Source organism: Thamnophis sirtalis, unplaced genomic scaffold (assembly GCF_051295495.1).
Source record: "Thamnophis sirtalis isolate CommonGarterSnake01/CBP01778 unplaced genomic scaffold, rThaSir2_p1.2 scaffold_2, whole genome shotgun sequence".
NCBI lineage: Eukaryota > Metazoa > Chordata > Lepidosauria > Squamata > Natricidae > Thamnophis > Thamnophis sirtalis.
Genome location: NW_028261382.1, coordinates 105,954,029 through 106,026,117, shown reverse-complemented (window position 1 = coordinate 106,026,117; position 72,089 = coordinate 105,954,029). Strand labels below are relative to the sequence as shown.

Here is a 72,089-nt window from a genome sequence, read left to right as displayed (position 1 = left end):
TGGCTGGAAGGAGAAACTGAAAGGAGAAAATAGACATCGATGTTGCCACGCTGGCATCCTTGAGCAAGAAGAAATGCACAAAAGCATAACTCAAGTGACTTATTCTGAAGATCTTCTGTGAAATTGTCCACATCCTCTGCCATTCTTCTTAGAAAAAAAAATCAGAACAGACGCAAATGTCATTTGGTGTCTGTTGACTAAACTAAAGGTAAATGGTTCATCCTTCAGCTTTCTGGATCCCTCGTTAATCCTCAACAATAGCAGTAGACTTAGCAGTAGACTTATATACCGCTTCATAGGGCTTTCAGCCCTCTCTAAGCGGTTTACAGAGAGTCAGCATATTGCCCCCAACAATCTGGGTCCTCATTTTACCCACCTCGGAAGGATGGAAGGCTGAGTCAACCCTGAGCCGGTGAGATTTGAACCGCTGAACTGCTGATCTAGCAGTAGCCTGCAGTGCTGCATTTAACCACTGCGCCACCTTGGCTCAAGAAACAGAAATTAAATTTTAAAAAAGATTCAACACCACAGAACATGACAACCACCTTTTCTGGAATGATGGATTCTAAGATGGGAAACCTGACCTTCAATGATACTGAACGCAATGACAATGATGCCATACATTTGGAGAGCAAAATGTATCTGCCTGGATTTCTTGGGACCGTTATCTACTCTTCAATCATTTTAATCTGTATTCCTGGGATTATTGGAAATGGAGCTGTCATCCACTTTTTGCGTTGCCAAATTAAGAGGAGCCCTTTCACTGTGTACATCCTTAATTTGGCCATGGCGGACAGCGTGACACTCCTATTCCTATTTATCTCCGCAATTCTGCACATGACGATCAAAGATACGCTGATAGAAATCACAGAAGTTTTAGTATTCACTTATTGCACGGGTCAACTTCTACTGACTATCATCAGCATTGACCGGTGTTTGGCTCTCTTCTTCCCAATTTGGCATCGATGCCATCAGCCCCCATACCTGTCCACCATCGTCTGTGTCATTACCTGGATAGTCTCCATCCTCTTCTGTGGAATTCATTACACTCTGATTTTGGTGAAACGCCGTCGGAAGTTCAGCCAATTTTACCACGTGTTCATCTACATCGCAGCTTGCATTCCACTCATGGTTGTCTCCACACTGGCCCTCCTCATCAAAGGCTATGTGAAATCACAGATGCAGAAACGAAGGAAGCTCCTCATTGTCACCTTATTGTCCATGTTTTTCTTCTTCATCTTTTCTTTCCCACCAATTGCCATTTACGTTGTGAATGTTCTTTCCAGCAACCAATATTTCAATTTAATTACACTGGACTACTTATGCGCCTGTCTAAACAGCAGCGTTAATCCGTTGATCTATTTTCTACTGGGGAGAAGGAAGGAACATCATTCTATATACAACCTAAAAGGAAATCTCCAAACACTTTTCAAGGAGGAAGAAGAGAGCGAAGAGAAATCAGAGGTCCGCTAGCACCCCAAATCCTAAATTTTATATAGATTAATAAACTTGATCAATTTTTGAATAATTATTATGAATGTAGTTTATCATGAAAATAATCTCCAGTAGTATTACAAGGAGCCATTTTGTCACAAATGAAATGTAAAAATTGCACACTTTGATCGGTCCAGGTATCTTGGCAATAGCAATAGCAATAATAATAGCAGTTAGACTTATGTACCGCTTCATAGGGCTTTCAGCCCTCTCTAAGCGGTTTACAGAGTCAGCATATCGCCCCCAGTCTGGGTCCTCATTTCACCCTCCTCGGAAGGATGGAAGGCTGAGTCAACCTTGAGCCGGTGAGATTTGAACTGCTGAACTGCAGATAACAGTCAGCTGAAGTGGCCTGCAGTACTGCACCCTAACCACTGCGCCACCTCGGCAAAAGCCATCATGGTCATAATTTGTCAGCCAGTTACAAATCCATCTAGTGGTCTTGCTGTTTATCCCACATTTTTCTAGTTTATCAAAAAGTAGGTTGCAGTCTACTTTATCAAATGCCTTACTCAAGTCTAAGTATACTATGTCCACAACATTTCACTTCTGCACTAATTTAGTCAGTGTGTCAAAGAGTGAAATAAGATTTGTTTGGCATGATTTGTTTTTGATGAATCCATGTTGGCTTTTAGTTATAACTTTGTTTGCTTGAACATGTTCCCGTATTTGTTGCTTATCTCTTCCAAGAACTTCCCAAGTGTTGATGTCAGGCTGATTGGTCTGTAATTTCATATACTCATATAGAAGCAAAGATAAATTATTTGTAGTTAGCTATTCTCAAACCAGAAGCAACACCCAAGGTTTTAAATGACTTTAAAATATAAAACCACAAAGCTCAGAACATTTCCTTTATTTCCCAAGGTTGACAACATATCCACTTTTGTTTTTTATATGAGAGAAGAGGCTTTCATTAGGTACTTGTTGTGGCCCAGCAGGAGCCGTTAAAGCTGCCACCAGACTCCAACAGTGATGGGCCCTATGAGTTGGTTCTGGAGGTTGTGGAGGACCCTGGACAGGGTTCCACCTCTGAGCAGGCACAGAGAGGCTGGTTGGCCACCAGGAGGCACCTGAGCCTTGGAGCAGTGGGGAAGAGACAAGGGAGTGTGATCCTGATGTCATGCATTGGAGCAGTGGGGAGGAGACAAGGGAGTTGGTTCTGGATGCCCAGCAACGGAGGGCTAATAGGCGTAAAGAACAGTTACGCAGTTACAGGAGATAATTGAACTCAGCTGGTGGTAATTAGGCTCCTCTCGAGACTATAAAAGGAATGACTTTCCACACACTCATTGCAGGAATCAACATATTTACTAGAGCTGGAGAAGCTATTGTGGCTAGCTTGGCAGGCTGGATTGCTGCCAAGGTCTAGTCTGTGTGTTAATAAATCCTTGAAGTATCTTTGTCCCAGCGTGCTCTGGTGTAGGAAGAGGGGGGTCAGAACAGGTACTCTAATTCAGAAACACTTAAGAATTTAACATCTACAAGTAGCCTCTTAAACTGAATAGGCATCTTTTGAAATTATGACACAATAAATGTAATAAAAACAAAATGCAAAGTGGCTGTTACTAACCTTCTTGGCACCACTGGAAAATTACAAACTATGAGCAACCCTGCATGATTATGGCTCAGTTGCAGAAGAAAGATACACTTTCTCTGGTTTGAGCAACAACAAGTGAACCCCATGGCAGAATGGGACAGTTCATCACAGCCAACTCACCATGCTCAACTTGCCACAACCAATTCTCTATGGCCAACTCATCACTGCCAACATATCATGGGACAACCTGCCATGGCCAACTTGCCACAGGACAACCCAATGTGGGACTATTCAACAATTCAATTTAATTATTTAAAATAATAAAATATTATCTTCCTATGGCAAGATAGCCTTGGTTAGTTGGCTGTGGTGAGTTGGCCACAAGAAGTTGGCTACGATGAGTTGGCTGTGCAAGTTGTCATAGACCCACCACATGTCGGGAAGAGCCAAGGTGACACAGTGGTTAGAGTGTTGTACTGCAGCCACTTCATCTGACTGTTATCTGCAGTTCGGCGGTTCAAATCTCACCGGTTCAGGGTTGACTTAGCCTTCCATCCTTCCGAGGTGGGTAAAATGAGGACCCAGACTGTGGGGTGATATGCTGACTCTTTAAACCGCTTAGAGAGGGCTGAAAGCCCTATGAAGCGGTATATAAGTCTAACTGCTATTGCTATTGCTATGTCAAAAATGGGAACCCAGAAACATCACAGCGAGACCAGCTGGGGAAAAAAACAGGCTCTGCTGAGCCTCACAGAAATCCAGCCAGACAAACCGCTGTCAGGAGGTCTTCAGACTGAAAACCCCTCGTGGAGGGACAGGGGAGAAGAAGGGACGGCTCTGATGTCTTAGAGTAGTGGTTCCCAAACTTGGCACCTTTAAGACTTGTGGACTTCAACTCCCAGAATTCTGGGAGTTGAAATCCACAAGTCTTAAAGGTGTCAAGTTTGGGAACCACTGTCTTAGAGGAACCAGCAATTTCTTGGGAAGTTGGAGAAAAACCCTTCAAACTGGCAGCGGGGCTGGCGGCCATAACTGAATGGCCGCTATAAAGCTGGGGCACCTGGACTAAGTTATTGGGCAGAAGTAGTGTCTGGAGCAGAGTGTTGGAACCAGGTGAGTGATTAACCAACTCCCAGAAAAAGAAAAGGCTGAACTTAATCTTAAAAAGGATCCCGAAGTGAAATTAGTGGCTATCTAAATGGCTTTTGGGGAATATTATTGAAAAAAGGTGGCGGGAGGGAGGGGACTGAGCACCAAAGCCTCAGAGGATTGTGTCTTTCACAATGTGGAAGGAAAAATTAACAATTAAAAGGAAGAGCCCTGGGGGAAGCCTCTTTTCTCCTTATCTGATTCTAGTCTCTGTGGATTAAAAGCATTTTTGAATAGCAATAGCAATAGCAGTTAGACTTATATACCGCTTCATAGGGCTTTCAGCCCTCTCTAAGCGGTTTACAGAGTCAGCATATCGCCCCCACAGTCTGGGTCCTCATTTTAACCACCTCGGAAGGATGGAAGGCTGAGTCAACCCTTGAGCCGGTGAGATTTGAACCGCTGAACTGCAACTTAGCAGTCAGCTGAAGTGGCTGCAGTACTGCACTCTAACCACTGCGCCACCTCGGCTCTTGAAGGCTATTGACAGCTAGCTGTAGGATTGTATTGCACTTTGGAGAGAGCATTTACCTGTGAGCAGAAAAGACTATGCTGACTACTGAAAATACTACTACTAATAATAATAATAATAATAATAATAATAACAACAACAACAACAGCAACAATAACAGCAACAGCAACAACAGCAACAACAGAGGGAAATCCTTCTCATTTTAATTTTATTTTTTTCTGGATTTAAAGCACTTTGAAACCACAAAATAGTAAGGAAAGGAGAACAGGGAAAACCCTGGGGAAAGTTACTAGAATAATAAAAATAAGTACGCTGAAGAAAAGATACAATAACCATAAAAATAGGGGAAAGAAAAAGAAGAAATTAGGGGAAAGGGGGAGAAGAAAGAAAAGAATTAAAACTGGGATTTTAGGGAGCCCAAGAGTAAATAGTTAAAAGAAGAAAGGAAAAAAGAGTTATATTAGTAGGCTAAAAAGAATAGTAGTAAGATTGTTATTGTTATGTAACTAATTAAGAAATAAAAAATGATAGTATATATTGTTAATGGTAGGAAAAAATGAAAGAGATGCTCTCTATGCTTAAATTGAATTAGAGGATGTATGCTGTTTATAGCAAAATATACCAATGGAGAAAATAAGAAATGAAAATTTGGTGTAATTGTGAAGGAGCCATTGACGATATTGTTTATGTATTAAATAAAAATAACTATAAAGATGAAAAATAATGGAAAAGATTAATTTGGCTGAAAGTGAAAACAAAACTATGATGTAAAAAGGACTTTATAATTGAGAGGATGTAAAAGAAAAGACCTGGACAACTCTTTGTTTCTATAATATGTATAATTTGTATTAAAAAATAGAAAACCTTGAGAATCTGTCAAAAATAGTTGCTTGCACTTTCATAAGGAAGCAAAATATTTTCAGAGTTCCTCCATGCTTTGTCACTAGTTATTTAAGGGAAATGCCCTGCATTAAAAAAAAATGTTATTTTTTTTCCTTCCATAAAAGTTATATGGCATTGTTTTTATTTCAGTTGCTTCTGTATCTGTCCTCAATAATATGAAAACATTCAATCTCATATGTGTATGCACAGACAATAAAGCTACAGCAAACAGTTGGCGTGTAATTGCTACAAATACAATATATTTATATGTATACGAAGAGAGATTCAGTTTGAAGATATTACCACTTGAAATCTTTTTAGTCTAACTCTAATTCTTTTCTTCTGGCATGCCTATGGAGATTGTCAATCATTCTGGAATCATTCAAAAATATTGTCAATTAAATGTGATTTCATAAAATCTTTTCTTGTTGTAAGAGTTGCCCTCCTTTTGATTCAGTTGATTTGGTAAATGCTGGACTAGTGGAGATAGGTAAAGGTAAAGGCTCCCTTCACACATATATGCTAGTCTTTATCAACTCTAGGGGGCGGTGCTCATCTCTGTTTCAAAGCCAAAGAACCAGCGCTGTCCAAAGACGTCTCTGTGGTCATATGGCCGGCATGACTAAACACCGAAGGTGCACAAAGCGCTGTTACCTTCCCACCAAAGGTGGTCCCTATTTTTCTTCTTGCATTTTTACATGCTTTCGAACTGCTAGGTTGGCAGAAGCTGGAACAAGTAAACGGAGCTCACTCTGTTACGTGGCGCTAGGGATTCGAACCGTCAAACTGCCAACCTTTCTGATCGACCAACTCAGCAACTTAGCCACTGAGCCACCGTGCCTCTTTTGAGTGGAAATGGAAGGCATACAATTCTCCAGATGATGTTCAGCTAGAATTCCATTGTCCTTCCCCATTGCTCATGTATAGAACCTAAAACATTTTGAAGGTTACATCTGTCCATCTTGGGCTGGGCCTTTATATGTTGGGGGCCTTCCAAAGTTGTGAATACTAATTTTGAAAATTCTCAACAATAGTCCTACTGGATAGGCACTGAAGTTCAAACATACAGAATTGGAGGCCAATGAAGTTGGGTAAAGCTGAACTAGAGTGAGCTAATTAATCTTCAGGTAGGAGATGCTAAGAAAATAAGTTAGTCCAGCTTGACAAATGTTTTGATATTCCACAAAGATAATTGTCTCCACAAATTCTGGATTCTTACACAAAATACACATTTGTTCTTATCAGTATAAGAATCATTTTCTTTAAAAAAAAAAGATGAATGTGCTTGGAAAGAAATGATAATGGTGAAATTAAATAGTTCAGATCTTGGAACCTTCTGAAGTTTCCGTTTGATCAGAACAATTTTCTTCCTCCTTGAAAACTATCTGAAGCAATTCTTTGATGCTTCTCTGAGTTTCCCCCTTCTGTCTCCCCACTAGATAATAGATCAGAGGGTTAATGCTGCTATTGATACAGAGACATAGGTTGCCATAATGTACATGGTTGAAAAGCTTACCCTTTGAAAAATACCGGTTAAAATAGAAGACATTTAGTGGAAAAGCCAACACTAAATAGAAGAAAAGCGTGAGCAAAATAACTGTCAAAAGCTTCCTCCGCCTTTGGCTTTTAGATATGAAGCAGATTTTGATAAGCAAGAGGACACTGGAGATGGTCATAAGTGGGAAACAAAACACAGTATTAATAACAAATGGATATATCAGAACATATGTCTTTTTATCTGCACCAACAACCACAATTATGAGGTGAATTGAAGAGAGGATAAAGGAAATGACCCAGATGACAGCACACACATTAGTGAACATGTGCACTGGCCGGTGGCATCGATACCAAATTGGGAAAAGGACCGAAAGACACCTGTCGATGCTGATGACAGTCAGGAGAAATTGTCCCGTGCTGTACATTAACAGCACGACCGTTTGGAAGAGTTCGTAGGGAAAGTCACAATAGGAATTGGTAGGAAGCCCATGGATTTCGATAATCATCTCAAAGGTGAGTAAACCAAAGTCTGCAATAGAGAGGTTGAGAAAATAAATGGCAAAAGTGTTCCTCTTAATGGAGGAGCCCAGCAACCAGATCACAAGGCCATTGCCCAGCATTCCCAACACACAGAAAAGCACAGTGAAGATTGCAACAATAAGCCGTTCTGTGTATGTGCTGGATTCATAGCGTATGTTTGTGCAGTTGGACGTTGCCTGCTTTTCGACTGAGTAATCGAGTGGAAGGATGGATGTCATATCCATGATGCTTCAGCCTTCTCTGTTCGTTCTATGGCTGCAGATACTCCTGCTGGGAACAAAAGAGAAACAGAGGGCATTAGCCTTGGGCGCGGTTCCTAAAAATGCATATTGCAAGGTAATTCTCTAGATTAGCATTAGGAGCCCTGGTGGCATGGTGATTAGAATGCAGTATTGCAGGCAAATTTTGCCCATAGCCAGGAGTTCAATCCTGATGAGTGGTTAGAATACATATTACAGGCTACCTCACTGCTCACGCCAGGAATTTGATTCTAAATGGCTCAAGGTTGATTCAGTCTTCCATCATTCTGAGATCAGTAAAATGAGGATCCAGATTGTTGGGGGCAATATGCAAATAATGCTCTACTTTGTAAACTGCCTCAAAAGTGCTATAAAGCATTATGGGGTGGTATGCACCATACCATATCTGGAAAGACCAGGTTGCCCTGCTAAGCCGGTCTCACTGGAAAAACACTTATGGGGTAGTATGGGGTAGTAAACAAGCCCAAATGCTATTGCTATTAGCAGTCCTATCCTCACAATTACTATGGAATGGTGCTATTTGTAGCAGTGGTAGGATTCAATATTTTTACTACCAATTCTGTGGGCATGGCTTGGTGGGCATGGCAGGGGAAGGATACTGCAAAATCTCCATTCCCACCACACTCCAGGGGAAGGATACTGCAAAAAACTCTATTCCCACCCCACTCCAGGGGAAGGATACTGCAAAAAACTCTATTCCCACCCCACTCCAGGGGAAGGATACTGCAAAATCTCCATTCCCACCACACTCCAGGGGAAGGATACTGCAAAATCTCCATTCCCACTACACTCCAGGGGAAGGATACTGTAAAATCTCCATTCCCTCCCAACACCAAGGGAAGGATACTGCAAAATCTCCATTCCCACCACACTCCAGGGGAAGGATACTGCAAAATCTTCATTCCAGTGGTGGGTTTCAATTTTTTTAGAAACTATTCTGTGGGTGTGGCCTATTTTTTGGGCATGGCTTGGCAGTCATGTGATCGGGCAGGTAGGGCTAACTTGACATCACTCATCCACACTCAGTCACATGACCACCACCCCCAAGCCATGTGGCAAAAAATTTTGGGACTCCTATGAAGGGTGGGGGAAGAGAGGGGAAAACCTCCCAAAAATAGACAACTGGAGGATTAAAAGCTGAAATTAGGGAGATTGGAGAAGGCAGGACAGAGAGGAATCCAGTAGAAAGCTTTCACATGCTGGTGAAAGGACTTTGGGAGATCAGGGGAGATCAGAGGAGGCAAGACAGAGGGGAATCCAGTAGAAAGCTATCAAACTCCGAGGTGGCACAGTGATTAGGGTGCAGTACTGCAGGCCACTTCAGCTGACTGTTATCTGCAGTTCAGCGGTTCAAATCTCACCGGCTCAAGGTTGACTCAGCCTTCCATCCTTCTGAGGTTGGTGAAATGAGGACCCAGACTGTGGGGGCGATATGCTGACTCTGTAAACTGCTTAGAGAGGGCTGAAAGCCCTATGAAGCGGTATATAAGTCTAACTGCTATTGCTATTGCTATTGCTAAACTCTGGGGAAAGAACTGTGGGAGAATGGAGGAGGCAAGACAGAGGGGAATCCAGTAGAAAGTTATCACACTCTGGAGAAAGAATTTTGGGAGATCGGTGGAGGCAAGACAGAGGGGAATCCAGGACAAAGCTACCACACATTGGGGAAGAACTTTGGGAGAATGGAGGAAGCATGGCAGAAAACTCCTGAGCTTGCTGCTGCTGTCCTGTGGATTGTGCCGCTGGACCTCTCCATCCTTCTCCATTCACCACCTCCACTCCCAGGTATGGGACTTGACACTGAATTGGGCTAGGATAGTGCAGACGGGTGGGGGGAGCGAGCAATGGAGCAATCTCTTTCACGGGAGGGCTGAAAGTAAGACCTTATTTTTTGCAGTGATATAAAGTGAGTAATTGCCTGACTTGAAAAATGAATGGATCAGGGGTGAAATCCAGCAGGTTCTGATAGGTTCTGGTGTGGCAGAAAATGAGAGGCTTTAGACTTCTCAGGATACAGGAAAAGTTTATTTGGCAGCCAGGTTCAGAAAGTTAGCGAAATGGCTAACATTGCCAATTCTGAACAACCTTCATTATCGAAGCATGCGTTCTTATACATTCTCAAAAGCATTGCAACATGGAAATATTTAACTCATTTAGCAATAGCAATAGCAATAGCAGTAGACTTATATACCGCTTCATAGGGCTTTCAGCCCTCTCTAAGCGGTTTACAGAGAGTCAGCATATTGTCCCCAACAATCTGGGTCCTCATTTTACCCACCTCAGAAGGATGGAAGGCTGAGTCAACCCTGATCCAGTGAGATTTGAACCGCTGAACTGCTGATCTAGCAGTAGCCTGCAGTGCTGCATTTAACCACTGCACCACCTCAGCTCTTATTGGTTATTTTGGGGGGAAAGCCTTATAAGTAGAAGAGGGTCTTACTTCTCTTTTTGTTACAGGTATGGACTACGTGTCATTAACGAACTTCATCTGAACATTGTGGTTTGGACTTTTGACATAGGGACGTTGGCTAGAACATCTTGTGGTTAGAGAATGGTGACACTTCTCTTTTAAGCAAACTTCTAACTGTCCCTGTTATGCTATGTCTTCACTCTTATATTTTCAATCCATATTTTATTCTACTTTATTCCCCCTTTCTAGACTCTAGACACAATTGAGACTAGCCTGCTTGATTAACCATATAAGCATGCAGGATACAGAATAGCAAAAAAAAAAAAGCAAGCATACAAGCAATACACATCTTAGGGCTTATCTTCCGGAATCACTTTCTCTACTTCTAAGAGTGCAATTTGAATATAGGAGCTAGTATCTGAAGCTTCATCTTCCTTGAGGGTATGTGGGATTAGGTTTTCCATTAACATTAACTCCTTTTCAGACCATATCTCTCTTACAGACCTCATAACGAGCTGTTTAAGCAAGGGTATTATGCAAGCGTGGAATACTAAATTTGCGATTCCACATAATAAAAGAAATAGCATTTGCTTAATATAACAATAACAGTAGACTTATATACCGCTTCATAGGGCTTTCAGCCCTCTCTAAGCGGTTTACAGAGTCAGCATATTGCCCCCAACAACAATCTGGGTCCTCATTTTACCCACCTCGGAAGGATGGAAGGCTGAGTCAACCCTGAGCCGGTGAGATTTGAACCGCTGAACTGCTGATCTAGCAGTCAGCCTGCAGTGCTGCATTTAACCACTGCGCTACCTTGGCTCTTAATCCAACCTGTTCCCGATAGCCAAGAGAACCACATATCTGTTCCTTGTACTTTTTGACCAATAGAGGAAGCTCGATCTCGTAGTTCTTGGACCACCCCTCGGACTGCTTCTGATCTATTCATATAGAAACCGCAATCTTCTCCCAGGAATACACATAGCCCACCCTTTTCAGCAGTTAAAAGATCAATGGCCTGCCAGTTCTGTAACATGACGGCTGCTAAGGAATCTACTTGGTCCCGTACTTCAACCAAGGCACCAGCAATTTGGTTCAGGCTTTCTTGGAATTCTTCTGACAGTTGCCTGAACTGTGTAATGGAATGGTTCATTCCACCTACACCCATTCCAACTGCTGTCTCTATTCCCAAGATTGCTAATAGTGGAATTAGGAGTGGCACTCTTTTCTGGACATGTCCCATGAGGGGTACAGGGAGGGCCTGTTCCCCACTTACTACCCCCATTTTGGGGAGAAGGTGTACAAGGGTGCATGTGCCAGTCCAATTAGTGGACAAGCACAGATAGGCATTTCTCCCACATAGAAAGAAAACTCCATTTTCTCCTACACATACGCTGATGTTCATGGAGAAGGCATGGACTCAGAGGTTCCTTTCATTAGTCCAGACATTAGAGCCGAGGTGGCACAGTGGTTAAATGCAGCACTGCAAGCTACTTCAGCTGACTGCAGTTCTGCAGTTCGGCTGTTCAAATCTCACTGGCTCAGGGTTGACTCAGCCTTCCATCCTTCCGAGGTGGGTAAAATGAGGACCCGGATTGTTGTTGGGGGCAATATGCTGACTCTGTAAACCGCTTAGAGAGGGCTGAAAGCCCTATGAAGCGGTATATAAGTCTAACTGCTAAGACTTGTAAAGTTCCTGCTAGGAACATACCAGTTAGGGGCTATAATGGAACTTCTTGATTAGGGTCTATTAGCTTATTCCTGAGGACTGGACCTTCAAAGAGATATTAGGAACTGGCATTTCCAGGGGAAAAGTAAACACAGACTCCCGTAGTGGACTGTATTGAGAGCCAAATGGGTAGTTGGGGTGGTTGGAATGGCCTTGGGCAGCTTTCAGTGGTCAGATTCCTCTCCCGTCGGTTAAAAACAATAGGAGGTGGGAGCGAGAAAGTGACTTTCTGTTGGAAGAGCTTGTGAACAGAGGGAGACATGCTGCAAGTTAATTTCACATCCACGAGGGTTTTCCTGGGGGCAAGGTACATTTCAGATGGGCATTGTTCTTCTGATAGGGACCCCACAGGAATGCCAGGCTCCTGATATCATTTGATGCACAAGGAGGGTGACCCTATAATTTCTACACCAACTGCTATGGGCCCAACGATGGGGAGATGGCTCATCCCCAGTCTTTTAAGCGCATCATACAGATCTCCATGTAGCTGGGCTTCTGCCGTTCTAGTTCCCCATCTACCTCCCTTGTCAAAAACTATCGTAGCTCTGGTCTTTTCCCAGAGTTCTGACTCCACTGGCACCGCATGATAAGATGGGGGTCCAGCAGACAAACACAACCAGCATTTCTGACTCAGGGCAGGGTCAGACTGATTGATTAAGTTTTGTCCTAATTCCAACACTCTTAACATGTAATCCCTTTGTCTTAATTGTTGCAGGGGTCCATTTTCCTTAGGCTTTGCTCTTTTTCTTACAGGGTTTGCCAAATAGTTGGCTGGAAGTGTTGGAATTGGCTTGCGGTTTTGTTCCCAAGCATAAATAATGCGCTGGTGACAGGAGCAGACCAGTTCCCCGCCCTGTAATGGGTTTTTATCTTGTTCTCCAGGATTTTTGACATCCTTGGATCCTTCTTCAAGAGCTAAGGGAGTTTCTTTTTTTTTTTTAATATATATTTTATTATGTTTTCATTCTATACAATCACATATTCACTGTGCTTAATCAGGGCATATAACATTGAATAATAAACACGGCCCTCACTTATATAGAAAATGCCCTCTACAATACAAACCCAGTATACCACCTTGGCCTGCCATACACCCTCTTTCAACCCCCTCCAACTTTCATTCTTCCTTCTCACACACCCCTCTACGCCTACTTCCCCTCCCCCTCTATCTAACCCTAACCCTATCACTCCCTCTCCATTCCCTCCCTCCCTTCTCCTCCTCCTCTCTCTCACCCTCTCCACCCTCCTTCTTCTTTCACTCGACTCTCTCCTTCGGTATCTATTACCTTCCAGTATATTCGGTTTGTTCTATTTTCGCACTAACATTGAAAAGCCACAGTATACAAATACAATCATGGAATTTAACACATATTGTATTTCCCCCCTCCCCCCTCCCCCTAAATCCCCACCTCCCTTCCCTCCCCCTGACTTCCCAAAGACCATACGTGGTATAATTTTTGAACAATCACAGTCTAAGAGCTAAGGGAGTTTCTTGGGTATTTTCGCAACATGGGGAGTTAATAGTCAGGAAGTTATCACTTAGCATGCCTTTTGCCAACAACAGCCAAAGCCACAAACAATTCATAATTATTCCTTACGCAAGAGTTCCTTTTACACAGTTCCCTTTTGCCTATAGATTCACCACATGAGGGAGAGGGTGAGGATTATTTAACATGTGGAACATTGCAGCATGGGCTACTGCCTCTTCAGAAGACAAATTCTTATTTCCTGAACACCCACAACAAATTATAAGGATAATGACAATCACAAAAGTAATGGATATAGTGGCTACAGATATAGAAGCTTCCATCACCATATCCTCACAGGTGCTCAAATTCTCTAATTCGTCTTGCAACTGATAAGTTGGAATATTATTTTCCTTCCTTTAATTCTTCAGCCGTACGTCGAGAAACCAGCTTCCGGTTGTGGTTTCAGTAGGGCATCTTCTGCCCCGTAAGAGCTCCCCGTTGCCGGTAGGGAAGCTTATAGGAGGTGTTTCTTTAAACGTATTACTAAGGGATGGAATTCGTCTGAGTCAGCCTCCCAGTATTCTTCAGCGGCTGGTTTAATGTGGGTCCAATGAATCCAAGACTTGGATTCTAAAACTTTTACTGCAAGTGGAGAACACATAACTATAGTAAACGGACCCTTCCATCTAGGTTTCAAATTCTCTCCTTTCCAGTGTTTTACCCACACTCTGTCCCCCACCTGAATATTATGACTGGAATTTGTTAAAAATGGTGGGGTAAGAGAAATAGCAATAGCAATAGCAGTAGACTTATATACCGCTTCATAGGGCTTTCAGCCCTCTCTAAGCGGTTTACAGAGAGTCAGCATATTGCCCCCAACAATCTGGGCCCTCATTTTACCCACCTCGGAAGGGTGGAAGGCTGAGTCAACCCTGAGCCGGTGAGATTTGAACCGCTGAACTGCTGATCTAGCAGTAGCCTGCAGTGCTGCATTTAACCACTGCGCCACCTCGGCTCCAATACTGTTGGATTTCTTGTACTTGCTTATTTAATTCTCCCACCACTTGATTTACCCATGAGCCTCCCAGCTGTCCCAGGTCCCCTATGTGATTTTTCAAATTAGAACTTATTATTGGTGGCCGTCCAAACATCATATCAAAAGGGACAGTTTAAGTCCTTTACGTGGAGTACATCTTACACACCAAAGGGCTAAAGGTAAGGCGTCTACCCATTTAAGGTGGGTTTTGAGACACACCTTAGTTATCTTTTCCTTAATAATGTGGTTCAAGCGTTCTGCGCAGCCAGCACTCTGGGGGTGCAGAGAACAGTGGAGCCTCCATTGGGTCCCTAAAGATTTTGCTAGCTTTTGGGTTATTTGTTGCACAAACTCTGGCCCGTTATCTGATGATATGAATGACGGAATTCCTTATCGGAGCACAATGTCTTTAAGTAGGATTCTAGCTACTTCATGGGCTTGCTTTGTCTTTGTGAGGAAACACTCAGGCCACCCAGTGTAATTGCACACCATGACCAACATAGCTTTATAGAGTCCACACTTGGGCATATCTGTGAAGTCAACAACTAATGAATCCATGGGGCAATACCCTTTAGGTTGGTTCCCAGGGGGAAGTCTAGGTCTTACATTTAAAGCCCTACATGGCCTAGGACCTAGATATCTCCGTGACTGCCTCCTGCAACGTACCTCCCAGCGCCCAATAAGATCACACAGGGCGGGCCTCCTCCGAGTACCATCGACTGCGCAGTGCCGACTGGTGGCTCTGTGGGGGAGAGCCTTCTCTGTAGCTGCCCCAGCCCTTTGGAACGATCTACCCCCTGAGATCCGGACCCTTCCCACTCTCTTGCCCTTCCGTAAGCCTGTTAAGACCTGGCTGTTCCGGCAGGCCTGGGGCTGTTGATCTAGATTGATCTTCATCCCCATTAAGATCGAGTGTATGTTGTGCCTCTCTAACTCATCTTTGTTCTGTATTTTAAATTTTTTAAATGCTTTTTAACTGTTTTTATGTAAGCCGCCCAGAGTCCTTCGGGATTGGGCGGCATACAAATCTATTAAAATTGGAAATTGGAAATTAGGTCCTTGCCTTGGGTTAACTTGGGCACATGTGTTACATCTTTCGCTGGCAGCTGAGCTTCAGTTTGAGCATGTGTGACCAATATAAAATTAAGGATAGTGGAGAGGATATAACATGATCTTTCTGCTCATGAATTTGGAATAATTGAAGAATAATTTCAAAGAAGAAGAAGATCACTTTTGGCAGGAACAATCCTGAATTATAGGACTCTTTGGGAAAGGTAGTTTTGGAAAATATGCATCTCGGTGGCCAAAGGAAAACACTAGACTTCAACACAACGAGCTGAATTATAAAGGCATTATAAAATAGTATTAACACTTCAGGTGATCTTGATTCTATCCCTCTGTTTATGCAGCCTAGAACTGTTTTGGCTTTTTTGGCAGCTGCTGTACATTTCTGGCTCATATTTAAGTGATTATCCACCAGGACTCCAAGATCCCTCTCACAGTTACTACTATTGAGCGAGATACCACCTATAGTATAACTGTGCATTTTGTTTTTCTTGCCTAAAAACAAAATGCACTAGAAATGGTATATCTCCTCTACTGAGCTACTTAACTGATTTTATTTTCTCTGTGGTCACCTGGATGGATGCCTTTTGTAAGAGATACAATATCAAATAACTTCATCCTAGCAGTTCCTGACACGCATCCTGAACTTTTCATGTAACAGTTACCATGATAAAAGTTTTACCTTTGCATTGGACATACCTGATGATGGTTTTCAGTAATCCCTGGTGAGAACCAACAGGTCTCTGTAAGAATCCAAAGAAGTCCAAAAGGTAGGTTCTTTTGATGAATCCAGTTTGGTCTGGGTTTGATGTAGATGTGGTGAGGAAGAGAATTTATTCAGCCTCAGGAACAATTTTCTAGGTATAGAAAAGAGGAACTTGCTTAACATTTTGTTATGTAGTTGGAACAAGAAAGTGTTTCTGCAAATTTTATGCAAGCAAAACTTTGTTAACCACATTATAACTTCAAAGAAAAAACAACAAGAAATGCCCTGATGAAATCCTTTCCAATCCCATCCCTGTTTTTAATGTTTGGAAGACTGGGGGGGGAAAAACACCCTTGAAATTGAATCTTAAAGTCTGTTTCATCCTTTGCCTGCAAACATTAGTGATTTTTGAAAGTTTTGCATGAAAGTTTTACCGTCATTTGAATGGATAAATAAATACATTTGTTTCTTTTTATTAGTTGTGAGGTTCAATAGAAGACTGAACAGATTTTTATATTTCAGGATATGTTCTTGAAAATGTATATTGAGTTGAAAAGGATTATTTGGAACAATCAGTTAAACAAGGGTTAACCTTGTGGTGCTTTTAAAGATACAGAAAGCATCGTACCTGGGGCTGCCCTTGAAGGATATTCTGAACAACATCTGGTCCAGAATGCAGGAGTCTAAAGAATCATGAAAAATTTTCATTTTGTCCAAGGGACTCTGGTTTGTGAGTTGCCAAGGTCCCTTGGATTGCAAGGCGATTAAACTGGTCAGTCCTAGAGGAGATCAACCTTGACTGCTCTTTAGAAGGCCAGACTCTGAAGATGAAACTCAAAGACTTTGGCCACCTAATGAGAAGGAAAGACTCACTGGAGAAGAGCCTAATGCTGGGAAAGATTGAGGTCAAGAGAAGAAGGGGATGAGATGGCTGGATGGAGTCACTGAAGCAGCAGACATGAGCTTAAATGGACTCCGGAAGATTGTAGAGGACAGGAAGGCCTGGAGGAACATTGTCCATGGGGTCACGATGGGTGGGACATGACTTCACAACTAACAACAACAAAAAGTTACCAGCAGGCTTGCAGGAAGAATTTAAAATGTTGGTTTTAACTTATAAAGAAATCAGTAAAAGAAAATGACCAGGAAAGAATATTTCCAGAAACTTTCTGACAAACATTTGATAGGAAAATATGTCCTTGACAAAAAGAAATAAAATCTGTCCAGAAAAGGAACAGCAGATTTGTGGGTCACTGCAGATTAGGATTTGATAAGGGTTGTGGGACCACATGGTCAAATCTCAACAACTCACTAAAGCTTCTGTGTGTAAAGAGACAAAAAAAAACCTACACTCACATTGATGATGTAAACTAGTTGGGTTGAAGAGGGCCAGAAAGGGGACCACCATGAATGAGAAGCAAACTGACTCCATATTACAGGACCAACAATTATGGGGGAGCATATAAAAAACATTGTAATGAATAACTGAGATGAGGAAAGAAACAATCCATGTAATGGCACAGAGGATGGTGGACAGGTATTGGGGCGGATGACTTTGGTGCCAAATAGGGGAGAAGGGAACCAAACACCAGTCAACGCTGACGATAATCAGAAAAACACGACCAGTGCAGTAAGTGAATATTAAACATTCTCTTATTGCTTCGGTTCAATACCAATGATTTATGTCCAGAAATCTGGACAGGAATATCAATATGAGAGCCCCACTGTCAGCTAGAGCCAAAATGAGGCTATAAAGATCAAAAGAATTCCTCTTAATCCAGGAACACCAATGGCCGAGGACAACTCCATTTCCAACAATTCCTGGAATGCAGATGAAAAGGATGTCAGAATAGGTGAGTCTTCCCAGATATGTAAAATCGGAATTGCTGACGTGTAAGACTGTGACATCAGTGTCATTGTGTTCAGTAAAAGTGGCTGTCAGACTTTCCAATTTATCAGCCTGTGTTCCAGAAATGACATCTGTCACCTTGATGGTCAAAGAAAGGAATCTTGACTCTTAAAAAATGAAGAACTTGTTTCACCTCTTCATACAAAGAAAGCAGAAATCTCCGTTTACTTCCTTTCCAGATAAAAGAGGAAATCCTTTTTGGTTTTTGGTTATTTTTGAGGCGTTTGTTTTCCTCCAGTTTCGCGTAAGAAATCTGTGAAAAATAAGAGAAAGCGAGCAATGGTCACAGGATGAATCTGGCTAGACACAAGACAGTATGGATCTCTCCATATTTATTATAAAGTATATTTAAAACTGTTATACAAAGGCATTAGTCGTAATTCTTTGGGGCCACCTCCAAATTACAAGTGAAGAGGAACTAAAGAGCCTCTTGATGTGGGTGAAGGAGGAGAGTGCAAAACTTGGCTTGAAACTCAACATTACGAAAACTAAGATCATGGCATACGCCCCTCTCAATTCCTGGCAAATACATGGGAAAGAATGGAGGTCGTGACAGATTTTATTTTCCTGGGCTCCAAGATCACCACAGGTGGGGACTGTGAGACAAATGGTTATCCAACATCTTCTTAAAAACATCCTGTGTTGGAGCATTCACAACTTCTGGAGGCAAGTTGTCAGGAAATTTCTCCTTAGTTCTAAGTTGCTTCTCTCCTTGATTAGTTTCCACCCATTGCTTCTTGTCCTACCCTCAGGTGCTTTGGAGAATACCCTGTTTCCCCCAAAATAAGACCTCCCTGGATAATAAGCCCAATTGGGCTTTTGAGCTCATGTGCTAAAATAAGCCACCCCTGATAATAAGCCCTCCCTGAAAATATTGCAACACAGCAGCAGCCATGAGGTGACTACGCTCGTCACCTCCTGCACCTGAAAAATAAGGCCTCCCTGAAAATAAGGCCAAGTGCTTATTTTGGGGGTCAAAAGAAAATAAGACTCTGTCTTATTTTCAGGAAAACACAGTAGTTCGACTCCCTCTTCTTTGTGGCAGCCCCTGAGATATTGGAAGACTGCTATCATGTCTCCCCTAGTCCTTCTTTTCATTAAACTAGACATACCCAGTTCCTGCAATCGTTCTTCATATGTTTTAGCCTCCAGTCCCCTAATCATCTTTGTTGCTTCGCTTTGCATTAAGGAAAATCCATCTGGTTGAGTTCCAAGTTGGGAGAAAGACACTGGAAATTAAAACTTCTTAAGTGTTGTTGGACTACGTGATCAAACCTGACCAGCAGTTCCTAACACTCATTCTGAATTTAGACAGGGTTCTTTTTATATAATAGTTATCAGGAGCAAAGTTCTACCTTTCCTGTGTGGACATACCTGGTGATGATCTGCAGGAATCCGTGGTGAGAAGAAGAAGGTCTCTTCGAGAATCCAGAGAAGTCCAGAGAGCTCGATTTTTTGGATGAATCCAAGTTTGCTCTGCCTTTGATGTTGCTCCGATGAACAAGCAGAATTTACTTGGTGATGAGATCAGATTTCCTGTAAAGAAAAGAGGAACTAATTTTATTGCAAAGGAAATATTTATATGTTTAATCATAACTTCAAAGGAAAAACAAGAAACAGACTGTGCAACCAAGTGTAATCTTATCTTGGTTTATAACGCCACTAAAAATGAGAAAACACTAGCTACCCCATGATTATTGGAGACCCAAAGATAAAAATGAGGAAACTATTCAACTAAAGGGACACTTGAGTGTTATTCAAGAAGATTGAACTTGCAAAAGGGACAACCTCAGGGACTATTTAAATGGAACTGAAGGTCAGCACAGGTTCGAATCCCAGTTAGGGTATGGCTAGCTGATGAGAGCTAAATACCTTGAAATAGATCTATACTAGTCTCCCTTTATTTATTTATCAGCACAAATACAACAAATGTAACCAAAAAAAAGGCAACAGTAAAAATATTGGGTTTCTGTCTGGATGGTCTCTTGTGACGAGCCGAAGGACAGAGAATGGAAGTAGTGATCTTCCTTCCATATTTGGGCATACCAGGGGTTGTAACTCTAAATATATATTTTTTTATTTGTTTCCCTTCAATACAAACATTTCATCATTCATTAATCAGAGTGTGATCTGAGTACAATTTTTTCTGTCATAATAGTTATAGATTACCACCAAATTCTTTATAGACATTGTTATTATTTTAACATGATGACTTAGCATAACTCCTATCATAATATTTCCCTTCCTAATTTATTTAATTTTATACTTTTTGTCCATATTCATTTTCTAACCAATGATAAAATAACTGCCATATATTATAATAATTAGATTCTTTCTTTCCTTTAATTGCAAGGGTTAATCTGCTCATTTATGGACATTCTAATGTTTTCTTAATCACATTTTCATCTGTAGGGATTTCTTCAGCTTTCCAATTTTGTGCAAATACAATTCTAGCTGCAGTTATTACATGAATAATATACATTTTCTTTACTATATTTCTCTGGTAAGATACCCAACAAAAACAATTCAGGTTTTAAATCAATATGTTGCTGTCTCATCTTCTCCAACCATATTCAAATTTTTGCCCAGTGTTTTTTTGCTTCTACACCTATCCACCACATACGGTAATAGCAATAGCAATAGCAGTAGACTTATATACCGCTTCATAGGGCTTTCAGCCCTCTCTAAGCGGTTTACAGAGAGTCAGCATATTGCCCCCAACAATCTGGGTCCTCATTTTACCCACCTCGGAAGGATGGAAGGCTGAGTCAACCCTGAGCCGGTGAGATTTGAACCGCTGAACTGCTGATCTATCAGTAGCCTGCAGTGCTGCATTTAACTACTGCGCCACCATGATCCTGGCATTTAGTGGCTAGGGAACTGATTGTTTAGATGAGAACATGAAAGTTGACTGGCTAACTTACCTCCAAATCAAAACTAAATATAATAAAGATACTAAATTATATGACATCGAAACAGAACTGCACGAATTGGATAAAATTATTCAAAGCCCAGATAGAAAGATGGTATGGAGAATATATAAATTCCTCCTGAAGTATAAAGTGGAAGAGGAAATTGTGAAAGAACAAATGACAAAATGGGTGCAGAACTTTGGCTATAATAGTGAATTAGACAAATGGGAAAAATTGGGGGGAACAAACTTAAAAATGACACTATCAGTTGCATACAAGGAAAAGCAGTACAAAATGTTTTACAGATGGCACCTGGCATCAACAAGGTTAGCTAAAATCTTAACAAATACCTCCCCAAAATGTTTGAAATGCGAATCAATACACGGAACATATTACCATTTATGGTGGACCTGTGAGGAGGCTAAAATTTTTTGGGAAAAGGATCAAAAATTGGCTGGAGGCAATAACAGGGGTTAAAATAGAATGGAAACCTGGAAGGTTTTTTTAATTAGGAATAATGTCTGAGAAATACAAAAAAGAAATCCAGTATTTAATACTACATATAATTACAGCGGCGAGGATTGAACCAGGAGTCAAAAAAAATTGAATCCCACCACAGGGATTAAGGAAGGGGATTATCTTCAGAGCCAGAGCAACCTCACTCCCAACACTGGCAGGGCAAGCTACTGTATATAAATAGGCATCAAACTCCACTAAAGTGGAGTCACACTAAATTATTACCATAATTGGAGAACGACGTATCTGCAAGCAGCCAACCGAACTCAGGAAGTACCAAGGAACCCACATGTTTTTTTCTGTTGAAATTAATCATTTCCTCTTGCCATCCCTTGTGGTTATCACAGTCTTTAGCCTGATAAAAAGCGAACTGGTTCGACTCTTGTGTTCTCCTGCTGCTTGCTTGCATCGCCTGGCCTTATTTTCTGCTTAATCCTGAGATCTCAAAGATTGGAGTCCTTGTTGATCTCTGAGCTTGGTTGTTCCCAAAGGTGCTTTGTTCAAGAGGCAACTGGGCTTCTTTGTTTTTTTTTTGAAGAGGATGTTTAGCTGAAGAAGCTTCTTGGAGGAGAAGTGAAACGTCTTCAAAGAAAAAAAAGAAGTCCAGTTGCCTCTTGAAAAAGAGCATCATTGGGACAACCATGACCTGGATGGTTGAGAATCTCCATAGAATCTGAGCTTGGTTGTTTGCTGGCAGATATTTCATTACCAAAGAGAAAATTGAATTGAATTGAATTTACTTTATTTGTATGCCGCCCTTTTCCCTGAAAGGGACTCAGGGCGGCTCACAATTCAAGGGAGGGGAAAAACAAACAACGTTACAAAACATAAAAACCATACACAGCTAAAAACACAACAATCATACCATTCGAAGTGGGGCTGCAAATCTTTAGCCCCAGGCCTGTCGGAACAGCCAGGTTTTAAGGGCTATGCGGAAGGCCTGGAGGGTGGTGAGGGTCCGAATCTCCACGGGGAGTTCGTTCCAGAGGGTCGGAGCAGCCACAGAGAAGGCCCTCCTCCGGGTAGTCGCCAGTCGACACTGGGCGGCTGATGGAATTCGGAGGAGGCCTAGTCTGTGGGATCTTATTGGTCTAGTGGAGGTAATTGGCAGTAGGCGGTCTCTCAAGTACCCAGATCCAATACCATGAAGGGCTTTGTAGGTGACAACTAGCACCTTGAAAAACCACATCTCCATTAATACCAGCAGGGCAAGCTACTGTACGTAGCCAAAAACCTATATACTATAAGGTAAAAGTTCCCCTCGCACATATGTGCTAGTCTTCCCCGACTCTAGGGGGTGGTGCTCATCTCCATTCCAAAGCCGAAGAGCCAGCACTGTCCGAAGACGTCTCCATGGTCATGTGACCGGCAGGACTAAACGCTGCACGGAAGACGCACGGAACGCTGTTAACTTCCCACCAAAGGTGGTTCTTATTTTTCTACTTGCATTTTTTACATGCTTTCGAACTGCTAGCTTGGCAGACGCTGGGACAAGTAACGGGAGCTTACTCTGTTATGTCATCTGAGCTACTTCATCCCTTCAGAATGATAGAAACTATATATTTTTCAAGTAGAGTTAAAAAAAGCAAAGCAAAGCAAAAAAAGGATACCTTTTTGGTAATAAAGCTGTAATTATGCAACGTACAGTATAAAATATAAAATCTGACATTTACAGGATCTAAATGCTTTTCTTTCCTTGAAACTAGGCTTACAGCAAGATTTCTTCTTCGCTTTTTCCTTTTGATATTTTGCTTCATTATTTCCTAATGGAACAGATTGCCTTCAGAAGTTGTGAATGCTCCAACACTGGAGGCTTTTAAGAAGAAACTGGACAACCATTTGTTTAAAGTGGTGTAGGGTTTCCTGCCTAAGCAGGAGGTTGGACTAGAAGATCTCCAAGGTCCCTTCCAATTCTGTTATTCTATTCTATTCCATTCCATTTTATTCTATTCTATTTAAACATTTCCTTTACCAAAAAACATGTAGAAATGTTTTCTCTTTCCAAGTACATAGCAAAACGTTGAGCAAGTTCCCCTTTTCTGTACTTGGAAAGGTGTTTCTGGTCTTAAATAAAACCTGCTTTCTCATCATAGATAAATCAAATACAGACCAGACTGGATTCAATCTAAATTTCTGGGCTTCTTTGGATTCTCAGAGAGATCTATTGGTTTTCACCAGGGGGGTTCCTGCACATCCTCATGGGGGGTATGTCCCCATCAAATTTAGAATGTTCGTCATGATGGTTCCAGAGATGCTTTTTCTAGGGGCAGCTGGACTTTCTTGTTTTTCTTGGAAGATGCTTCTCTTCTCACCCAAGAATCTTCTTCGTCTCTGACTGGATGTTGGAGAATGGGAGGATTGATACTCCTTGCCGTGGTGGTTGGGGATCCCTGCCTTAGAATGTTTCCATCTTGGATCACTGTAAATTAATTAGGGCCAATTCTTCTTTAGTGAGGGTTCAAGGTGGTCCACTCATGACCCAATCTAAGGTCCTCATTTCCATTCTGGAGAAACGTGATGATTTTCCTTATCTTCACATTTCTGCCCTGGCACAAATCGAAGTACTCCAAATAGATTTTAATTTGCTTTGATATTCCTAGCTATTTTACCCTCACAGTTGCCCAGCAAAGCTTATTAACCAATAGATCTGAGACTCTGGAAATTTCATGGTTTGATGAACCATGGTTTCACATAACACTTTTTATTCAGATAAACTAGGCCAGATTATCACCCTTATCTCAACCATACAAACCAGAGGTGGTATTCAGCAGTTTCTGACCAGTTCTGGAGAACGGGTAGCGGAAATTTTGAGTAGTTCGGAGAACCAGTAAATAACACCTCTGACTGGCCCCACCCCCATCTATTCTCTGCCTCCTGACTCCCAGCTGATCAGGAGGAAATGGGGTAACCTTACCATGGAGTGCGGTGGGAATAGAGATTTTGCAGTATCCTTTCCAGTGGTGGATTTCTGCTGGTTCGCACCGGATAGGGGGAACTGGATGGTGAAATTTACCAATCCGGTGAGAAGAGGTTCAACCGGTGGACCTGGAAGTAACTTCCAGAACGCCTGCCCCAGCCCTGTCACTCCTCGCTTAGCCCTGCCCATCCAGAAGCCACTCACTCCCTCCCGCCCATCCAAACAGTACTAGCCCAATTCGGTGTTGAGTCCCACACCTGGGAGTGGAGGTAGTGAGTGGAGAAGCATGGAGAAGTCCAGCGGCAGAATCCACCACACAGCAGCGGCAAGCTCAGGAGTTTTCCCCTGGATTCCTCTCTGTCTTGCCTCCTCCGATCTACCAAAGTTCTTTCCCCAGCATGTGATAGCTTTCTACTGAATTCCCCTCTGTCTTGCCTTCTCCAATCTCCCAAAGTTCCTTTCCCCAGCGTGTGATAGCTTTCTACTGGATTCCTCTCTGTAAATGCCTCCTCCGATCTACCAAAGTTCTTTCTCCAGAGTGTGAAAGCTTTCTACTGGATTCCCCTATGTTTTGCCTCCACCGATTTCCCAAAGTTCTTTCCGAAAAGTGTGATAGCTTTCTCCTGGATTCCCCTCTGTTCTTTCCCCAGAGTGGGGGAGCTTTGTCCTGGATTCCCCTCTGATTTGCCTCCTCCGATCTCCCAAAGTTCTTTCTCCAGAGTGTGACAGCTTTCTCCTGATTCCTCTCTGTCCTGCCTTCTCCGATTTCCCTAATTTCGGCCCTTAATCCTCCAATTGTCTATTTTTGGGAGGTTTTCTCCTCTCTTCCCCCCCACCTTAATAGGAGTCCCAAAAGTTTTTGCCACAGGACTTGGGGGTGGTAGTCATGGGACTGAGTGGGCATGAGTGATGTCAAGTTGGCCATAACTGCCCAGTCACATGACTGCAAAGCCGTGCCCAAAAAATAGGCCACCCCCACAGAATAGGTTCTAAAAAAATTGAAACCCACCACTGCTCATCACGGGTGCTCACAGTCCCACCTGAGCGAGCCTTGTTGAGGGCTTTCACAACCCCATTCTTGTTAGCATCGCCATGAATGTTGCGCGTGCTTGCATTTGCACATGCGCTTGCCCCTGCCACAAAATCATCTCCTCTTTTCCCACCTCCCCTCACTCTGAGGCCCCAACCCATAAAGGTGAGGAACTCTGCTCTAAGGTACATTATACTGAATGCATCAGAAACATCCACATAGTCTCAAAACTTCTATGAGTTCCTGAAAGTCATACTACTGAACTTGGAAACAATTGTTTGCATATAACAGTTATCATGATGAAAGTTCTCCCTTTGCTGTGGACATACCTGGTGATGGTTTGCAAGAATCCCCGGTGTGAACCAACAGGTGAGAATTCAAAGAAACCGAGACAGCTACATTTCTTTGATGAATCCAGTTTGATCTTTATTTGATGTGAATGCGGAGAGCAAGCAGTATTTATTCAGCCTCACAAACACTTTTCCAATTACAGAAAAGGGGAACTTGCACAACATGTTCTTATCTATTTCGAATGAGAAAGTCTTTCAACACATTTTACGAAAACAAATATTTTAAGATTTAATCGTAACTTCGAAGGAAAAAAAATGCCACCCTAAAATTCTGTCTAATTTCATCTCTGTTCATAACTTCTGGAAAAAATGAGATCACACTTGAAATTGAATCTAGGTTCTGTCAATCCTTGGTCTGCAAATATTGGTGCTTTTTGAAATTTTGCATTAAATTTTACAGTTATTTGAATGGATAAATAACTAATAATTTCAAACCCTGTTTGAAACTTTTTAATTTGCCCTTGCAAATAAACAAAGAGCAAGTGCAGAAATTTGAAGATAGGGAGAATCGTTCTATTCAGCTGCTACAGAATAATAACTGAGATCCAATGAAAGTTTAACCCCTTTCAACCCACGTGTAATTTCATTGTCAAGTCAATGAAAGGTCTTGGAAGCCACTGTTATGGCAGAGAAAGTGACAGTCTAATTTTCTAACTTCCATTGGATTTCTGGTCATCCTGAATTTGCTGGAGCAGATTTGTCTGGATTGAGTGTCACATCCTGGCAGAGAGCTATAAAAAGATAGAATTGTATTTTTTTTCCTTGTCTTATGTGGGGACATCATAACTGGTTATCAACCGAGATCCCAGATTGTTCTTTGCTCTCTTCTTCCTCTTTGAAAAGTGTTTGGAGACATGTTTTTATGTCGTATGGTGAATGATGCGCCTTCTTTCTCCCCAGTACAAAATAGATTAATGGGTTGACACTGCTGTTTAGACAGGGACATAAGTAGGCATATGGAAGTAAATTCAAATGATGCTTTCCAAAAACAAATGCCATGAGATAAATGACAACTGACGGAACAGAAAGGACGAGGAAGAAAAACAGGGCAAGCAAGATGGCGGTGAGAAGTTTCCTTCGCCTCTTCATTCTTGATTGAAGGTAGCCTTTGATTAGGAGAGCCAGGCTGGAGACCAGCATGAGTAGAATGCCAACCAAGCTAAATATGAAAACATGAAGCACTTTGAATAGTCTTTCTGTAAATGAATGACTTAGAATGTAATGAATTCCACAGAAGAGGATAGAAACGATCCATGCAATGGCGCAGAGTATGGTGGAGAGGTAGGGTGGCTGATGGCATCGATGCCAAATTGGGAAGAAGAGAGCCAAACACCGGTCAATGCTGATGATTGTCAGAAGAAATTGGCCGGTGCAATAAGTGAATATGAAACATATTGTTATTGCCATGTGAACATTCATAGTAGTCAGAGAGAAAATTCCGGTCAGAAAAAGGAATATTAAACTCCCAATATCAGCCACAGCCAAATTGAGGATATAGACAGTGAAAGAAGTCCTCTTCAACCAGAAACCCAAATATCTGATGACAATTCCGTTTCCCAGAAGCCCTGGAACGCAGATGAAAAGGATTAAATAACAGAATGTTTTTCCCAGCACTCCAGGTGCAGAAATGCTACCATTTAGGTTTCTGGCCACTGTTCCACTGTGTTCAGTAAAACTGAAATTGTCTGGGATCGTCTTCATATTGATGTCTATTGTTCTGGACAGTACGGCTGTTATCTTCTGTGGAAATGAATCTGGACCCCGCACACCGTAAAGGACTTGCTTCCCCTCAGTTGCTCTCCATGGAAGCAAAGCAGAAGTGACTCGTGAAGACAGCTTGTTTGATCACCTTGCCGAAGAAAAGAGGAGATCCTTCTAGATTTTGTGGGGAATTTTTTTCCTCTGAGCACTGTGTGAAAAGTGGAAAGAAAACAAACCATGATCTTATGATCATTTTGATGGCACACAATACAGTATGGATCTTCCTAGTTTTATTCTAAAGTATACGTAATGGTCCTGTACAAAGTAATTATTCATAATTTTTATTCTTCTAAAATGCTCAATTGTTATGAAAAGCATAATATCTTCCATTATGATATCAATTATATAACCCTCCATTTCTATGGTTAGAAAAGATGGAGAAGATAAAATTTAAACCAGTTGTCCATGTGTGTTATTGGGGATTTTTTGGTGGGGGAGAAGGAAGGAAGAAAGGGAGAGAGGGAGAAAGAGAAGGAGGAATAGGAAATGGGGATAGTGGAATGTAGGAGAAACAAGGCTAGAGAAAAAAAGGAAAGGGGAGGGGAGGGGAAAGGACTTGAGAAAAGGATAGAGGAAGGGAGAGTAGATTAGGAAATGGGGATGGTGGAATGTATGGGTGTAGGGCTAGGGGAAGGAGGGAAGGAAGGAAGAAAGGAAAGAAGGAAGGAAGGAAGGAAGGGCAATATCAATAGCACTTAGACTTATATACCACTTCACAGTGCTTTTACGGCCCTCTCCAAGTGGTTTACAGAGTCAGCCTCTTGCCCCCAACAATGTGGGTCCTCATTTTTCTGACCTTGGAAGAACGGAAGACTGAATTGATCTTGAGCCAGTCAAGATCGAACTGCTGGCAGTGAGTTAGTCTGCAAAACTGCATTTTAGCCACTGTGCCACCACAGGAAGGAAGGAAGGGAGGGAGGAAGGGAGGAAGGGAGGAAGGGAGGAAGGGAGGAAGGGAGGAAGGGAGGGAGGGAGGAAGGAAGGAAGGAAGGAAGGAAGGAAGGATGGATGGTGGATGTTTTCTAGGTGTCCAGAGTTTTAAAATATAAACATCATCATAATCATTATAATCATAGTATCAATTGTTATTGAAAAGTCTACTATCTTCCGTTATGATATCAATTATATAACCATCAAAATATTTAAGGAAAGTAATTTTTGATGGGAAGACCTGTATATGTTAGGAATTGATAACTGGAATTTTTTCTTTATTAAGCTCCTCTGAGACTTCTTTTCTTTAAAACGATCCATAACAGATGAATAATGTTCCGGTTGGCTTATATTCATTCACAGATGAGCATTGCAGAAGGGAAAACTGTTATCCTTTGGAATCACTAGCTGATTAATTTCTGCCCTACTAAGCAGTTCTACTAATATGGACTCTCACATGGTTAGTGACAAGTTAAAAAGGGCTTGTCAGGCTTCCAAGTAATACACCCATAGCAAACAGAACTCCGAGGCAGGTAGGTTCCTCAAAGAACAGGTTTATTGGACATGTCATATTGGCACAGTCTGGTGAAAACCGACTCTGAATGTCCCTGCAATTTTTATCTGATTAAAAGTAAAAGTGTTCCCCTTTTTCCAAACAATCAGTGACATGGTCCAATCAGGCTGCCATCCAGTTGCCTGGTAACTTCACTCCTCCTCTATCCGGACACTTGTGGAAATGTCCTTGGTTCCCAGGAGAAAGTACTCTGTTTTGGCTATAAACCACCAGCTATCTCAATTCCCCCCTCCCTATCCTTCAGCTCAAAATGGTTCCGGTCAGGTCAGCTTCAGGGTTGACAGGGGTACTACTGATTTTTTAAAGAAATGTTTGTATTTTTTTATTAATCAAAATAAATATTCACTCTAGCTGGAATCCTCCTGAAATTAGAACCAATGTTCCCAACAAAAGGAGACAATTCTTCTCAATGGGAGGGGAAAATCCCCTCCTGAGATGGGTAAGGGAATTGAGAGAGTTGGAGGTAATTGTTTGGAATTTCTTTTGTCCTTTATCAGCCACCTCTCCCCCAACACACACACACATCATGTGTGTGGAATTAAAGAAGTGTAAATGCTCCTTGGCAGAGTTGATGGGTTCGTTTCTCAAGAAACAGAGGAGGTTTAACAAGGGACTTATGCTTTTGTTTAGAAAAGTAAGTTAACTTCTTGGGAAACTGGAAGGGGAAATATTGCTTTTCTACTTAAAGTAATCAACGGAAACTAAACCAAACCAAACCAAACCACAAAATAATAAAAGAAAATAAAGGCTACAGTAAAACCACAATTGCATACAACACCATAGAAGCCACCTTAAAATGATATCTTACCCCAAACTGATCTGCTTGGTAGAATGGCTCAAAGGTTAGGACATATTTCTCCACTGATATAAAATGAGTAATTATTTAATTGGAGAAAAGAATGAATGTAAGAGGCAAACAGTAGGAAAAAGAGAATAAAATCAACAAAAAGGGCAAGAACATTATGTGGGCTAGGAGGCCATACTTGAAATAACTCTGCTGTCTGCGATGTGCAAATATATGCATATATATATATATATACACACACACACACACACACACATATACATACATACATACATACATACATACACACACACACACATACATACACACACACATACACACACAAATACACAAACACACAAACATATATATATATGTATATATACATATACATACACATACACATACACACATACATACATACATACATACATACATACATACATACATACAATCAAGGAATGAAGTTTCACAATACAAGAAAAGATTCTCCGAAATGAAAAGGAGGAGCTTAAAGTCAGGTCATGAGTGGGGAAACAGTCAGTAGAGAAGAGGACCAGAAAAGGACATCTTCACAAACTTTCGCACAAATAAAAAGAATCTTAATGACAAATGACCACATCTGTCCAGAACATCGAGAGATGATTTGTGGTTCACTGCAAAGTAGGATTGATAAGGGCTGTGGAACCACATTATCAATTTTGAGTCCCCATTAAAGGAGGATTGGCCCTGTGTGTATAATCCACGGGGTTACAAGAAGAAAACACCCTAAGTAACACTATAGTAGATGCAACAGAACTTCTACAGTCTTCAAACATTTGTGAGAACTTAGATTTTGAGACTCATCCTAATCCAAGAAAGCATTCTTTCCATACAATAGTTACCATGAGGAAAGTTCTACCTTTTCTGTGGACATACCTGGTGATGATGTTCAAGAATCCCTGCTGAGAATGAGAAGGTCTCTTTGAGAATCCAAAATATGGCCAGATAACTAGATTTCTTTGAGCAATCCAGTCTGGTGTGTATTTGATGTAGCTGTGGTGAGCAAGGAGAATTTGTTCATCAACAGGAACGCTTTTCTAGATAAAGAAAAGAGGAACTTGCTTAACATGTTGACATATACTTTGAAAGAGCATTTCTACAAACTGTATGCAAACAAATGTTTGAAGAGTTCATGACTTTGAAAGAAAAGCAAGAAACATCACACAGAAAAAACTGTCCAATCTCATGTATGTTCATAACTTCTGGAAGAATAAGGAAAGACATGGAATTGAACCCTAAAGTCTTCTTCATTCTTTATTTGCAAACATTAGTGATGGCTTGAACTTTTTGCATGACATTTTAAGGTCAATTGAATGGCTAAAGAAACATTTTTATAGCTTTCTATCAGTTGTGAGGCCCATTAGAAGACTGAATAGATTATATAGGTCACCATAATGTTCTCAAGGACATATATTGGGTTGAAAAGAATCATCTGGAGCAAAGGAAGTATAAAAGAAGCTTTATGCTTGTGGTGTTTTTCAAGATACAGAAAATATTACACACGGGGTTATCCTTGAAGAGAATTGAGAGCTACAGCTGGTCCAGAATGCAGCAGCCTCAGTGGCGATGAACATTGTTCATTTTGCCCATCTGACTCTCCCCTTTGTGAGTTGCACTGATTATCACTGGGCTTCCGGGCATAACTCAAAGAGTTAGTTGTCACCTATTAGGAGTCAAACTATTCTCCACAGCACCTGAAGGCAGGAGAAGAAAGCAATGGGTGGAAACTAATCAAGGAGGGAAGCAACTTAGAACTAAGGAGAAACTTTCTGACAAAACAATTCATCAGTGGAGCAACTTGCCTCCAGTAGTTGTGAACGCTCCAACACTGGAAGTTTTAAAGAAGATGTTGGATAACCATTTGCCTGAAGTGGTATAGGGTTTTCTGCCTAAGCAGGGGGTTGGATTACAAGACCTCCAAGGTCTCTTCCAACTCTCCTATTTTATATCTCTATGGCTCAACAATTGGACACCTAGGGAATCACTTTTCCTCTTTTAAAAAACATTTTTTTTTTGCTTGACTAAAATCTGACAGAGTAGATTCCCTCCAGGCATCTTAATAGCTGAGCCATCCCCCCCCCCCACACACACACACTCATCATGTGTGTGGAATTAAAGAAGTCTAAATGCTCCTTGGCAGAGTTGGTGGGTTGGTTTGTCAAGAACCTAGAAGTTCAAAAGCATGTAAAAAATGCAAGTAGAAAAACAGGGACCACTTTGGTGGGAAGTTAAAAGTGTTTCATGCACTGTTGGTGTTTAGTCATGATGGCCACATGATCACAGAGACGTCTTCGGACAGCGCTGGCTCTTCAGCTTTCAAAATGGAGATGAGCACTGCCCCCCAAATTTGATAAATACCAAATTTATCCATTCAAATAACTGTAAAATTTACTGCAAAATTTCAAAAATTACCAATATTTGCAGACCAAGGATGTGACAGAACTTAGGTTCAATTTCAAGTGTGATCTCATTTTTCCAGAAGTTATGAAGAGGGATGAAATTAGACAGAATTTCAGTGTGAAGTTTTTTTCCCTCCGAAGTTACGATTAAATCTTCAAATGATTGTTTCCGTAAAATGTGTCAAAAGACTTTCTCATTTGAAATAGATAAGAACATGTTGTGCAAGTTCCCCTTTTCTGTAATTGGAAAAGTGTTTGTGAGGCTGAATAAATTCTGCTTGCTCTCCGCATCCACATCAAATAAAGATCAAACTGGATTCATCAAAGAAATGTAGCTTTCTGGGTTTTTTTTAGTTCTCACCTGTTGGTTCACACCAGGGATTCTTGCAAAGCGTCACCAGGTATGTCCACAGCAAAGGGAGAACTTTCATCATGATAACTGTTATATCCAAATAATTGTTTCCAAGTTCAGTAGTATGAGTTTCAGGAACTCATAGAGGTTTTGAGACTGTGTGGATGTTTCTGGTGCATTCAGTATAATGTGCCTTAGAGTTCCTCACCTTTATGGGTTTGGGCTTCAGAGTGGAGAGAGCAGGGACAAGCTTTTGTGGCAGGGCCAAGCGCATGTGCAAGTACAAGGGCCTGCAACATTCATGGCGATGCTCACAAGAGTGGGGCTGTGAAAGCCCTCAACAAGGCTCACCCAAGTGGGACTGTGAGCACCCGTGATGAGCAGTGGTGGGTTTCAATTTTTTTAGAACCTATTCTGAGGGTGAGGCCTACTTTTGTTGGCATGGCTTGGCAGTCATGTGACTGGGCAGGTCTGGCCAACTTGACATCACTCATGTACACTCAGTCACATGACCACCACCCCAAGACATGTGGCAAATTTTTTGGGACTCCTATGCAGGGGATGGGAAGAGAGGGGAAAACCTCCCAAAAATAGACAATTGGAGGATTAAAGGCTGAAATTAGGGAGATCGGAGAAGGCAGGACAGAGAGGAATCCAGTAGAAAGCTATCACACTCTGGGGAAAGAACTTTGGGAGAACGGAGGAGACACGATAGAGAGGAATCCAGCACAAAGCTATCACACTCTGGGGAAAGAACAGAGGGGAATCCAGGACAAAGCTATCACATTTTTGGGAAGGAACTTTGGGGAAACGGAGGAGGCAAGACAGAGGGGAATCCAGGAGAAAACTCATGAGCTTGCCGCTGCTGTGCGGTGGATTGTGCCGCTGCTTCTCCGTTCACCACCTCCACTCCCAGGTATGGTACTTGACACCGAATTGGGCTAGGATAGTGCAGACAGGTGGGAGGAATGAGCGATGGAGCGACTTACGGATGGGCGAGAATGAGCGAGGAGCAACAGGGCTGGGGCAGGTGTTCTGTTACTTTTGGGTCCACCGGTCGAACCTCCTCTCACCGGATCGATAAATTTGACCATCCGGATCTCCGATCTGGTGCGAACCAGCAGAAACCCACCACTGGAAAGGATACTGCAAAATCTCCATTCCCACCCCACTCCAGGGTAAGGTTACCCCATTTCCTCCTGATCAGCTGGGAGTCAGGAGTCAGAGAATAGATGGGGGCAGGGCCCGTCAGAGGTGTTATTTACTGGTTCTCTGAACTACTCAAAATTTCTGCTACCCGTTCTCCAGAACTGGTAAGGACCTGCTGAATACCACCTCTGGTTTTTCACCCTTATCACAGACACAGAGACACAGAGACACACAAACACAGACACACACACTTACCCATGAGAACAAGACACAAACATGTGGAAAATTTTAAATTCACTAACACTTGCAGACATTTGGATTCAATTTTATATATTTTCACATTCTTGCCCAGTTTCTAAGGTTTCTACCCAGACCCCTGTCTCCCTTTCAAGCATATCTTCCAACTCTCTTAATATATCCCCCCCCTCCAGTTTTATTCATCGGTCACTGTTATTTTCATTTTTATCTCCTCTTTGTCATCTTCTTCCTTTGTTTCTTCTGTTGACTCCTCCCTTTCCTGGACGGCTTGGTCTTTGCTCATCAATCCTAGTGTGGTATCTTCCATTTTGTCCATAATCTCTTTAAATCCTTTCTCCATGATGTCTTTTGTATTTTGAAAAAGCAATTCCATCTCCTTTGGAATTCCACTCATTTCTTCCTTATAAAGTATTTTATTTTGTTTTAAGAGATTCAACTTTTGTCTAACAATCCAGAAAGTATTTGTTCAATCCTTAAATTACCCTTCAGGGAGTGTGCTAGTCCCAGTTCTTTATAGCCCATATATAAACACTCAGTTCCCTAGCCACTAAATGCCAGGATCATATTACCGTATGTGGTGGACGGGTGTAGAAGCAAAAAAATACTGGGCAAAAATGTGAATATGGTTGGATAAGATGACAACCATATTGATTTAAAACCTGAATTGCTTTTGTTGGGTATCTTACCAGAGAAATATAGTAAAGAAAATGTATATTATTCATGTAATAACTGCGGCTAGAATTGTATTTGCACAAAATTGGAAAGCTGAAGAAATCCCTACAGATGAAAATGTGATTAAGAAAATATTAGAATGTGCATAAATGATCAGATTAACACTCGCAATTAAAGAAAAGAAAGAATGTAATTATTATAATATATGGGAGTTATTTTATCATTGGTTAGCAAATGAATATGGACAAAAAGTGTAAAATTAAATAAATTAGGAAGGGAAATGTTATGATAGGAGTTATGTTAAGTTGTCATGTTAAAATAATAACAATGTCTATAAAGAATTTGGTGGTAATCTATAACTATTATGGAAGAAAAAATTGTACTCAGATCACACTCTGATTAATGAATGATGAAATGTTTGTATTGAAGGGAAACAAATAATATATATATATATATATATATATATATATATATATATATATATATATATATATATATATATATATATATATATATATATATATATATATATATATATATATATATATATATATATATATATATATATATATATATATATATATATATATATATATATATATTAGAGTTACAACCCCCGGTATGCCCAAATATGGGAGGAAGATCACTACTTCCATTCTCTGTCCTTCGGCTCGTCACAAGAGACCATCCAGACAGAAACCCAATATTTTTACTGTTGCCTTTTTTTGGGGTTACATTTGTTGTATTTGTGCTGATAAATAAATAAAGGGAGATTAGTATGGATCTATTTCAAGTTATTTAGCTCTCATCAGCTAGCCATACCCTTACTGGGAATCGAACCTGTGCTGATCTTCAGTTCCATTTAAATAGTCCCTGAGGTTGTCCCTTTTGCAAGTTCAATCTTCTTGAATAACACTCAAGTGCCCCTTTAGTTGAATAGTTTCCTCATTTTTATCTTTGGGTCTCCAATAATCATGGGGTACCTAGTGTTTTCTCATTTTTAGTGACCTTATAAACCAAGATAAGATTACACTTGGTTGCACAGTCTGTTTCTTGTTTTTCCTTTGAAGTTATGATTAAACATATAAATATTTCCTTTGCAATAAAATTAGTTCCTCTTTTCTTTACAGGAAATCTGATCTTGTCACCAAATAAATTCTGCTTGTTCATCCTAGCCACATCAAAGGCAGAGCAAACTTGGATTCATCCAATAAATCGAGCTTTCTGGACTTCTCTGGATTCTCGAAGAGACCTTCTTCTTCTCACCACGGATTCCTGCAGATCATCACCAGGTATGTCCACACAGGAAAGGTAGAACTTTGCTCCTGATAACTATTATATAAAAAGAACCCTGTCTAAATTCAGAATGAGTGTTAGGAACTGCTGGATTGGATTATATTGGATTTATTATATTTATATGCTGCCCTTTTCCCCGAAGGGGACTCAGGGCGGCTCACAATTCAGTCAAGGAAGGGGGTACAGACAATGGATAAAAAGACGAACATAACAATACACAATTTAAAACACACAACAACCATACCATTCGAGGAGGGGGGCAAAAGCTCTTTAGCCCCAGGCCTGTCAGAACAGCGAGGTTTTAAGGGCTTTGCGGAAGGCCTGGAGGGTGGTGGTCAGGTTTGATCACGTAGTCCAACAACACTTAAGAAGTTTTAATTTCCAGCGTCTTTCTCCCAACTTGGAACTCAACCAGATGGATTTTCCTTATTACAAAGCAAAGCAACATAGATGATTAGGGGACTGGAGGCTAAAACATATGAAGAACGATTGCAGGAACTGGGTATTTCTAGTTTAATGAAAAGAAGGACTAGGGGAGACATGATAGCAGTCTTCCAAAATCTCAGGGGTTGCCACAAAGAAGAGGGAGTCAAACTACTGTTTTTCCTGAAAATAAGACAGGGTCTTATTTTCTTTTGAACCCCAAAATAAGCACTTGGACTTATTTTCAGGGAGGTCTTATTTTTGAGGTGCAGGAGGCGACGAGTGTAGTCACCTCATGGCTGCTGCTGTGTTGCAATATTTTCAGGGAGGGCTGATTATCAGGGGGGCTTATTTTAGCGCATGAGCTCAAAAGCCCAATTGGGCTTATTATCCAGGGAGGTCTTATTTTGGGGAAAACAGGGTATTCTCCAAAGCACCTGAGGGTAGGACAAGAAGCAATGGGTGGAAACTAATCAAGGAGAGAAGCAACTTAGAACTAAGGAGAAATTTCCTGACAACTTGCCTCCAGAAGTTGTGAATGCTCCAACACCGGATGTTTTTAAGAAGATGTAGGATAACTATTTGTCTCACACAACGACACTGATGTCACAGTCTTACACGTCAGCAATTCTGATTTTACATATCTGGGAAGAGTCACCTATTCTGTCATCCTTTTCATCTGCATTCCAGGAATTGTTGGAAATGGAGTTGTCCTCGGCCATTGGTGTTCCTGGATTATGAGGAATTCTTTTGATCTTTATAGCCTCATTTTGGCTCTAGCTGACAGTGGGGCTCTCGTATTGATATTCCTGTCCAGATTTCTGGACATAAATCTTTGGTATTGCACTGAAGCAATAAGAGAATGTTTAATATTCACTTACTGTACTGGTCGTTTTTTTCTGATTATCATCAGCGTTGACCGGTGTTTGGTTCCCCTCTCTCCTATTTGGCACCAAAGCTATCCCCCACAATACCTGTCCACCATCCTCTGTGCCATTACATGGATTGTTTCTTTCCTCATCTCAGTTATTCATTACAATGTTTTTTTATATGCTCCCCCATAATTGTTGGTCTTGTAATATGGAGCTCAGTTTGCTTCTCATTCATGGTGGTCCCCTTTCTGGCCCTCTTCAACCCAACTAAGTTACATCATCAATGTGAGTGTAGGTTTTTTTTGCCTCTTTACACACAGAAGCTTTAGTGAGTTGTTGAGATTTGACCATGTGGTCCCACAACCCTTATCAAATCCTAATCTGCAATGACCCACAAATCTGCTGTTCCTTTTCTGGACAGATTTTATTTCTTTTTATCAAGAACATATTTTCCTATCAAATGTTTGTCAGAAAGTTTCTGGAAATATTCTTTCCTGGTCATTTTCTTTTACTGATTTCTTTATAAGTTAAAACCAACTTTTTAAATTCTTCCTGCAAGCCTGCTGGTAACTTTTTGTTGTTGTTAGTTGTGAAGTCATGTCCCACCCATCGTGACCCCATGGACAATATTCCTCCAGGCCTTCCTGTCCTCTACAATCTTCCGGAGTCCATTTAAGCTCATGTCTGCTGCTTCAGTGACTCCATCCAGCCACCTCATCCCCTTCTTCTCTTGACCTCAATCTTTCCCAGCATTAGGCTCTTCTCCAGTGAGTCTTTCCTTCTCATTAGGTGGCCAAAGTCTTTGAGTTTCATCTTCAGAGTCTGGCCTTCTAAAGAGCAGTCAAGGTTGATCTCCTCTAGGATTGACCGGTTTAATCGCCTTGCAGTCCAAGGGACCTTGGCAACTCACAAACCAGAGTCCCTTCGACAAAATGAAAAATTTTCATGATTCTTTAGACTCCTGCATTCTGGACCAGATGTTGTTCAGAATATCCTTCAAGGGCAGCCCCAGGTATGATGCTTTCTGTATCTTTAAAAGCACCACAAGGTTAACCCTTGTTTTACCGATTGTTCCAAACAATCCTTTTCAACTCAATATACATTTTCAAGAACATATCCTGACATATAAAATCTGTTCAGTCTTCTATTGAACCTCACAACTAATAAAAAGAAACAAACGTATTTATTTATCCATTCAAATAACCATAAAACTTTCATGCAAAACTTTCAAAAATCAATAATGTTTGCAGGCAAAGGATGAAACAGACTTTAAGATTCAATGCTTTTTTTCCCAATCTTCCAGACGTTATAAACAGAGATGGGATTGGAAATAATTTCATCAGGGCATTTCTTGTTGTTTTTTCTTTGAAGTTATAATGTGGTTAAGAAAATTTTGTTTGCGTAAAATTTGCAGAAACACTTTCTTGTTCCAACTACATAACAAAATGTTAAGCAAGTTCCACTTTTTTGTACGTAGAAAATTGTTCCTGAGGCTGAATAAATTCTGTTCCTCACCACATCTACATCAAACCCAGACCAAACTGCATTCATTAAAAGAACCTACCTTTTGGACTTCTTTGGATTCCCACAGAGACCTGTTGGTTCTCACCAGGGATTACTGAAAACCATCATCAGGTATGTCCAAAGCAAAGGTAAAACTTTTATCGTGGTAACTGTTACATGAAAAGCTCAGGATGCGTGTCAGGAACTGCTAGGATGAAGTTATTTGATATTGTATCTCTTACAAAAGGCATCCATCCAGATGACCACAGAGAAAATAAAATCAGTTAAGTAGCTCAGAAGAGGACATATACCATTTCTAGTGCATTTTGTTTTTAGGCAAGAAAAACAAAATGCACAGGTATACTATAGGTGGTACCTTACTCAGTAGTAGTAACTGTGAGAGGGATCTTGGAGTCCTGGTGGATAATCACTTAAATATGAGCCAGAAATGTACAGCAGCTGCCAAAAAAGCCAACACAGTTCTAGGCTGCTTAAATAGAGGGATAGAATCAAGATCACCTGAAGTGTTAATATTATTTTATAATGCCTTTATAATTCACCTCATTGTGTTGAAGTCTAGTGTTTTCCTTTGGCACCGAGATGCATATTTTCCAAAACTACCTTTCCCAAATATTCCTATAATTCAGGATTGTTCCTCCTTTCCTGCCAAAAGTGATCTTCTTCTTCTTCTTTGAAATTATTCTTCACTTACTCCAAATTCATGACCAGAAAGATCATGTTATATCCTCTCCACTATCCTTAATTTTATTTTGGTCACACATGCTCACACTGAAGCTCAGCTGCCACACAGTTCTAAGCTGCATAAACAGAGGGATAGAATCAAGATCACCTGAAGTGTTCATACCACTTTATAATGCCTTGGTAAGCCCCGACTAGGAATACTGCATCCAGTTTTAGTTGTTATGATGTAAGAAAGATGTTGAGACTCTAGAAAGAGTGCAGAGAAGAGCAACAAAGATTATTAGGGGACTGGAGGCTAAAACATATGAAGAACGGCTGCAGGAACTGGCTATGTCTAGTTTAATTAAAAGAGGGACTACTGGAGACATGATAGCAGTATTCTAATATCTCAGGGGCTGCCACAAAGAAGAGGGAGTCAAACTATTCTCCAAGGAACCTGAGTGTAGAACAAGAAGCAATGGATGGAAACTAATGAAGGAGAGAAGCAACCTAGAACTAAGGAGAAATTTCCTGACAGTTAGAACAATTAATCAGTAGAACAACTTCCCTCCAGAAGTTGTGAATGCTCCAACACTGGAAGTTTTAAAGAAGATGTTAGATGCAATGTAAGACCTAACCAACATCACTATCTGTATGTTCATTTATGGCTTGCTTGCCATAAAAGCACTAATGAACCCAATATGGTTTTCTCACATCTATTGGGAGATTGTGAGGAAGTTTCTGGTGCATCCCGTATAGAGTGCTTTAAAGCATTTCCACCTTTTGCAGCTGTCCATTTTAAGTAAAAGGCCAATACTCTTTTACCAAGAGCTCAGGCTTGACCAATAAGGACTTATAAAATCCTTGACCAGGCTTGATAGATTAGGACATATAGCAATAGCAATAGCAGTTAGACTTATATACCGCTTCATAGGGGTTTCAGCCCTCTCTAAGCGGTTTACAGAGTCAGCGTATCGCCCCCAACAATCTGGGTCCTCATTTCACCCACCTCGGAAGGATGGAAGGCTGAGTCAACCTTGAGCCGGTGAGATTTGAGCCGCCGAACTGCAGATAACAGTCAGCTGAAGTGGCCTGCAGTACTGCACTCTAACCACTGCGCCACCTCGGCTCGTAAACCATATTAAGTCCTAATCTGCAGTGACCCACAAATATGTTCTTGCTTTTCTGGACAGATATAATTATTATTATAATTATCTGGCTATGCCCACCACACCACACCCCTCCCAGGAGTGTCCCGTTTTGGATGTGAGGTAAGTGCAGGGCTCGTGCGGAGGCTCGGGGTGGGGGCAAAATGGGCCTCCCAGAAGTTATGGAAGAGGGCCTCCAGAGGGCCAACACAGTTCATGGGAAGAACCAGAGGAAAGCAAACTCCCCATAAAACTGAAAAGGACATCCTCTTTTATCTGAAGTGTTTGAATAAGCTGTCGTCCATGAGACATTTTTGCTTTGCTTGTGTGGAAAAGCTTTGAGGTGAACCAAGTTCTTTATTTTGTAGGAGTCAAGTTCTTCATTTGTTCCAGAAAGTTATAGATGTCAGATGATGAACTGATCCAAATGGATGAAAACTGATGGGAGAGAATAATAATCTACAGGCACCCACATCACCACTTTTGCCTTCTTAAGCAAGAACCAGTGCAGCAGTACACAAAAGGATAACTGAGGTGATTTCACCTGAAGGTTTTCCACATCCTCCATCTTGGAAAAATCAAAACTGATGCAAATGACCTGTGATCTCAACTGACTAAAATAAGGGAGAGTGGTTTGTTCTTCAGCTCTCTGGATCCATTGTTAATTCTCAACCAGAAGCTGAGAGGTGGGGGGGAAATCAAAATAAATTTTATTTCCACAGAACACAACAACCAACATGGCAACCATCCTTCCTGTAGTAATGGATGCAGGAATGAGAAATTTGACATATAGTTATAATGAACACCATAAAACTAATGCCATCAACTCCAAGGACAGCTTTTATGAGCCTGATTGTCTGAAAAATGTCATCTATTCTTTAATTGTTTTAATCTGCATTCCAGGGTTTATTGGAAATGGAATTGTCATTCAGCATTTGGGTTTCAAGATTAAGAGGAATCCTTTCACTGTCTATATCCTCAATTTGGCTGTGGCTCAGAGTGGGACTCTCATATTCCTTTTTCTGCATGGAATTCAGTACCTAATTGATCAGGGTTTTCACATAGAAATACTAGAAGGTTTCATATGGACTTACTGCACTGGTCAACTTTTTCTGACTATCATCAGCATTGACCGGTGTTTGGCTCTCTTCTTCCCCATTTGGTATCAATACCGTCAGTCCATATGCCTGTCCACCATGATTTGTTGCGCCGCGTGGATAATCTCTTTATTTATCTACGCAATAAATTACTCTCTGTTTCTGACTGTCTGGGGTAAAGCAGTGCCCCCACTCTACCACTTTCTCACATGCACTTCCGTTTGCGTCCCACTCATTGCGTTCTCGAGTCTGACCCTCTTTGTCAGAAGTTACCTTAAATCACGAATGAAAACGCAAGAGAAGCTTCCCAAAGCTATCCTGCTCGCCCTCTTTTTCTTCCTCATCTTTTCTTTGCCACTAATTGACATTTGTATAATCAATGTTATTTACAACGAAAAGCGTTTAAAATTCATGACGTACGGCTACCTGTTTGCCTGTCTAAACAGCAGTGTTAACCCACTGATCTATTTTCTGGTGGGGAGAAAGAAGGCATATCAAACCACGTGCCACGGAAAAATGAGCCTTCAGAGAGTTTTTGAGGAAGAGGAAGAGAATGAAAAGCAACCAATAGTCCAGAATGATATCCCTTCATGTTGTAGTGACAAGAGTGGAAACAATTCCTATTTCTATATCTCCTAGCCAGGATCTGAAAAATTAATTCAGACAAACCTGCTCTGGAAAATACAGGATTAGCTCAATGTAAAGATGGTATCAATCTTCTATCCTTTTTTTCTTTCTCAATATATTTTAGACTGTTTTTGTTAGAGATTTATACTGTGTATATGTTCTGGGAAGTTGGGGGAGGGAAAGTTGGGGGGGAGGGGGGATGGAGGGAGGTTTGACGAGGGGTGTTAGATTTTAATGTAATATGATTGCACATGTATACTGTCTTCTCTTATTTTTTCTTTAGAACTAGGATATGTTAAGTATATTGTTATGGAAGTATAAATACCATCAACATAGATTGGAGTTTGCTCTGAAGCGGAACTACACCAAGGAGAGGAAGAGTGGGAAACAGAAGGGAGAAGAAAGATGGGAAGAGAGGGATAGGAGATGGTAAGGGGGGAAGATGAGGAGGATAAGGAGGTGTGGAATGTAGAGAGAGGAGAAGGAGAAAGGAAGGGGAAGTAGGGTAGGAAAGGATGCTGGAGGGAAGAAAGAGAGAGGTAGAAGAAAGAGGTGTATGGAGAGCAGAAGAGCTAATAAGGGGTCTTTATCTTTTTGGGTGTTGATGACAAGAGGAATTGATGTAATTGCCACTTAATACAATAGGATACTGGCTATGTAATAGTATACATGTGATTGTATGTATGTTATGAAAATGGAAAATAAAAAGTATGTATTTGAAAATACAGGATTAGTAAAAATTTGATTTCAAGGAATTTAGGGTTTTTCCTCAGCCAGAACAGTGGCTTCGAAGACTTTTCAAACAGTTGCTGTTGAGATGACTTGATGAAACAATAGATGGGTTAAAGGGGTTAAACCAGGGGTGAAATGCTACCCGTTCAGGCCGGTTCACATGAACCAGTGGTACAAAAATTGCTAGAAATCATGCGGCCCAGCTGATTGTCTGAACTTTTAAAAAACATTTTCCTACTACTGGATTGGGCAAACTGGCCAGTAGTAAAAAAAAATGCTTAAAAAAAGTTTTTAAAAAGTCCCAACAATCAACTGTGCAATGATCAGCTGTGCTGCACAATTTATATTTACTAGAAAGCAGAAAATCCTGTTTCCCCCATAAAATGCTTCTTAATCCAGTGCGCATGAGCACCACAAAGCATGCATTTGCAAAGCTGCTACTGCTTTGTGCACAAAGCAAATTGATAGAAGACTTCAGAGCATTTCACTCCTGCGTTAAACTTTGATTTAGTCTCAGTTATTACACGGGAGCAGGTGAGTGAATATTTTTCCTTATTTTCAAATTACTGCACTTGCTCATCTGCAAGCACAAATCAAAAGGTTCCAAGCACTGCTTTAATGTTCCCAACTATTTTATCCTCAGGGGCAGATATTCAGCAAAGATGTTTTAGCAATGAGAATTGATCCGTGACTCTGGAAACCTCTTTTCTTTTTTTCTTTTTTTTTAATAAGACATTTTGTAATTTTAAAAATACAGTTTTAAACATACAAACCCTCCCCTCAACCCCCCTGACAGTCATTCACAGCTCAACATTTCTTTCTTCCTCATTGTTTAGTCTCTAACCAGCATTTTCTTGTTACAAAATTCAGGGATCTATTACAATACCCATGTTCACTTTTAGTTCTCATTGTTAACAGCTGCTATTTAACTTTCCCAGTTTTAAGTCCCTGCTGTTCTCTTTGTTGCCCACATATACCATAGGTTCCAGCTAAGATAATGTTCCGTTTCTCCTTTGTCCCTCAGCCAACCCGTCATTCTGTCCATTTCTGCACACTCATAAATCTTTTTAATTATGGCATCTTCCGATGGTATGGTAGTAGATTCCCAAAATTGTGCATAGGTTATTCTTGCAGCCACAATTATATATAGGCTCAAATGCCATATAGATTTACTCATGTTTTCTGGTTTTATGCTTAGTAAAAAGGTCTCGGGTTTCCATTCCATGCTTGCCCCGGTAACCTCTCTTAGCCAGTTTTGAATCCTTCTCCAGTATTTCGTGGCCTCAATACAGGACCACCAAATATGGTAGAATGTGCCATCCCTTCTTCCACATTTCCAGCACAGTGGGGATAACTGGATGAACCTCATTCTGTGATCCATGCAAACACAGCATCTATTCAATATGTGTGCTTCATTAATATGCCGTCATGCTTGTTGAAATATATTGGACAATGGATTTCAATTATAAGAATGCCGAATTTCATTTAGCTTGTTATTAAAAATTGTAATTCTCTATTTTTGTGATTTCTGCTTTCTATTTTTATCTGTCGTTAGCCACCTTGAATAGAAAGAATATCAATTTAGTAAATAAATTTATAACAATTCACCTTGTTGTGTTGAAGTCTAGTGTTTTCCTTTGGTCACTGAGATGCATATTTTCCAAAACTACCTTCCCCAAAGATTCCTATAATTCAGGATTTTTACTCCTTTCCTACAGAAGTGATCTTTTTCTTCTTTGAAATTATTCTTCAATTACTCCAAATTCATGAGCAGAAAGATCATGTTATATCCTCTCCACTATCCTTAATTTTATATTGGTCACACATGCTCAAACTGAAGCTCAGCTGCCACACAGTTCTAGGCTGCATAAACAGAGGGATAGAATCAAGATCACCTGAAGTGTTAATACCACTTTATAATGCCTTGGTAAGGCCTGACTAGGAATACTGCATCCAGTTTTAGTTGTCACGATATAAGAACGATGTGGAGACTCTAGAAAGAGTGCAGAGAAGAGCAACAAAGATGATTAGGGGACTGGAGGCTAATGCATATGAAGAACGGTTGCATGGACTGGTTATGTCTAGTTTAATTAAAAGAAGGACTAGGGGAGACATGATAGCAGTGTTCCAATATCTCAGGGGCTGCCACAAAGAAGAGGGAGTCAAACTATTCTCCATGGCACCTGAGGGAAGAACAAGAAGCAATGGGTGAAAGCTAATCAAGGAGAGAAGCAACTTAGAACTGCGGAGAAATTTCCTGACACTTAGAACAATTAATCAGTGGAACAACTTGCCTCCAGAAGTTGTGAGTGCTCCAAAACTGGACGTTTTTAAGAAGATGTTGGATAACCATTTGTCTGAAGTGGTGTAGGGTTTCCTGCCTAAGCAGGGGGTTGGACTAGAAGACCTCCAAGGTCCCTTCCAACTCTGTTATTCTGTTCTATTCCATTCTATTCTATTCAAGCAGGAAGAGTTGAAAAATAAAATACCAACACCCCCCCCCCAAGTTCTTTTTAAATGGAAAATAAAAAGTGGATTGCCTAGGCTTAGCATTGTAATGGGAAAGCAATTTAATATGAGAGGCATAAGTGTAGCATTCGTAGAGCCAAGGTGGTGCAGTGGTTAAATGCAGCACTGCAGGCTACTGCTAGATCAGCAGTTCAGCGGTTCAAATCTCACCGGCTCAGGGTTGACTCAGCCTTCCATCCTTCCGAGATGGGTAAAATGAGGACCCAGATTGTTGGGGGCAATAGGCTGACTCTCTGTAAACCGCTTAGAGAGGGCTGAAAGCCCTATGAAGCGGTATATAAGTCTACTGCTATGTGGAACTTTGACTGTGAAAATTCATTAACCGTAATTGACCTGCACTTACCTCACATCCAAGATGAGCCATCTGGAGACTCCTGGGAGGGATAGGGTGGGGTGGGGTGGGGTGGGAGGGGTGGGGTGGGGTGGGAGGGGTGGGTCGGGGTGGGGGGGATAGGGGGTGGGGCCAACCAGGGGTGGGATTTGGAGGATTTGGCCATAACAGTAGCTATGGGTTCTCCCAAACTGGGGCAAAACTGTAGCAGCCTACCCCTGCCTTATTTCTAATTCAAGCTAACATTAGATCATAGGCATATGCTATTTTTCTTTAGAGGAGGAGATTAATGCATTAATTTTGACTTAATTCCCATTTCCATTTCAAGACAAACAATAAAGTCAATCTCAAAATGGCTGCTGAGGGAATTATTCATTTACAAAATAGCTCTCATAGTGAATGTAAAAAGACCAAAACAGTGAGGTTTCAAGGAGTTAGTTGACCTGTTTACTTGGCCATATCACCCAAGAGTTCTTCTTTTAAACAACAGATGGGCTAAGGTTGTCCATAATTTAAATGTTTATTTGCCTGATTTTTTTTTTCAAATCACAAAATTCCTTCAAGTCTGGAAATATACATTAATGGCTGTTTATATAGTTAATAAAGATGATTAAAGTACATATCTAATGATCAATGAAGTATAAGTGTCCTTCAAGTGAGCCTGGAAGACAATATGGCTTCTTTCTTTCTTTCTTTTTTTAAAGAAAAATATTCAATTACTATAGCAACCCATCTCAGCCAATGTCTCTGGAGACGATACGATTCAAAAATATACCTCAATGCCTGTTTATATTGTTAATAAAGATGATTAAAGCTCATATCTCATGATCGATGATGTACAAATGTCCTTCAAGTGAGCCATTATTCTGCAAGACAATATGTTTTATTTTTAAATTTATTCAAGCACTCTAGCTGCCCATCTCAGTCAATGTCTCTGGATACCATACGACTCAAAAATTCAGAAAGTAAACAATTTAATACAATAAAAAATACAAACATTCATAGACATAGCAACCAAGATTCTTGGCCACTTATTAATACAGTTGGGAAATATGTCCTGAGACGCATTCACATCCCCAGATTCAGGAATGTAGTCAGGATTTTAGAGTCTTACAAAAAAAAAAAAAAAACTAACAGATTCAGGAAAATTCTAATCTCCAGAAAGATGTTCCATTGAGCATTTACTATTCTGTATAAGACTATATATAAATATAGAGTCTGAAATTTTGGTTCCACCACAAAACCGCGGACGACAAAATCGCGGTCGACGAAAGCGTGTATGTGACATCATCAAGGTGCGACGAAAAAGATCGAAAAATGTAAAAATAAAGCTAAAACCTTCCCCTAACCCCCCCAAACCTAACCCTAAACCTAACCCTAAACCTAACCCTAAACCTAACCCTTAACCTAACCCTAAACCTAATCCTTAACCTAACGAAAAACCTAACGCTAACCCTTAACCTAACGCTAAACGTAACACTAACGCTCTAAACCTAACCCTAGCCCTTAACCTAACCCTAACCCTAACCCTTAACCTAACGCTTACCTTTATGTGAATCGGCTTGCTGTAATTTAATTTTTATTTCAATTTTTCGATCTTTTTCGTCGCGTTGTGATGACGTCACATACGCGATTTCGTCAACCGCGCTTTTGTGGAACGTGGTTTTGACGGGTCACGGAAATTTTCAGTATCATAAATACCTCTTTTTATTTCTTCAATCTAAGTCTATCACAAGATTTTCGGCTCAGTTTTCCTTTTGATATTTTAACTCATTACCTAAAAAAAAACTGGCATGCTTTTTAATGGAACCTTGTATTCGCCTATGAAATCTAATTGTGAGCTGAAACATTAAAAATGAGACGCTAGTCTCACTCTTTTACCCTTTTAAGAAGTCATACTGACTGATCAAGGTTGACTCAGCCTTCCATCCTTCCAAGGTAGAAACTATAGACTTTAGAAAACCAGCCACATAAAGTGTGGTGAAGCCTCATGTACTCTTTCAAAGAATTCAGAAGTCGGTCCAGCATGTACTAAAATCTAACAAATCCAGACATATGGCTAGCTTTGTCCCAAACATTTTTTCCCAGTTTTCAGAGGGAAAGAACTTCTTGATTGTTAATTTCTCTGGACTTCTCCTTTAGAACGTTATTTCTATCTCTATAATGTGGAGAAAATGTTGTACACTCCTGTACTTACTGTGTTATTAACCACAATAAACAAACAAACACACCACACTCCATCCTCATAACCCATTCAGCAAAGCAAGAAACTTCAGTCTTTGCAGAAATGTCCATAACTAGATTTCATCAGTTTTCATCTCATCTTCCTTGGTATCTTCCTCATTTCTGAAAATACTTTGGAGCATAATTTTCATGGATAATTTGGATCGTTCCTCTTTATTTCTCCCAGCCAGGAAATAAAGGATTGGGTTGATGCTGCTGTTTACTGCAATACAGATGTTAGATAGCAATGAAAGAATATAAAGGTCGAAAATGTTATCAGTAAATGTGATTTCTTTTGAGGCTCTCCCACTTATCGCGCACACTAGCATCTGGAAATTATTTTGCTTAAATTTGGCGTAATTAAGAATGGAAAATATGCTCAAAGGTAAGCGAAATGCAATGAAGCATATGAGTGCAAGCAAGGTTAGCTTCAATGCTTCTTTTCTCTTTAGCTGGAGTTGTTTAATTTTAACAAGCAAGATCAGAGTGGATGTGACCATCACTGGGTAAGAAAACGCCCAAGTGAAAATAAGCTGGCACCGTAGGAAAATCATTGAAAATAAAAGTTTCACTTGCACTATAAACCATAGAATAGCCAAAATCCAAGAGATAGCACACACAGCAAGGGACAATTTGGGTGGCCGATGGCTTTGTTGCCAAATTGGAAAAAGCACGGAGACACACCGGTCCACACTGATGCTTATTAATAAAAGTTGACTAGAATTGTAAAACAGTAAACAAAGACAGAACATAAAAGAAATTGCCGACATCCCTAGATCACAAATCAAGGATATTTGCATCAAAACCTCCATTATGAGTATTCCAGAATCAGCCACAGCCAAATTGAAGATATAGATGGCGAAATAATTCCATTTCATATGGAAACCAAGGATCCAAATGACTTTTCCGTTCCCGAAAAGTCCCAGAAAGCAGAGGATGAAAAGTATGACCATAATGATGATAACTTCAGTTGGAAGATTTGGAATTGAGGGATTCATCTTGCTGGCATTCTTGTAGGCTTCATGTTTAACCTCTGAAGCAAATGATGAGGTAACGTTACAATCCATCATTCTTCTTAGCTTCCTTTTCTCTTTCTCCTTTTGTACTTAAACACCTGCAGAAAGAGGAAAAGCAGGCATGTTGTAAATCCTATGTCAATGATGGTTAATCTTTTCGGTTCCACCACAAATCCACGAAGCTCTTCTGCGCGGAGACATAAGGGCGAAGACGAATTCGCACCGTTCTAAGCGCTAAGGAAAAACGCGACTCTACCACGATGACATAATCGCGGAGGGCAAAATCGTGCATTCCCAAGCACTCAGTACCCTAAACCTAACCCTAAACCTAACCCTAAACCTAACCCTAAACCTAACCCTAAACCTAACCCCAAACCTAACCCTAAACCTAACCCTAAACCTAACCCTAAACCTAACCCTAAACCTAACCCTAAACCTAACCCTAAACCTAACCCTAAAACAAACCCCTAAACCTAATCCTAACGCTTACCTTAATTGAAGTCGGCTTTCTGCCACAGCGCCGTTTTAAAGTGCCCTTCTGTTGCCGCGCTGTTGTCGCGGCGGTGATGACGTGCGGTGATGACGTCGCGGCTTTATCGCCGCGATTTTATTGCCCCGATTTTGACCAGCGCGGTTTTGTCGTGCCACGAATCTTTTCGTTACCCAGTGCTGGAAAGGTTGCATGGAAACGTCACATGCACACACACATGCTCGTCAAGGTCACACTCCAGAAAAGCCAAACTTCTGGGTTCTAGGATGCCCATGATCGGCTGGCCAGCATGCATGCGCAGGCCAGTTTTTGCCACTGCCGTGTGTGAGAAGGGATCACACTTCGGAAAAGCCTAACTTCCGAGTTCTGGCACACATATGCGCCTGTCAATCAGCTGGCTGGCGCACATGCGCACACTGGTTTTTAGCACTGCATGCAAAGTACAGCTGATCATCATGCGCACATGAGCACCATAAACCCAGAAGACAATAGCAGTTAGACTTATATACCGCTTCATAGGGCTTTCAGCCCTCTCTAAGCGGTTTACAGAGTCAGCATATCGCCCCCACAGTCTGGGTCCTCATTTCACCCACCTCGGAAGGATGGAAGGCTGAGTCAACCTTGAGCCGGTGAGATTAGAACCGCTGAACTGCAGATAACAGTCAGCTGAAGTGGCCTGCAGTACTGCACCCTAACCACTGCGCCACCTCGGCTCTTAACAGGAAAGGCTGTGCATGGATTCCCTGCCATTTTGGGCATGCATGCCATAGGTTTGCCATTACGGTCCTATGTTAGGCTAAATTATATGGAGATTTTTTTTACATTTAAAAAAAACCTAGGTGGTTAAAAGCATTTTTTTTTCTTAAGACCAAGTATTTTTCCTGAACTCATGAAAACCAGCAACACAGAGGTGGGTTGCTGGCTGTTCGGCCCAGTTCGGTAGTGGAATTCAGTCCTGGGTCACAGAACCGACAGCAACCCAGGCCTGCTACGCCCCCGAACCAGTTCCCTCGCTGCCGCCATTTTGGATTTTAGTGACTGCACATGCGCAGTTCACTGTAAATTGTTCTGCGCATGCACACAGAACAATTCACATTGAACATTGCCCGCATGCGCAGCACGCATCTGGTGCGTGGGTTGCGAACTGACATTAACGCCAGCAGCAACCCACCCCTGAAGCAACAGGCAGTCTAAATGAAATATATAGGCACAATAAACAGACATCTCATAGCTAGCCCTGGCCAGCAAAAGCGCTGAAAGACATTTGGAAAAAGGCGTAGACTTTTTGAAAAATAGATGCAGCTTTATTTGCAATTGCATCTTTTACTATGTTTGCAAAATATTATAGCAATAGCAATAGCAGTTAGACTTATATACCGCTTCATAGGGCTTTCAGCCCTCTCTAAGCGGTTTACAGAGTCAGCATATTGCCCCCAACAACAATCCGGGTCCTCATTTTACCCACCTCGGAAGGATGGAAGGCTGAGTCAACCCTGAGCCGGTGAGATTTGAACAGCCGAACTACAGAACTGCAGTCAGCTGAAGTAGCCTGCAGTGCTGCATTTCACCACTGCGCCACCTCGGCGTGAAACTGGACGAGTTCTATTTCTCATCTTGTTCCAAACTTTAGAGATTCCAGTGTTCTGTTTCAATATCTTGCTGATGATTTGAGAAAGATGCAACTTCAGATCAATTTGATTCCAAAATTTAGTGAGGGGAGGGGGGAGGACCGATATTAATGAATTTTGATGGAAAGTGAGACGTGGTTGACATAATCTTTTGAAATTCTCATCCCAAGCAAGTTATAGAATACATGTGCCTGAATCCATGTGGATCCAACGGGAGGCTCATGGGGAAAAAAATATTTGCTAATATTCAAATAAAGATTTGCAAAAGACTAACACAATATTTTAACTTTAACAATATTGATACAAATAAACGTATAAAGCTTTCTTAATCCTTTGTTCTTGGCTCTTGGCCTTTTGACCAGGAACCATTTTTCTTGGAATGCTCCAATAAAAAGCAATCAGAAAACCTGCACCTTATGTCTGGCTTCCATCACTGGCTTCAGCACCAGGCTCAGATCCGAATTGGGGACAACAATACTATTTAACTGATTTTTTTTAAAGAAAAATAATTCATCATCTGTGATGCATGTCTTTTTATAAAATAATCTCATTTTAGCAGTTCCCCAGACTTATTCTGAACTGAGAAAGATCTCATTCCTTTTTTTCTTTTTTTTAAATTATTTTAATTTTATCAATTTCATATATACATTCACAATTATATGATCTCATAACTGTTATTAATGATATGTATTTATAACAATTTTTCCCTACTGTTGACAATATACTTGAAGATTGCTTTTTTAACATCCCATAGATCCATCTTATCTTACAACGGTCCTACTTCTTCTTCCCTCCCTCCCTCTTTCCTTCCCTCGTTTCTTCTCTCCTACTCCCCTTCCTTCCCTCCCTCCTTCCCCTTCCCTCCTTCTCTCCTTCCCTCCTTCCTTCCCTCCTTCCTCTTTTCATCTCTTTTCATATAGCAGTTACTGCGATAAAAGTTCAATTTTTGCTGTCGACATACCTGGTGAATCCCTTGGTGAAAACCAACAGATCAACTTTGAGAATCCAAAGAAGCCAGGAAATGTAGATTGAATTCAGTTTGATCTGTATTTGACATAGCTGTGATGAGAAAGCAGAATTTATTCAAGACCAGGAACACCTTTCCAAGTACAGAAAAGGGGAACTTGCTCAACCTTTTTCTATGTACTTGGAAAGAGAAAATGTTTCTACACGTTTTTTTGTAAAGGAAATGTTTAAATACTTAATCGTAACTTTGAAGGAAAAACAAGTAACATCCGATTGAAAATCAGTCTGATCTCATCCTTTTTTTTTACTTCTACAGAAATGAGGAAAAAAATATGAAATTGGAACCAATGTTGGTTTCCTTCTAGATCGGCAAACATCAATGATTTTTGAAATGTTTCAATGAAAATTGGAAGTCGTTGAATGGATAAATAAATAAATATTCTGCAGCTTTGTAGTAATTATGAGGTTCGTTATAAAACGGAACAGGTTTTAGTTTTGGAATACTGCTACCATGTCACTTCTAGCCTTTCTTTTCTCCAGATTACCCGTACCCAATTCCTGCAACTTCATAACTTTTATCATCTTGTTCTTCTCTGCATTCATTCCAAAGTCTCAACATCTTTGTATAATGTGATGACCAAATCTGGATGCAGTATTCCAGATCTGATCTTACTAAGGTTTTATATAGTGGGACTAACAGTTCATGTGATTTTGATTCTGTTTATGCAACCAAGGCTTGTGTTTTTATTTTATTGATTTATTCATTTTGGCTGCTGCCACACACTCTTGTGAGCATCGCCATGAATGTTGCAGGCCCTTGTACTTGCACATGCGCTTGCCCCTGCCACAAAAGCTCGTCCCTGCTCTCTCCACTCTGAGGCCCCAACCCATAAAGGTGAGGAACTGTGCTCTAAGGCACATTATACTGAATGCACCAGAAACATCCACTACTGAACTTGGAAACAAGTATTTGCATATAACAGTTATCATGATGAAAGTTCTCCCTTTGCTGTGGACATACCTGGTGACGGTTTGCAAGAATCCCTGGTGTGAACCAACAGGTGAGAACTCAAAAAACCCAGAAAGCTACATTTCTTTGATGAATCCAGTTTGATCTGTATTTGATGTGGATGCGGAGAGCAAGCAGAATTTGTTCAGCCTCACAAACACTTTTCCAATTACAGAAAAGGGGAACTTGCGCAACATTTTCTTATCTCTTTCGAATGAGAAAGTCTTTCGACACATTTTACGGAAACAAATATTTTAAGATTTAATCGTAGCTTCGAAGGGAAAAAAAATGCCACCCTAAAATTCTGTCTACTTTCATCTCTGTTCATAACTTCTGGAAAAACGGGATCACACTTGAAATTGAAGCTAAGTTCTGTCACATCCTTAGTCTACAAATATTGGTGATTTTTGAAATTTTGCATTAAATTTTACAGTTATTTGAATGGATAAATAAATAAATATTTTTGTAGCTTTCTGTTAGCTGTGAGGTTGATTGGAAGACTGAATGGATATTGTATATCAGGATATATTCTTGACAGTGTAGATTGAGTTGAAAAGGAGTATTTCCACCAATGAATTAAAAGTAAAAATAAATAAAAGCTTTAACCCTGTGGTGTTTTTAAAGATCCAGAAAACATCACATGGGTGGCTAAATACTTTTTTAAAACAGGAATCTTTCCAAACTGCCAGTCTTTACCTGGGAAATGATAAATAGCATATTGTACTTATATACCACTTCATAGTAATTTGTAGCTAATTTAACCAGTTTACAGAGTCAGCATATTGCCCCCCAACCATCTGGATGCTCATTTTACCAACCTCGGAAGGATGGAAGACTGAGTCAACTTTGTATCTGTCATGATTGAACTGCATTGTCAAAAAGGTAGCTGGGCTAGTTGGGCCAAGGGGCACTACTTATATTTCTATGTACTTATGACTGAAAGTTGACTATGGCCAACTGGGAATCTGCATGGTCAAAGTCTGTGCATCTCAGATGCTACATGTATGTCGCCTCTCACCTTAAATCCTTTCCTTGTGACTATCTTAATGCAAGTCAATCAACTTTTAAAAAAATTCTATTGAAAAAGAATAGAAATGATTGTGGTCATTTTTCTTTGTTCTTCCTGGTTCTATTTGTGCATGTGTGATCAACATACAGTAGAATTGAGAGTAGAATTCAGTCATACATTTGGAGCAATGGAAGAATAATTTCAAAGAAATGGATGATTTGGCAGGCAGAGAGGAAAAGGGGGAACAATCCAGCATTATATGAATCTTTGGGAAAAGTAGTTATGGAAAATGTTTCCCTCGGTGGCCAGAGGAAAACACTAGACTTCTACACAACATAGTGAAATATTATTAATTTATTTGCTAAATGTATATCCTTCCTTTCTGTTAATTCACAGTTCAAGAGGCTAACCATAGTTGAAAATAGAAAGGAGAAACTACTATAACAGATGATTACAATTTTAATGAAAGCTAAATTAAAATCGGTATCCCCAAATTGAAATATGCATAATTAAACATACATGGCATATTAATGAAGCATAGACAGTATATTAGATGGATGCCAAGTGGATGCTAACTCAGAATTAGAGTCACAGGTTAATTCTTATTGGTAAATGAATTTTGCTATTGCTAACTGAGTGAAGGTAAAGGTAAAGGTTTCCCTCGCACATATGCACTAGTCGTTCCTGACTCTGGGGGGCAGTGCTGATCTCCATTTTGAAAGCCGAAGAGCCAGCGCTGTCCGAAGACGTCTCCGTGGTCATGTGGCCATCATGACTAAACACCAAAGGTGCATGAAACACTTTTAACTTCCCACCAAAGTGGTCCCTATTTTTACATGCTTTTGAACTTCTAGGTTCTTGATAAACCAACCCACCAACTCTGCCAAGGAGCATTTAGACTTCTTTAATTCCACGCACGTGTGTGTGTGTGTGTGTGTGTGTGTGTGTGTGTGTGTGTGTGTGTTTGTGGGGGGTGGGTGGCTCAGTGATTAAGATGCCTGGAGGGAATCTACTCTGTCAGATTTTAGTCAAGCAAAAAAAAAATGTTTTTTAAAAAAGGAAAAGTGATTCCCTAAGTGTCCAATTGTTGAGCCACAGAGATATAAAATAGGAGAGTTGGAAGAGACCTTGGAGGTCTTGTAATCCAACCCCCTGCTTAGGCAGAAAACCCTACACCACTTCAGGCAAATGGTTATCCAACATCTTCTTTAAAACTTCCAGTGTTGGAGCATTCACAACTACTGGAGGCAAGTTGTTCCACTGATGAATTGTTCTGTCAGAAAGTTTCTCCTTAGTTCTAAGTTGCTTCCCTCCTTGATTAGTTTCCACCCATTGCTTCTTCTCCTGCCTTCAGGTGCTGTGGAGAATAGTTTGACTCCTAATAGGTGACAACTAACTCTTTAGGTTATGCCCGGAAGCCCAGTGATAAGCAGTGCAACTCACAAAGGTCAGATGGGCAAAATGAACAATGTTCATGACCATTGAGGCTGCTGCATTCTGGACCAGCTGTAGCTCTCAATTCTCTTCAAGGATAACCCCGTGTGAAATATTTTCTGTATCTTGAAATACAACACAAGCATAAAGCTTCTTTTATGCTTCCTTTGCTCCAGATGATTCTTTTCAACCCAATATATGTCCTTGAGAACATTATGGTGACCTATATAATCTATTCAGTCTTCTAAAGGGCCTCACAACTGATAGAAAGCTATAAAAATGTTTCTTTAGCCATTCAATTGACCTTAAAATGTCATGCAAAAAGTTCAAGCCATCACTAATGTTTGCAAATAAAGGATGAAGCAGACTTTAAGGTTCAATTCCATATCTTTTCTCATTCTTCCAGAAGTTATGAACATACATGAGATTGGACAATTTTTTCTCTCTCTGATGCTTCTTGCTTTTCTTTCAAAGTCATGAACTCTTTAAACATTTGTTTGCATACAGTTTGTAGAAATGCTCTTTCAAAGTATATGTCAACATGTTAAGCAAGTTCCTCTTTTCTTTATCTAGAAAAGCGTTCCTGTTGATGAACAAATTCTCCTTGCTCACCACAGCTACATCAAATACACACCAGACTGGATTGTTCAAAGAAATCTCGTTATCTGGCCAGTTTTGGATTCTCAAAGAGACCTTCTCATTCTCAGCAGGGATTCTTGAACATCATCACCAGGTATGTCCAGAGAAATTGTATAACTTTCTTCATGGTAACTATTGTATGGAAAGAAAACTTTCTTGGTTCAGGATGAGTCTCAAAAACTAAGTTCTCACAAATGTTTGAAGACTGTAGAAGTTCTGTTGCATCTACTATAGTGTTACTTAGAGTGTTTTCTTCTTGTAACCCCATGAATTATACACACAGGGCCAATCCTCCTTTAATGGGGACTCAAAATTGATAATGTGGTTCCACAGCCCTTATCAATCCTAGTTTGCAGTGAACCACAAATCATCTCTCGATGTTCTGGACAGATGTGGTTATTTGTCATGAAGATTTTTTTATTTGTCAGAAAGTTTGTGAAGATGTCCTCTTCTGGTCCTCTTCTCTACTGACTGGTTCCCCACTTATGACCTGACTTTAAGCTCCTCCTTTTCATTTCCAAGAATCCTTTCTGGATACATCTTGTATTGTGAAACTTCATTCCTTGATATTGTGTGTGTGTGTGTGTGTGTGTGTTGCATTTGTGCTGATAAATAAATAAAGGGAGACTAGTATAGATCTATTTCAAGCTATTTAGCTCTCATCAGCTAGCCATACCCTTACTGCGATGTGCAAATATATATATATATATATATATATATATATATATATATATATATATATATATATATATATATATATATATATATATATATATATATATATATATATATATATATATATATATATACACTTAAAGTCACAACTTTGTATATATATATATACACACACACACATATATACACACACACACACACACACACACACATATATATTTATGTGTGTGTGTGTGTGTGTGTGTGTTTTTATTTGTGCTGATAAATAAATAAAGGGAGACTAGTATAGATCTATTTCAAGCTATTTAGCTCTCATCAGCTAGCCACACCCTTACTGGGATTTGAACCTGGGCTATATGGCATATTAGGCACACTAGGCGGAGATCTTAGCCATTAGGCCTATACTAGTCTCCCTTTATTTATTTATCAGCACAAATAAAAAAACACAAATATAACAAAGGCAACAGTAAAAATATTGGGTTTCTGTCATTATGGACTCTTGTGACGAGCCGAAGGACAGATGATGGAAGCAGTTAGCTTCCTCCCATAATTGGGGCTTACCAGGGGTTGTAAAAAATCTAATATATATATATATATATATATATATATATATATATATATATATATATATATATATATATATATATATATATATATATATATATATATATATATATATATATATACATATATATACATATACATATACATATACATATACATATACATATACATATACATATACATATACATATACATATACATATACATATACATATACATATACATATACATATACATATACATATACATATACATATACATATACATATACATATACATATACATATACATATACATATACATATACATATATATATATATATATATATATATATATATATATATATATATATGTATATATATATTTGCACATCGCAGACAGCAGAGTTATTTCAAGAATGGCTTCCCAGCCCACATAATGTTCTTGTCCTTTTTGTTGATTTTGTTCTCTTTTTCCTACTGTTTGCCTCTTACATTCATTCTTTTCTCCAATTAAATAATTACCCATTTTATATCAGTGGAAAAATATGTCCTAACTTTTGAGCCATTCTACCAAGCAGATCAGTTTGGGGTAAGATATCATTTCAAGGTGGCTTCTATGGCGTTGTATGCAATTGTGGTTTTACTGTAGCCTTTATTTTCTTTTATTATTTTGTGGTTTGGTTTGGTTTGGTTTAGTTTCGGTTGGTTACTTGAAGCAGAAAAGCAATATTTCCCCTTCCAGTTTCCCAAGATGTTAACTTACTTTTCTAAAGAAACCATAAGTCCCTTGTTAAACCTCCTCTGTTTCTTGAGAAACCAACCCATCAACTCTGCCAAGGAGCCTTTAGACTTCTTTAATTCCACACACACGATGTGTGTGTGTGTGTGTTGGGGGAGAGGTGGCTCAGTGACTAAGATGCTGAGCTTGTCGATCAGAAAGGTTGGTGGTTTGAACCCCTAGCACCGTGTAACACAGTGAGCTCCTGTTACTTGTCCCAGCTTCTGCCAACCTAGCCATTTGAAAGCATGTAAAAAATGCAAGTAGAAAAAATAGGATCCACCTTTGGTGGGAAGATAACAACGTTCCATGTTCCTTCAGTGTTTAGTCATGCCGGCCACATGACCACGGAGACATCTTGAGGCAGTGCTGGCTCTTAGGCTTTGAAATGGAGATGGGCACCGCCCCCTAGAGTCGGTAACGAGTAGCACATATGTGCGAGGGGAACCTTTACCTTTAATTCCACAGCAGTAGCCAGTGATACCTCTCTGGCTCAGTAGCCAGTGATACCTCTCTCAACCCTGAAGGTGACCTGACCGGAACCATTTTGAGCTGAGGAATAGGGAGGGGGGAATTGAGATAGCTGGGGTTTTGTAGCCAAAACAGAGTACTTTCTCCTGGGAACCAAGGACATTTCCACAAGTGTCCGGATAGAGGAGGAGTAAAGTTACCAGGCAACTGGATGGCAGCCTGATTGGACCATGTCACTGATTGTTTGGAAAAAGGAGAACACTTTTACTTTTAATCAGATAAAAATTGCAGGGACATTCAGAGTTGGTTTTCACCAGATTGTGCCAATATGACATGTCCAATAAAACCTGTTCTTTGAGGAACCTACCTGCCTCGGAGTTCTGTTTGCTATGGGTGTATTACTTGGAAGCCTGACAAGCCCTTTTTAACGTGTCACTAACCATGTGAGAGTCCATATTAGTAGAACTGCTTAGTAGAGCAGAAATTAATCAACTAGTGATTCCAAAGGATAACAGTTTTCCCTTTGCTATGCTCATCTGTGAATGAATATAAGCCAACCGGAACATTATTCATCTGTTATGGATCGTTTTAAAGAAAAGAAGTCTCAAAGGAGCTTAATGAAGAAAACATTCCAGTTATCAATTCCTAACATATACAGGTCTTCCCATCAAAAATTACTCTCCTTAAATATTTTGATGGTTATATAATTGATATCATAACAGAAGATAGTAGACTTTTCAATAACAATTGATACTATGATTATAATGATTATGATGATGTTTATATTTAAAATTCTGGACACCTAGAAAACACCCTCCTTCCTTCCTTCCTTCCTTCCTCCCTCCCTTCCTTCCTTCCTTCCTCCCTTCCTCCCTTCCTCCCTTCCTCCCTTCCTCCCTTCCTCCCTTCCTCCCTTCCTCCCTTCCTCCCTCCCTCCCTCCCTTCCTTCCTTCCTGTGGTGGCACAGTGGCTAAAATGCAGTTTTGCAGACTAACTCACTGCCAGCAGTTCGATCTTGACTGGCTCAAGATCAATTCAGTCTTCCGTTCTTCCAAGGTCAGAAAAATGAGGACCCACATTGTTGGGGGCAAGAGGCTGACTCTGTAAACCACTTGGAGAGGGCCGTAAAAGCACTGTGAAGTGGTATATAAGTCTAAGTGCTATTGATATTGCCCTTCCTTCCTTCCTTCCTTCCTTCTTTCCTTTCTTCCTTCCTTCCCTCCTTCCCCTAGCCCTACACCCATACATTCCACCATCCCCATTTCCTAATCTACTCTCCCTTCCTCTATCCTTTTCTCAAGTCCTTTCCCCTCCCCTCCCCTCCCCTTTCCTTTTTTTCTCTAGTCCTGTTTCTCCTACATTCCACTATCCCCATTTCCTATTACTCCTTCTCTTTCTCCCTCTCTCCCTTTCTTCCTTCCTTCTCCCCCACCAAAAAATCCCCAATAACCCACATGGATAACTGGTTTAAAGTTTATCTTCTCCATCTTTTCTAACCATAGAAATGGATGGTTATATAATTGATATCATAATGGAAGATAGCATACTTTTCAATAACAATTGAACGTTTTAGAAGAATAAAAATTATGAATAATTACTTTGTACAGGACCATTACATATACTTTAGAATAAAACTAGGAAGATCCATACTGTATTGTGTGCCATCAAAATGATCATAAGATCATGGTTTGTTTTCTTTCCACTTTTCACACAGTGCTCAGAGGAAAAAAACTCCCCACAAAATCTAGAAGGATCTCCTCTTTTCTTCGGCAAGGTGATCAAACAAACTGTCTTCACGAGTCACTTCTGCTTTGCTTCCATGGAGAGCAACTGAGGGGAAGCAAGTCCTTTACGGTGTGCGGGGTCCAGATTCATTTCCACAGAAGATAACAGCCGTACTGTCCAGAACAATAGACATCAAAATGAAGACGATCCCAGACAATTTCAATTTTACTGAACACAGTGGAACAGTGGCCAGAAACCTAAATGGAAGCATTTTTGCACCTGGAGTGCTGGGAAAAACATTCTGTTATTTAATCCTTTTAATCTGCGTTCCAGGGCTTCTGGGAAACGGAATTGTCATCAGATATTTGGGTTTCTGGTTGAAGAGGACTTCTTTCACTGTCTATATCCTCAATTTGGCTGTGGCTGATATTGGGAGTCTAATATTCCTTTTCCTGACCGGAATTTTCTCTCTGACTACTATGAATATTCACATGGCAATAACAGTATGTTTCATATTCACTTATTGCACCGGTCAATTTCTTCTGACAATCATCAGCATTGACCGGTGTTTGGCTCTCTTCTTCCCAATTTGGCATCGATGCCATCAGCCACCCTACCTCTCCACCATACTCTGCGCCATTGCATGGATCGTTTCTATCCTCTTCTGTGGAGTTCATTACATTCTAAGTCATTCATTTACAGAAAGCCTATTCCAAGTCCTTCATGTTTTCATATTTAGCTTGGTTGGCATTCTACTCATGCTGATCTCCAGCCTGGCTCTCCTAATCAAAGGCTACCTTCAATCAAGAATGAAGAGGCGAAGGAAACTTCTCACCGCCATCTTGCTTGCCCTGTTTTTCTTCCTCGTCCTTTCTGTTCCGACAGTTGTCATTTATCTCATGGCATTTGGTTTTGGAAAGCATCATTTGAATTTACTTCCATACACTTACTTATGTCCCTGTCTAAACTGCAGTGTCAACCCATTAATCTATTTTGCACTGGGGAGAAAGAAGGCACATCGTTCACCGTACGACCTAAAAACACGTCTCCAAACACTTTTCAAAGAGGAAGACGAGAGCACAGAGCATTCAGGGATCTCGGTCAGTAGCCAGTTATGATGTCCGCACACAAGACAAGGGGGGAAAAAATACAATTCTATCTTTTTATAGCTCTCTGCCAGGATGTGACACTCAGTCCAGACAAATCTGCTCCAGGAAATTCAGGATGACCAGAAATCCAATGGAAGTTAGAAAATTAGACTGTCACTTTCTCTGCCATAACAGTGGCTTCCAAGACCTTTCATTGACTTGACAATGAAATTACACATGGGTTAAAAGGGGTTAAACTTTCATTGGATCTCAGTTATTAGAGCCAAGGTGGCGCAGTGGTTAAATGCAGCACTGCAGGCTACTGCTAGATCAGCAGGTCAGCGGTTCAAATCTCACCGGCTCAGGGTTGACTCAGCCTTCCATCCTTCCGAGGTGGGTAAAATGAGGACCCAGATTGTTGGGGGCAATATGCTGACTCTCTGTAAACCGCTTAGAGAGGCCTGAAAGGCCTATGAAGCGGTATATAAGTCTACTGCTATTGCGATTGCTATTATTCTGTAACAGCTGAATGGAATCCTTCTCCCTATCTTCAAATTTCTGCATTTACTCTTTGTTTATTTGCAAAGTCATTTTAAAAAGTTTCAAACAGGGTTTCAAATTCTTTGATGTTCCTAGCTATTTTATCCTCCTAATCAGTTACCCAAGGGACACGGTTGCTCAGCAGCTAAGATGCTGAGCTTGTCGATCGAAAGGTCGGCAGTTCAAATCCTTAGTGCCACATAACAATACTATACAATAGCAGAGTTGGAGGTCTTCTAGTCGAACCCCCTGCCTAGGCAGGAAACCTTATACCATTTCAGACAAATGACTATCCAACATCTTCTTAAAGACTTCCAGCTTTGGGGCATTTATATCTTCTGGAGGCAAGCTGTTCCACTGATTAATTGTTCTAACTGTCAGGAAATTTCTCCTCAGTTCTAAGTTGCTTCCCTCCTTGATTAGTTTCCACCCATTGCTTCTTGTTCTACCCTCAGGTGCCTTGGAAAATAGTTTGACTCCCTCTTCTTTGTGGCAACGCCTGAGATATTGGAACTCTGCTATCATGTCTCCCCTAGTCCTTCTTTTCATTAAACAAGACATACCCAGTTCCTGCAACTGTTCTTCATATGTTTTAGTCTCCAGTCCCCTAATCATCTTTGTTGCTCTTCTCTGCACTCTTTCTAGAGTCTCCACATCTTTTCTACATCATGGAGACCAAAACTGGATGCAAATATTCCAAGTGTGGCCTTACCAAGGCATTATAAAGTGGTACTAACACTTCCACGTGATCTTTATTCTATCCCTCTGTTTATGTAGCCTAGAACTGTGTTGGCTTTTTTGGCAGCTGCTGCACACGGCTGGCTCATATTTAAATGGTTGTCCACTAGGACTCCAAGATCCCTCTCACAGTTACTACTGTTGAGGAAGGTACCACCTATATAGTACCTGTGCATTTCCTTTTTCTTGCCTAAATGTAGAACCTTACTCTTTTCACCATTGAATTTCATTTCATTAGATAGTGCCCAATGTTCAAGTTTGTCAAGATCCTTCTGTATCTTGAGCCTGTCTTCTGGAGTGTTGGCTATTCCTGCCAGCTAGATGTCATCTGCAAATTTGAGTTCCCCATTTATTCCCTCATCCAAATCCTAACAGGGTGAGCTCCCGTTACTTGTCCCAGTTTCTGCCAACCTAGCAGTCAAAACCACATAAAAAATTCAAGTTAAAAAAATAGGGACCACTTTGGTGGTGGTTTTGTGAGAGGAGGGGCCGAAGTTGCGATGAGACGACATGTGATCTCAATGCTCTGAGATTGCAGTCGATACTTTTATCACTGGGGGGGGGGGTCCCAACGGAACTAAACCATCCCGAAGAGATAGTGAATAGGAAGATTACATCTTGCTGATATCGGGGATATCGCAAAATCTCCGAAAAAACCAAGAAAAGACCTTCAAGCCGGTGATAAAAAATCCAGCCAAAAGGTCAGGGCGGCTCCAAAATGGAACAATGTGGAAAAAGAAAGTGTTTCCAGCTGGTGAGGAATTTTTATTGTTCTAAAAAAAAGGGACTGCCTATAAAACTTAAAAACCAATTTAAATCAAAGAATAGAAGAACTTAGCAGCGAATTTGAATTTTGGAATGGTTTTGGACAGTGATTATCTTACTTTTTAAATGTTATTTACATGGATTGAATCTAAGCAAACCTGATGGATTAAGTTTTCTTCTTCTAACCTTTCTTTGTAACTTTCTGTAAGCTACAGATTAATTTTTTCCTCTTTTATTGTTGTGGATATTTTTTTAACTCATTTAAAGATTTGATTCTTTGTCTAATTTGATATACAAAAGAGGGCATCAAGAGTACATGAGAGATCTTAGAAGCAAGGAGTTGCTAAAAGGAGTCCATACAGATTTGATTAAGAGGATGTTTGGAGGACTGGTTCCACAAATGGCAGAAGCTATGAGATTGTTTTGTTCCTGGAAAGACACAGGTTGATCGATGGAAGAGTATAATTTAAAACTAGCTAAACTTCGTTAAATTTAGTGACAATAGGTACAATTAAATAAAAAATTGATAATGATGGTAATATATACAATGTGTAGTGTTATGATAAGCAATAATTGGATATGAATATTGAATGATACCCTTGAAGGGAAGGCTAGAAATCCCTTTGGATTATATATAAAGGTTAATAATAATAATAACAATAAAAAAGAACTAAATTAGACACAGTTAAATTTTGATTATTAGGGAGGAAATGTTATGATATAGGATATAGTTAAATAAAGAAAGAATAATTATTATAATATATATATGTATATATTTAGTGTCACAACCCCTGGTATGGCCCAATTATGGGAGGAAGCTAATTGTTTCCATTCTCTGTCCATCGGCTCGTCACAAGAGTCCATCCAGACAGAAAGCCCAATATTTTACTGTTGCCTTTGTTACATTTTGGGTTGTATTTGTGCTGATAAATAAATAAAGGGAGACTAGTATAGATCTATTTCAAGCTCTCATCAGCTAGCCGTACCCTTACTGGGATTCGAACCTGTGCTGTATTACATATATGTATATATGTATGTATGTATGTATATATATATATGTATGTATGTATGTATGTATGTATGTATGTATGTATGTATGTATGTATATATATGTATACATATAGGATTGGCTAAGACACCTCCAATTTTACGCTGGAGAAAACCCGAATAACCAAAGACCTACATACTAACACCCACGAAAACCTCAGAAAACATGTATATATATGTATATATATATATATGTATGTATGTATATATGTATATGTATAATATAAGGAAACTGGATGTAAATAGTAAACAGGGATTTTGAAAGGAGCATTAGAAAATTTTGTTATTAAATATTATGGATGTTTAGCTCGAATAGGATATAAGGATTTAGTGTTAGTGGAGTATTTTATAAATAAGTAAATGATATGCCAGTATGTGGTTATGTATTAAATCTTGGTATAGTTTATGATGAAGGACGTTTAAAGAATCATAGTCAAATAAAAGTGGAGGTATGATGTTGGTAATATGTATAAACATCTGAGTTAAGATATTAGAATTAATATGAATTATATTTGATGACGGTGGAAGTGATGCACAAAAGCCTTTTGTAACCAACTGATACACTTTCTACAGTATGTAAAGAAGGAGGATTTGTATGTTTATTTTGAAAATAAAAATATATATTTACAAAAAAAGTGTTTCGTGCAACTTTGGCCTTTAGTCATGATGGCCACATGACCACGGAGACGTCTTCAGACAGCGCTGGCTCTTCGGCTTTCAAAATGGAGATCAGCACTGCCCCCCAGAGTCAGGAACGACTAGCGCATATGTGCGAGGGAAACCTTTACCTTCACTCAGTTACCCAGCAAAATTAATTTACCAATAAGAATTAACCCGTGACTCTAATTCTGGGTTAGCATCCACTTGGCATCAATCTAATATACTGTCTATGCTTCATTAATATGCCATGTATGTTTAATTATACATATTTCAATTTGGGGATACCGATTTTAATTTAGCATTAATTAAAATTGTAATCATCTGTTATAGTAGTTTCTCCTTTCTATTTTTAACTATGATTAGCCACTTGAACTGTGAATTAACAGAAAGGAAGGATATAAATTTAGCAAATAAATTAATAATATTTCACTGTGTTGTGTAGAAGTCTAGTGTTTTCCTAAGGCCACCGAGAGGAACATTTTCCATAACTACTTTTCCCAAAGATTCATATAATGCTGGATTGTTCCCCCTTTTCCTCTCTGCCTGCCAAATCATCCATTTCCATTTCTCTGAAGTGGTAAATAAGTAAAACTGATATTTATCATTTCCCAGGTAAAGACTGACAGTCTGGGAAAAATCCTGTTTTAAAAAAAGTAGTTAGTCCAATGTGTGCTGTTTTCTATATCTTTAAAAGCACCACAAGGTTAAAGCTTTTATTTATTTTTCACATATATTTTTATATATTTTACATATATATAAAGCTTTTATATATTTTTATTTTTTAATTCATTGGTGGAAATACTCCTTTTCAACTCAATCTACATTGTCAAGAACATATCCTGATATATGACATCCATTCAGTCTTCTACTGAACCTCACAGCTAATAGAAAGCTACAAAAATATTTATTTATTTATCCATTCAAATAACTGTAAAATTTAATGCAAAATTTCAAAAATCCCCAATATTTGCAGACCAAGGATGTGACAGAACCTAGGTTCAATTTCAAGTGTGATCTCATTCTTCCAGAAGTTATTAACAGAGATGAAATTAGACAGAATTTCAGCATTTTTTTTCCCCTTCGACGTTACGATTAAATCTTCAAATATTTGTTTCCGTAAAATGTGTCGAAAGACTTTCTCATTCGAAATAGATAAGGAAATGTTACGCAAGTTCCCCTTTTCTGTAATTGGAAAAGTGTTTGTGAGGCTGAACAAATTCTGCTTGCTCACCGCATCCACATAAAACACAGATCAAACTGGATTCATCAAAGAAATGTAGCTTTCTGGCTTTCTTTGAATTCTCACCTGTTGGTTCACACCAGGGATTCTTGCAAACCGTCACCAGGTATGTCCACAGCAAAGGGAGAACTTTCATCATGATAACTGTTATATGCAAACAATTGTTTCCAAGTTCAAGTTTCAGGAACTCATAGAGGTTTTGAGATTGTGTGGATGTTTCTGAGCACCCGTGATGAGGTTTCCACAAGTGGTGTTCACTCTCATGGGCCATGAGCCACTGGTTGGGGCCCCTGCTTTTAAATATTTCCTTCTTGTAACACTGTGAATTATAAGCATATGGCCAATCCTCTATTAATAAGGTCTCAAGCTTGACCATGTGGTCCCACTGGCCATATCAATCCTATTGTGACCCTCAATTCTGCTTTTGGTGTTCTGGACAGAGGTGGCTATTTGTCAAGTATATCCTTTCCTTTCAAATGTTTGATAGAAAGGGTTTTTTTGCAATAAGTTTTTATTTTATTTTATAACTTACAAAAATTCCAGTTTCAATTGAACAGTGTGCTATCTCGAAATAATAATCACAGTGTTTACAGCAATATCCATTGCATGAATATCAATTATAACAATATTATTAATAATACTAAACATAATATTTATTTAACCAAGTTAACATACCTTCCTTATAAGCACTGATCCTTCCAAAGTGTTAGAGTGTGCAGAGATGGACAAACTTACCAAAAAAGTAAAAGAAAAGGAGGAAACAGAAAATTATATGGTATGGAACAAGTGTTACAAATGGTTAGAGGACAGGGGGGTAAAGCTTAAGGAAAGACTAAATGAGGAAGACCCAGGAGTTAGAAATTATCAATGTATAGGTAAAGATGAACAAACATGTATAAATGGAAACGGTACATAATGAAGGATTGTAAATTAAAGACTGGATATAATAGTATCATATGTATAGACAAAGCAAAACCGAAATAAGGGAGGAGAAGTGTATTTACAATGGATGTAAATATACTGAGGTGGAAATGTTGTCCAGAAGGAAATTGCAAATATTTATATATATCCAAAACCGAGCCTGAAAATGGCGAGTGAGACCTCGCTGAAACGTTGACAAGACAATCTCAATCTTACAGGGGAAAAGACCCGAATACAACAAGACCAGTATGTATGTATGTATGTATGTATGTATGTATGTATGTATCTATCTATCTATCTATCTATCTATCTATCTATCTATCTATCTTATCTATCTTATCTATCTATCTATCTATGTCTATATGTCTACGTCTATGTATATGTATCTTCTCAAGAGAGAAGAGAGAGGAGGAGAGAGGGAAGTGAGCGAGAGATTAGAGAAAAAGATGAGAAAGAGTGATCAAGATAAGAGAAAGAAAAAGAGAGATAGAGAGATGGAAGGGTGTGCATAATCGCACTATCATGCCTACCATCCCAGTCCCACTAGATAGATGATAGATAGATAGACAGACAGACAGACAGACAGACAGACAGACAGACAGACAGATAGATAGATAAGAAAGGGAGAAGGAGAGGGAGGGAGATGGAGATCAGAGAGAGAGGGAGAGGAGGAGGAGAGGGAGACAGAGCTGAATTTGACTTATTAAAAACTGTCTCTCTCAAATTCCAGAATAACGGAGTTGGAAGGGATGTTGGAGGTCTTCTGGTCCCAGAGGACCCTATACTATCTCAGAGAAATGATTGTCCAATCTCTTCAAAATATCCTTTCGCTGATTTTCCATTCCCTAACATTTCCTAGCGATTTTCTATCCAGACCCAACTGAAGACAGCTCCACAGAAAGACATTGGAGTTTAACCACTCATCCACGATCTTCTGCATTTAACATATACATCCATTTTAGAGATGCAAATTAGGACTTGAAGTTATCCCCCCCCCCAAAAAAAACCCATCCAAAGAGCTTAAAAATGAAAGGAGGAATTTAAAAAAATCCAATGGAATAAAATGTTGTTTGTTTATTGAGAGTTTCAAATTGGCCAAGAGCCAAAGCTTTCTAGGTGGCTTCCAATCAAACTACTTTTTTTAAAACAACAACATCTTGTAGAATTAAAAAAAATGCAAAGAAGAAGAAGAAAACATCCTTCGAACTGGGCAACTTGCAGGCCAGTCGTTCAAAATCAAATTCAAAACCATTAAAAAAAAAAACCAGGAAAATATTAAAATTTTCATCTGATTGACTAAACGACGCTTCTCTCTAGGGAGGAAAACTCCGTTAACTGGGCGAAAAAGTTCTCCTTGGAAGAAAGAAGGGCAAAGGGAAGAGAGAGAGAGAGAGAAAATAGATCAGGAACGTAAATTCCTTTTTTTAAAAAAATTTGTAAACATCCATTTCGGCTCCCGATATCCGCCCTCTGCGATGCGAAAATTCAGCCAGGGTTTTATGATGCCGTTTATATTCCTTTCCTGCCACAAAAAAAAAACGATCCCAGGACGACGGTTTATTATTATAGCCATTGCTCCAAAAGATTTTTTTTCCAAAGAAACACTCGCCCTCCCAAAAAAAAATAAAGTCCAGTTGCCTCTTGGTAAAAGGACCTTTGGCACAATCAGGGGGTTGGACTAGATGACCTCCAAGGTACCTTCCAACTCTGTTACGTCCTGGATGGCGGAGAATCTCCATAGACAGAAGGACGTTGTTGTTAATAATCCACAGAAATTGTGTTGTCTCCTCCACCTTCTCTGGCTTCTATCCCGTTAGCTGGTGAGCCTCCAAATCTCTCGTCCAGAAGGGCGTTGGGGGGAGGTCTTCCAAAGCCCCTCCGGAAAGGCTGTCCGTTTGGCCAGCGCCGCATCTGAGCTTCTCTCCCAACGCGGCGGTCCAGGTTGCCATGCTCCGCCCGCGACGATCGCCCAAGCTGCAGCCGCGAAAGCTGCGCTCCGAAGTGGCGAAAGAGGAACCGGAGCTTGGGTTATAAGGGTAGACATCCAGCCCAGCCTCCCTTTTGGGCCAGCCAAGCAAGAGTGAGCATTGCACGACTGCGTCACTTGCACGCCTACTGGGACCCACCCTTTCTCCTGCCCGCCAGGCTTCCGATCCCGTCAACGTTGAAAAAGGAGGGTTGGAGAAGCGCTTTGGGTGACTCGAAGGTTTTTTTAAAAAGGGGAATCGAAATTGCAATGCCCCCTGCAGGGGGAGACAAAGGAGGGGGGGGAGAGAGGAAAAAAAGGAGGATGCGGATCGCAAGGTTTATTCTGCCATTTAATAAGAGAAAGAGAGAGAAGGACAGCGAGGGAGAGGGATAGAGAGAGGGAGGGAGGGAAGGAGGGAGGGAGAGAGGGAGAGAGGCAGGGAGGGAGAGGGACAGGGAAGGAAGGAGAGAGGGAAGGAGGGAGATGGACAGGGAGAGAGGGAGGGACAGTGAGAGGGAGGGAGGGAGAGAGGCAGGGAGGGACAGGGACAGGGAAAGGAAGGAGAGAGGGAGGGAGAGGGACAGAGAGAGGGAGGGAAGGAGGGAGGGAGAGAGGGAGAGAGGCAGGGAGGGAGAGGGACAGGGAACGAAGGAGAGAGGGAGGGAGATGGACAGGGAGAGGGAGGGAGGGAGGGAGAGAGGCAGGGAGGGAGAGGGACAGGGAAGGAAGGAGAGAGGGAGGGAGAGGGACAGAGAGAGGGAGGGAAGGAGGGAGAGAGGGAAAGAGGCAGGGAGGGAGAGGGACAGGGAAGGAAGGAGAGAGGGAGGGAGATGGACAGGGAGAGAGGGAGGGAGAGGGAGGGAAGGAGGGAGAGAGGCAGGGAGGGAGAGGGACAGGGAACGAAGGAGAGAGGGAGGGAGATGGACAGGGAGAGGGAGGGAGGGAGGGAGAGAGGCAGGGAGGGAGAGGGACAGGGAAGGAAGGAGAGAGGGAGGGAGAGGGACAGAGAGAGGGAGGGAAAGAGGCAGGGAGGGAGAGGGACAGGGAAGGAAGGAGAGAGGGAGGGAGATGGACAGGGAGAGAGGGAGGGAGAGGGAGGGAAGGAGGGAGGGAGAGAGGCAGGGAGGGAGAGGGACAGGGAAGGAAGGAGAGAGGGAGGGAGATGGACAGGGAGGGAAGTACAAGGAGGGATGGAGGGACTGGGAGGGAGGGAGAGGGACAGGAGAGAGGGAAGGAGGGAGAGAGGGACAGGAGAGAGGGAAGGAGGGAGAGAGGGACAGGGAGGGAGGGAGAAGGAGGGAGGGACTGGGAGGGAGGGAGGTACAAGGAGGGACGGAGGGAGAAGGACAGGGAGAGAGGGACAGGGAGAGAGAGAGAGAGGGATAGAGAGGGAGGGAGAGAGAAAGGGAGTGGGACAGAATGGGAGGGAGGTACAGGGAGAGAGGGAGAGAGAGGGAGAGAGAAAGTGGGAGGGACAGAGAGGGAAGGAAGGAGGGAGGGAGAGGGAGGGAGGGAGAGAGAGGGGGGGTCATAACCCAGCCTCCACTCCTGTAAATCAACAATATATTTCCAAAATATATTGGAAAGAGAGCTTGCCTGGGTAGTTTCATTTTCAACAGGAACATATAGACAATTCCAACTCCCGTCTGAAGAGGCAATCTAGGTTTGTCAACTAGCGCAAACAGTCAACATTTCCATGGTTTTTTTTTTAATGAGTGGGATCCACAGGAATGTTGTAGAAAGAGTCTTCAGTCCCTCTGCACCCAACTCTTTTCAATTAGGAGTTAATCAATTGTTTGGCAAGGAGCCCGGTGGAGCATCTTTCCTCGGCTCTGCTCTTTACTCCCTGAGTTCCAAGGTTTGGAAGTCACACCTCACTGTCATGGCCCAACATACAATCTTTATATACTGCTTTTGCTCTCTATCCCCATCTAGTGGCCTGAGGGAGAAATATGCCCCAACATATGATCTTTACATACTGTTGTTGCTCTCTTGCCCCGTCTAGTGGTTGGAGAGACAAATACCAATTATATTGTTTGAAACTGACCCAACCCATTCTTCCTAGGCTGAGAAAGCTTAATCAGAGGAATTATCTCTCCTGGCTGAAGGCAAATATAAGGATCTAATCTGGGTCAGTCTTTAGGACCACAGGTTTAGTTTCCTCTCCTTCTTTGCTTTGGGAATGAATTCAAAAGTGAGAAAACGGAGACCCTTTGAAGGTGATTCTACAGAGAGAGTCAAGTCATTCCTATCCAGGCCTTTCAATCCCTACTAACCAAGTAAGTGGAAGGCCTCCAGGTTCCATTCATGAGAAATTCATTGAAATCCTCTTCCCTCTGGGCGAAATGTCGAAAGTATTTCTTCTTCAGATTTAATGATAAATGTTTGGAAGGAAATAAAGGTAAAGGTTCCCCTCACACATATGTGCTAATTGTTCCCGACTCTAGGGGGCAGTACTCATCTCTGTTTCAA

General features: G+C 40.6%; 6 protein-coding genes across 6 annotated transcripts; 3 read left to right on the top strand and 3 right to left on the bottom strand.

Annotated features, from left to right (window-relative positions):
- The first annotated feature begins 525 nt into the window (after positions 1–525).
- Positions 526–1,519, top strand: LOC106551803 (mas-related G protein-coupled receptor member H). Its single transcript, XM_014069958.2, has one exon. The coding sequence runs from the start codon at positions 535–537 to the stop codon at positions 1,471–1,473; it is 939 nt and encodes a 312-aa protein (XP_013925433.2). The 5' UTR covers positions 526–534; the 3' UTR covers positions 1,474–1,519.
- Positions 1,520–6,853: 5,334 nt separating this feature from the next.
- On the bottom strand, positions 6,854–7,795 carry LOC106551802 (mas-related G protein-coupled receptor member H-like). Its single transcript, XM_087703555.1, has one exon. It carries the CDS (start codon positions 7,793–7,795, stop codon positions 6,854–6,856), a length of 942 nt encoding a protein of 313 aa, XP_087559681.1.
- An 18,865-nt stretch (positions 7,796–26,660) lies between these two features.
- On the bottom strand, positions 26,661–30,921 carry LOC148049097 (proto-oncogene Mas-like). Its single transcript, XM_087703829.1, has 2 exons — positions 30,848–30,921; positions 26,661–27,789 (listed from the first exon to the last, which is right to left on the bottom strand). Exon 2 carries the CDS (start codon positions 27,579–27,581, stop codon positions 26,661–26,663), a length of 921 nt encoding a protein of 306 aa, XP_087559955.1. The 5' UTR covers positions 27,582–27,789; positions 30,848–30,921.
- A 10,322-nt stretch (positions 30,922–41,243) lies between these two features.
- Positions 41,244–42,460, top strand: LOC106551805 (mas-related G protein-coupled receptor member H-like). Its single transcript, XM_014069960.2, has one exon. The coding sequence runs from the start codon at positions 41,462–41,464 to the stop codon at positions 42,458–42,460; it is 999 nt and encodes a 332-aa protein (XP_013925435.2). The 5' UTR covers positions 41,244–41,461.
- A 5,542-nt stretch (positions 42,461–48,002) lies between these two features.
- On the bottom strand, positions 48,003–49,422 carry LOC106551804 (proto-oncogene Mas). Its single transcript, XM_014069959.2, has one exon. It carries the CDS (start codon positions 49,331–49,333, stop codon positions 48,338–48,340), a length of 996 nt encoding a protein of 331 aa, XP_013925434.2. The 5' UTR covers positions 49,334–49,422; the 3' UTR covers positions 48,003–48,337.
- An 11,260-nt stretch (positions 49,423–60,682) lies between these two features.
- LOC148049096 (mas-related G protein-coupled receptor member H-like) lies at positions 60,683–61,767 on the top strand. The gene has a single exon (XM_087703828.1). The coding sequence runs from the start codon at positions 60,847–60,849 to the stop codon at positions 61,765–61,767; it is 921 nt and encodes a 306-aa protein (XP_087559954.1). The 5' UTR covers positions 60,683–60,846.
- Positions 61,768–72,089: the final 10,322 nt, after the last annotated feature.

What these genes read in the sequence shown, in the direction of transcription:
- LOC106551803 (XM_014069958.2), top strand. Translation starts at nt 535, where the DNA reads ATGACAACCACCTTTTCTGGAATGATGGATTCTAAGATGGGAAACCTG.
- LOC106551802 (XM_087703555.1), bottom strand. Translation starts at nt 7,795, where the DNA reads ATGGATATGACATCCATCCTTCCACTCGATTACTCAGTCGAAAAGCAG.
- LOC148049097 (XM_087703829.1), bottom strand. Translation starts at nt 27,581, where the DNA reads ATGAAGACGATCCCAGACAATTTCAGTTTTACTGAACACAGTGGAACA.
- LOC106551805 (XM_014069960.2), top strand. Translation starts at nt 41,462, where the DNA reads ATGGCAACCATCCTTCCTGTAGTAATGGATGCAGGAATGAGAAATTTG.
- LOC106551804 (XM_014069959.2), bottom strand. Translation starts at nt 49,333, where the DNA reads ATGATGGATTGTAACGTTACCTCATCATTTGCTTCAGAGGTTAAACAT.
- LOC148049096 (XM_087703828.1), top strand. Translation starts at nt 60,847, where the DNA reads ATGAAGACGATCCCAGACAATTTCAATTTTACTGAACACAGTGGAACA.